The sequence below is a fragment of the Notechis scutatus genome, chromosome 1 (genome assembly GCF_049901735.1).
Source record: "Notechis scutatus isolate UNSWTSFEM ecotype Mainland chromosome 1, rNotScu1.2, whole genome shotgun sequence".
Taxonomy (NCBI): Eukaryota; Metazoa; Chordata; class Lepidosauria; order Squamata; family Elapidae; genus Notechis; species Notechis scutatus.
Window position 1 is genome coordinate 110,545,439 of NC_142009.1, and position 72,089 is coordinate 110,617,527.

The following is a 72,089-nucleotide window of genomic DNA, read 5'->3' on the forward strand; positions in this document are numbered from 1 at the left end:
AGAACTGAAAGTCTACCTAATCTATACTGAGGTCATAATAAAGCTTTATCCATATGGCACCACTGCATACCAGAAAGCTAACTTTTATATTGGTTGTCTGTCTGAACAAACTTACCATGCATAATACTATCTCCTTGTCAACTGTGTCTTCTTTCCAGGGGAAGATCATTTGGGAAAACGGAGGCTGACACCCATATCTGCCTCTGTGGCGGCCCAAAGATTCCCTTTCACGTGTGCAAGGTGGAACACTGATCCATATTAAAATAAGTGAATCAAAAGGTAATGTGACATTTTTTTTTATTGGACAATTTCTGAAGTTCAAATTAGGGTCCCAAAAATCTTCACCTATTTTGTCTTTATACATTTCATACTTTCCGATACCTCCTGCAGGACAGATGATACTGTTTGTAAAACTTAACACTAGTTCATTGAGAGCAATTTCAGAGCATACCATACATTTCTATGGAGATTTTCCCCTTAAGGAATTGTCATCTGTCCTCAGCTGCAGGTAGATCACAGTTAGCTTCTAGTGAATTACCTCTCCGGATTGGTGACAAATGGGCACCAGCCTCTTGTCACAGCAACCAGGCAATAAATTATAATTTTGCACGCATACAGCTCCAAATGACCTGTGTGGTCATTAAAAAAAAAAAAAAAAACACTTGAAGAATGAAAAAAAAACTGCACCCTTTGAGCAATTACTCTTGAATACCTCCACTGAATTTAGTGAGGTGAGATTCAGAATGGTTTGAAGCATGATGATAAGCTTTTGTTGTCTAGGTGTCACCCGAAATGTGATTGTTCAAGTAAAGGTAGTGTACTGTAATATGTTTCATGATTTAGGCATATGCTGGTAGATAGCGCTGTTCTCCGCCAAAGATTTCTTAAGGGGGTTGGTTTTGCACGTTTAAAATTGTTCCAACTTGTGAGGCGAAGTTCTCAGTGGAGCAGCTTTGGAGAAAAGAAAAGGCAAAAAGAAAAGCAATCCTGCAAAAATGAGTAGCTTTCTTCTGTGTTCTTAAAAGCTGCAACAAGAGACTCCGTGAAGAAAACTGTATTATCACCACCAGTAGCAATAATCAAAGGCAGGGAGAGAGGTTAAAAAACGTGATGTGGTGAGCAAGGACAGCATGTCATCTGAAGCCCCCCCAAACATAATAGTAATATAATAATAATAATAATAATAATAATAATAATAATAATAATAATAATAATAATAATAAATGCCCATTAGGGCCCGTGGAATAGCTAGGGAGCGTGTTGAATTTAGATGCCTTGCGCAGGAAGGCCGCAATCTTCCAGCCGACTATCAAGCCAGTGGTTCCATAATTAAAGGCAGCTTTGAAGCAACGTTGTCAGGGGGTGACTTGAAGAGAGGGGGAGAGCTTCTCCCCAGTCTTGTTCCTGTAATAAGAAGGAAGAAACACATGCTGCCTCTGAACCTTCATAGGTTGCCAAAGAAGTTCCAATAAGAATAGACTTGGGGAAAGGGCTTAAAAAAATGAAAAGGGGAAAAAAAAAAAAAAGCAAAATGTGATTTCTCTACCCAGAAAACAACAGACAAACATGCCAGCTGGCTAGGAATGCAACTATCCATCTATGATGGAGCTCTCTGAAGGCTGAGATCCCGCAGTTACCTCTAGGTTGAGATAGATGTGCCATTCTTAGGCTGTTGATTTGGAGAGGTGGCACATAAAATAGTAGAAATAATAGTATAATAATAATATTGATTGCCCTAATCGCAGAATTTGAACTTCCCTAATATCTTAGATGGCAGAAATTGAAGCCTAATAGAAGATACATATTAGATATATATTATGTATGTGGGGATATCCCAGAACACTGTAAACATAAATAAAATGAAATAAAATATACTGTTTTCCTAGTGACCATAATATATTACGATTCCATAGTTTCAGTGCATGCATAAAATGCACGTGCAGTGTGAGGCCACTGATAAATAACATTTAAACAATCGTGTTTCTACATTAGATGCCCAAAGCAACCGTGGACATCACGTAAACCTGAAAAACGAAAATCCTTGAATGGCAAGTAAAAGCTAACCTGAAATATTAAGTCATGCAATTTCTGGCACAGACCATTTCCTCTTTTATAGTATAGAAGTATATATGAATAACTTCCCAGGGCTGCACGTTGAGATAGTTTGCAAATTACCTAAAAGAACTGGTAAAAGTAAAAAAAAAAAAAGTATGCTTCTATGACATGATTGTCCAAGATATATTCAGATCTTAGATGGACTGAAGTCCGTGGCTTTACTATCTCGCTGGGAACAGCAAACATTGTAAGGATCTTTTCCTACTGAAAGGGGGATCACTTTAAAATTATCACTTTAAAATTTTATTCTCCCTTTCTAGAAATTTGCGTTTGAATGTATCCATATGTGTACAATGAACAAAGAATAATGTATAGGGAAACTATTTCGCAGCATTTGTTAACATTTCATCAGTTACTTAATATATAATTATAACTGCCTAATCTGACTCCTAAATTCTTTGGATATCTGCCTGTCTGCCCACTTGTAAACTTTATTCTTACCATGTTTCTTTATAATAGCAGAGAAATTGTCACTATTGGAAAATGGGAGGCTTGGTTAAATTTCTAGTTTCAGACGTAAATCTGTGTTTATATCCATATCTAACCTTTGTTAAAGAGGTCTGGGTGATTTAATTTCTAATATTATGTTAACTTTTCAGTTGTGACTACTTTTGAATTGTCACTAATATTATGTTAACTGTTGACTACTTGATTATGTTTCACTTTTGAATTGCACTGAATGTTATAAAAGCAAGCCCATTTCAGGGCTCATGGAATCAGAAAAAACGCATACGTTACCATTAACAGAACAAGGAAGTCGTCAACAAAATTCCCAAAGAATTAATAAATAAATAAATAAATAAATAGGGCAGTGTTTCATCTTTATCATATGAGGATTTTTCCACTTGAAAATTCTTGCTTAACCTAAACACAGACATCCTCTACTTATATCAACCTGCCTAAAACATTTAGATTATTCTAAGGGCCATGAAAATTTCATGTACTATAAACTGTATCCAGAAAGAGAGGCACTTCTACTGATGGATGATAGGATCTCAAGATGTAAAAAAAGGACCCCATAGCTACAATAGCAATAACGGCTTATTTTCGAGACATGAATTAATTGTTTCAAGCATACCGATCTGTTTATCCCCAGGTTTGATATGCAGCTATCAAAGAGCATGGATGCTTCAGTTAGAATACTAGAAGTTATATATGTTTATGAAATCATCAGAGGCTGATAGAAAAGGGAAAGACCTACAGAACAGGCCGGGGCTCCAATATTTATGGTTCATCAAGAATAACTCAGCATCAGCATTTGGCCTCTGGACAGCAGCTTTACCCATCTTATTCAGCAAAGATCTATGTACTTTACAATACCCATCCACCCCCCCTCCCCAAATTCCTGGAGAGGGAACTGAGAACAAATTGCCTGATAAAGATAACAATGAGATAAGGAGAATCCTACAGCAGCCTTCATTGTGCTAATTGATGATTATGCTCCTGTGTAAATAGATTTAGAGGATCATATGCCTGTCCATTTAATTCCAGGGGAAAAGCCCCATGCTACTAATGTGCCTCCCGTTAGCTATGCTGCACACACTGCAAACATGGCTTTCACAACTGAAATGCTTCTGAAGGCTACATCAACACATTTAGCCCTTCAGTGTCAACAAAACACTGTTGAAATAAAGGAAAAGTAGAAATAAATATATAAACCAGTCGCAAAATTGCTCCATGAGTGGATTGTAATGTATTTAAATTTATGTAAGTCAGTAGGACTTTGCGAGCTTTCACTTTTTGGGCGTAAGCAGAAGGCAATGAAAACTTTGGCTTCTTAAACAACATAAACACCACACCCTGTAATGTTAACATGGGATTTCCACAATTACTAGTCTTTACATATCACTGTAGGCATTTGTTATGGTCCTGAGGAGTGGTCTTGCAAAAGGATAATGTTATGGAGGTAAGCTCATGAGATTATTTCCTTGCAATTTATGCAGAGTCAAAAAACTAACAGCTCTGTTATGTACTCCTATGCACGTTCCCTCTAAGGCAAGACTTCTCATGTTTAATGAGACTTATTTCCAGGAAAAAAATAAACATTGGGATAGAACTTTAAGACAGCTGGTAAAAAATGAGTGATCATATGCTGCCAAACCCACCATGATTTAATTTGTGTCAAGGTATTGTTCTGGGAAATATTTAGTAAAATAAATAATAGAAATCATTTAGAAAAGAAGCTGAGTTGCATTTTACATCTTACTGTGCCCCTATCTCTCTTTCTTCCCAAAATGCAGAATTCACACCAGCACAATTCTACGCTGCACAAGATGTAGCACTAGCCACTAGCTGAGATGGCTTTCAAGGCAGATCCAACATTCCTGGAAAACAAAACTATCACATCTAGACATGACAAGGAAAGGAAGAGACACAAGCCTGTCTAGAGACAGGAAGCCCCCTAAGGATTAATCTCAAGCCTTTAGCAACTGCCATGTGTTGCAGTTGGGGAAACTCTAATTCTGAAATCACTCCTTTTTTCCATAACTGGATTCACTCTGCTCCTTGAGGCTCTTTTTCACCTGGACTGCTGTGTAATCACAGACATAATCCTTCAGATCTTCTTTCCAAGCCTACTGTCACCTGGTATGTTAGAAGAATATTTCACCTTCTCTTTTTTATGCCATTCAGGCACATAAACATACAAACAAACACACAATTAACATGGAGCCCATACAGAATAAATCAAACCAACCTTCTGCTCCAGCTCAGGAACCAGCAATTCAATGCTTTCTAAACCTTTTTGAGTCAAAACAGTTTGGTATAGCGAGTTATGGCATCAGGCTAGAAGCTGAGAGACAATGAGTTCTAGTCTTGTCTTAGGCACAAAGTCAACTGGGTGACTTTAGGCCAGTCACTCTCTCTCAGCCCTAGGACAGAGGCAATGGCAAAGCACTTCTGAAAAAAAAACTTGAAAGAAAATGGCAGGGACTTAATTCAGGCCGTCTCTGGAGATCAAGGAAAGAAAAAAAAAATGTTTTCAAATACAGCTTTTTGTCATGGGCCAGGTGGGCAAAGTGGGAGCTGAAACATCTGGAAGCCATCAAGCCGCTTTTCTCTGTTGGAGCTCATACGCACCCGTTTAAATTACAGATGCCAGCCAAGGGAAAAAGAAAAGTGTTTCCCACCCCGAAGTGAGGTGCCCTGTTCTGTCTTTAACTTAACTTTCTGGTTGAATGTAAAGAGAGTTAGACAGCTCCCAATTCCTTATTAACCATATACTGTCTGGACAGCACATGCCCAAGCTCTCTTTCCTGCTCCCAAAACTTTGTGGCACAACCTTGGGGAAAAAAGTGGCAGGGTACAGGGAGGCAAAATGGTTTTAATCTCGGCCCAGGAAAATCAGGCAGAAAGGTGCAGAAAGACAAAACCATATTTCGGTTCCGCCTAGTTATGGAAGCTATTTCCCTCCAGAACCCTAATTTTCTTCCAGCTGTGAAGCAAAGCCAGAAAACAATCAAGGGAGAATGTGGAGAAGCCTTGCTCTTCTCTCGCTCCCCTCCCCTTCCTTTGTTTCTTAACCTTTCTGCCCCTCCAAACCGGGTCAAACACCTGTGAACTCGCCTTCCAAAGTGGGTAGGAAGCCAAAGCTTCCCTCCTTTCTTTTCGCAACGTGCAAGGGGCGCTTGGGAGGGTCGCCCGGTTGGCTTTTTTTTTGTTTTTTTGTTTTGCTTTGCTTTTTTGGGCCCATCTCCTCCTCCCCCCCCCACTTTTTTCTTCTTCTATTTTTCCGAGCTTAACTTCGCCTCGGGGCCGCTGCGGGGCGCTCGAGTTCTTATTTTGGCTTCTTTTCGCGCGGCTCGGAAGCAGCGCCTCTCTAGAGCAGCTGCTGCATTGACGAGATGGGGAAAGGGGGGGGAGAATCAAAGGGAGGGGGGAAGGGGAGGGAGGCTTTATTCTCTTAATACCCACGCCGGGGAGACTTTGTTACAAAACAGATTCATGCGAGAAGGGCAGCCAGGCTGTGTAGTACAATGAACTCTCGGGGGAAGGATAAATCCTGTGGCACAGAGAATCTTTATGGCAGAGGGGCATTTGGCTGGCTCTAAAGCCCGCGCACGCGAATTCCCCCTCCCCCCCTCCGCGCGCGCTTTTTCTCCCCCCCTCCCCCTGCCCGTCCTTTTCTGGCTGCCAGCTCAAGTCCTGCTTGAGAATGTTTGATCTCTCCCGGTTGGGAGACCCGCATCTCCAGCCGAGGCCCGATTCCCAACGCCCGTCCTTTGGGCTTGCCTGCTGGGACTTCTGCCCCAAGCGGCTCGGCGCTGGGGCGGTAGTTTTCCACGGCGGGACGCCCCTCGGATCCTTCCCAACCCCTTTTTTTTGGCCTTTCCCTCCCCTCCGGCCCCACCCCCTCCTGACTTGGATCCGCGACAAAGGATCTGGAGGCGGGAGAAGAGGAAAAGGGCAGGAGGCCTGCGCCCTGCCTGCAGAAGCCTCGGGGGGATCCGCGGGATCCCGCCAAAAAAACAAGCCTGCCCCCTTCCCCTCCCCCCATCCCAACTAGCCCGCGCCTTTCGCCAAAACGTCGCCAAAGGTCGCTCGGGTAGCATCCCCGAGGAGCACGCAAAAGCACAAACGCAGCTGCACCTCGACTTCGGACCCGAGCAGGGAGGGAAAGGGGGCAGCGAGTGAGAGCCCCCTTTTCAAACTCTGCCTTTGCTCCCAGCCGTTGACGGACGAAGAGGAGGAGGATAGGATTGTGACCCGGGAGCGGGGCTAGAAGGAAGCCAGCGGCTCCTCGGAGAAAGACCGACGGCAACATCTACGAAAGAAAAGACGAGGGGTGGCTGGGAGCTGACGGTTTTCTCCACCGAAGAGCTGGTCGAGGCTGAAAAAGAGACTCTTTAAGATTTAGCAGCTGCAACTTGCTTCTAGAGAAGGAAGGAAGGAAGGAAGGAAGGAAGGAAGGAAGGAAGGAGGGAGGGATTTGCATTTTGTAAACGGGAGCAATTGCTACAATTCGAGAGTGAGCAAAGGAGTAACAGTAATAATTCTCCTTTTCAAACAGTGTAGGTACTATATTTCAAAGAGGGAGGAATAAAATTTCTGCATTATTTTTCGGGGAAGAGGGAAGGGGAGAAAGAGCTAGCCCAAAATAAATAAGTTATTACATTTTATGTCATAAGAATGTAGCACTAGAAATGGTTGCCTTCATTTTACTTTTAAGAAAACAAACTTTCCCAGAATAATCTCGACCTTTGCGCAATTGGGGGCAAGCACCAAAGGCAATATCGATGGATAGGTAAAGCAGTAAAGAGCAGATGATCGCGCTGTTTAAAGACTTTGCTCAACCTAACCTAGTCCTAGGGACCTAGACCATTGCTAAAAGGGGGGAAAAAATCTTTGGATGGGAAAAAGAAAAAAAGTTAAATCTTATTCGTTTGAATGTTAGTTTCACGTTTAAATTTTAAACATTCAACAACAAATTTATTGCTGGAGTGCTGGGGACCTTCAGAAGCATCCTCAAACACCCCCTCCCCCCCAAAAAACCCCTTTCTTTCTCAGCCCAGGCGTAAATCGTCCGCTTTTAATCAAGAGTGGTAGTTGTCGGCACTTTTATGTCTTTTGAAGGGAGGGGGCCAATGTGACAACTTCAAGGGAGCGAATTATACCCTCCCCCTCCTAAAAAGGACCAGCGCGGAGCCAAGGATCCCTAGATCAAACAGAAGCCATCGCAAGGCCCTAATTAGAGTAATTAGAATAATAAGTCTGCCTATATGTGGTAAGACAATGTGTACAAATAACTTTATTTAATGTATACTGCTAATCAGTGGTGCGTGCGTGCTTGAATGCTTTAGCGTAATAAAACTCACCCCTCGTCCGCCCAAACAATCAAATACAAATTAGTGTAATGATTGTGCCTGCCTGAATGTCTTCGCAAGCCACAGGCAGAGGGAAATAAATAGCGCCCTCCTTCTTGGCACACCTCGCTGACTGACCGCGGAGCTGGAGCCTACCCAGAGTTGGCACTGAGCGCCTGGAGGAGAGGAGAAGGGCGGTCAAGTCGCCCCAAACTTTACCCCTGGGCTGCTGGGAGTCTGGGCTGGGCTTTGGGGAGAGGCTGGGCTGCACCGAGGCAGATACCTCCTTTGGGGGCACCTGCCGATAGAAACTGGGAACTTGGGGCTTGGTTGGAGGAGCTGAATCTCCGGCTGCGAGAGATGGCTCTCTGGGCAGGCAGGGTTGTCCCAGGAACGGAAGGGTCCGCTATGTTTTTAAAGAAAATCCAGCTTAACTATCGGGAGGGCTTCCGCGAATTTAAGGCGGTTTCAGGCCTTTTCAGATCATCAAAAGCCTATAAAAATGGGCGCGGGGTGGGTGGGAAAGGAGTGGAGAGGACAATTGCACGGTCACCTCCACTGGTTTCAAGAGTTGAGACGCTCTGCCTCGAAACGCGTTGCAAGCTTTCCTTTCGCCGTTGTTACTATTTGTTTTTGTCTCCCGTAAAAGTTTGGTGGGGGAAGGAGGGGCGGGGGGAAGAAATGCACCCTCTGAAGTTTGCGGAGCGAGGTATACAAGTTGTCTTCCCCGCCTGCTCCGGTTCATCTCCTAACTTTTTGCTTGGCTGTTTACATTCCCAACTAGTATAAACGCTGAAGCGTCTAGAAACTCAAAGGGTTCTAAGAAAACCTCATTTTAAAATACTTTTATTTTGGGATGGGTGGGAGAAGCATCACACAGAAACAAGGGCAAGTAGGCTAGAGGTAAGATTTGTGACGCCACCCGTAAGAGAGATTTAATGTTAGTTCCACAGAAACCAGGAGGAAATCGGTAGCAATCCCACCTTCAAATTTTACTAGCTGCGAGTCTGCAATTAAAAAACACAAAACAACACTATAAACACCCTTCCTTGGCAGAACAAGGGTATAGTCTCCCCCTACACCGGCGAAGCATCACTTTTGATGTGGTTCGTCTCTGCCTGATGCCTTAACTTTTCCCGCTTTAGCAAACAAAACACAAAGGGAAAAGTCACCCAAGGCGGCAGATGGCTCCGCGCCTGGGCTACCCAGGAAGGTCTCCTTCAGCACCCTTTGCAAATCAATGGATCTTCTTGAATAAGAGCCCCAATGGATGGGGCAAGGCCTTAGCCATCACCCTTTCTGAAAAAGGGATTCATTTTGTCCGGAACGCCACAAGTACGGACCAAGAAGCAAAAAAGATTTCCTGCCTTCCAAGAGATCCACGAGGCATTCTAGATTTGCTGATTGAGAATAAAAAGCCAATAAGTCCAATAGTTGCATCGATGTTTACCCAAGCACCCAAAATCTCACTGGCAAAGGGTGTTTAAAAAGAAAATGTTGGAAATCTTTCCATTTCCCCTTCCGCTTTGGCCTGGTAGCTGCCCCAGCTACAAAGCTACACGTTGGGCGCTCTCTGATTGAAATCCGAGCATAAATTACTGCACAGCAATGGGACTTTTCTTAACAAGGACAAACTAAGAAGCAAAAAGACTTTAAAAGCTCTGTATAGCCCCAGTGATTTAATTTTTTTAAAAAATCGACATTATTTGCTGCATCTTGACACTCTTGGCCGTCTGGCAATAATAAAGCCGGGTTATAACGACTATGTTTTAAAAACAAACCGGTACCATTAATTAAACAGAATAAATCGTTCTTGCTTTTTCACAAATGTTCTAGTCGCTTGATACTAGCTGATGTCTGTTCACAACTCAGTCCTGCAACCAAGCCACAACTCCAACAACGCTAATGTAACTTTAGAAGTGGCCTCGCTAGTTTCTTTCAGCTAAGAACTACGTGTCTCTCTTTAAATAAAAATGGGCTAAAGTAGTTTATTAACCCGGGAAAGGGTTAGGAATTTCCTATATTGATAGAACCCATTATGGCAAATCACACTACATCCCTCCTTTCCCAGAAGCACATTTCATCCCATTTCCTAGAACTTCACTCTCTCTTTTAACAGAATTGGGCTGCTTGCTGGGCTGTAATATCACAGTGCGATCCAGAGGTTAATGCTCTCTACTGAGTCTAGAGAGGCCTGTTCTGAATTGGGTTCTGATCTGGCAGGCCAGCCATCTGACTCCTTAGCTGTTCAGCTCTTTCCTCTTCTGCGCCTGTTGCCCAGAAGTTACTTCGCAATGTGTTTAATGGGGCTTTCTGCACAGAAGACGAAGCTGAGCGCAGAAGTGAAGTTTCAGTTAACCGAACGCAATCCAGGGATTGGCAGCCAAATGAAAATGCATTCTTTGTAGCTAGCCAGGGATGAAAAGGCGTTTTTTCCCACCAGCAAGTTACTAATCTGCCCCTGAAAATCGCCCTGCTTTCTCTATCCTCGGACAATTTTGACAGAGCCTAGTACGGAACCCGGTTCTTTCTTTTCAGGTCTCACATCTGCTTTTCTAACCGGCTTGCTCTTTTGCCTTCAACAGGAGATGCGCACAGTGTAATAAACGGGCTGGCGACTCCTTTGGGCCTGGTAGCTGTCCCAACTACAAAGCTACACCTTGGGCGCTCTCCTTTCCTCATCCTTCCCATTGTCAAGGTCTGCTTCTCTAGCTCACTTCAAGGGCGAAGGGTAAAATACACATGAAAAGGGGAACAGACAGTAGTCCTGGGTTTTACTTACACGTAAAGATGTCTACCTAACCACTTTGTTGTTTGTATGTACACTGAGAGCTTATGCACCAGAGACAAATTCCTTGCGTGTCCAATCACACTGGGCCAATAAAGAATTATATTCTAATTCTATTAAAATCCATGTGGAGGAGTACACCGGCTATCTTATAGAGGCGCTGACTAAACCCACTGAAATTAAGTTGCCATCCATACAGAAGCATGTGGACGGGAGACTCCTTGTCAGCCTAATTCGATGCACTGGGACTCGTCTTCTCCCTCCCTCCCCCCCCCCGCAATAACTGATAACCGTCCACCTGAAAGACGCAGGGCAAATTAAACTGCAAGAGAGAGAGAGAGAGAGAGAGAGAGAGAGAGAGAGAGAGAGAGAGAGAGAGAGAGATGCGGCTCGTCTTCGAACCGAATCGGGAGGATAACTGAGAGAGAGGGCCCCAAACCTTAACCGCGGCAAGGGATGCTCAGATTTGGATAGATGAAAATGGTACCAAGTAAAAAACAAAGACATAGAAAACAGCAGAAAGCCCCCGAGTTGTGTCCCTGCCCTTGATCGTAAAGGCACGTTTTGGGGTGGGGTGGGTGGGTGGGATGAAGCTGCGGTCCTCATAGAATGACAAGGACACCAGCGAATACAACCGCTTTGCGAATGGAGACTGTGGCTAGCTAGAAAACTGCTCTTTTCTCATGCAAAGCCCGTCGCCCCTGTGCCATTAAAAAACAAAAAAACCTACCTCATTTACATATTCATTTATCGCTTGGCCCAGGAATGTAAACATGAACCCCGACAACTTAGGATGGGGAGAAGCAAATTTATAAAAGGAAGAGAGAAGCGATTCCTAATTTAACTGGTAAACAAAACAAAACAAAACACCACGCGTTAAAAACCTTTCTTTAGACTGTTTTCTTTTTATAAAAAAAATGGGAGAGGAATAGATAAATCAATTCGTCCCTAATAACTTTTCATTCAGGAGAAACCCCTCCCTCCCTTAATATTGGTTCAGGACTGGCTCAATCATTAACTATTCTTTGAGAAAATAACTGATGATGGGGATGATAATACAACAACAAACACGCATCCCTGTTCCTCTCGCTTTTCGCAACTTCTCCAAACCGCTGTTTTATTCCGGCTACTCTTTACTTTTCTTCCTCAAGTCCCCCTTTAAGCTAGGGACGCGTTCCCAGATAAATAAGCGACCTTCTCAATGACTTTCAACTTCAACTTCAACCACCCCGCCAAAAAAATAGCGAGAGGTGACTTAAGCTCCGGGAACTAACGCAACCGCCTGCTTTGCTCTTCCAGTCACCCAGTTCAACAGTTCAACCCCACGGGCTGCTTTTCTTTTCTTTTTTTCTTTTCTTTTTTTAAACACCCCACCTTTTGCCCAGCTCACTTTGATTATTTACTGCCGTTGGCTCAAAATCGACATTGCTGTCAAAAGATATGAAAACGGAATGGGGGAAATCGGAAAAGCCGAAGGAACCGCTCTGGTCGAGGAGAGGAAAAGGGTGTGTGTGTGTGTGTGTGTGTGTGTGAGGGGAGAACCCTCTGTTTTGCCTGGGTAAGTTTCTTCCCCCTCCCCGGTTGTGGTTCTCCCGAGAGATCTCCGACAGAGCGCTAAAAAGAAGGACAGATGCAGATGGAGATAAAGGCCCTTTCCTTAAGCCGAAGAAGTTCCTGAGAGACTTCAGACTGTGGCGGCTGTCTTTGGAGAAGCGGGGTGGGGTGGTGAAAAGAGGCCTTTTCAGAAGAAGCTCGACCCCACCTCCTCCTCCTCTCCCTGCAACCCGACCCTTCTCTGCAGGGAGTGGCCGCTGCTCTGTTTCCCCAACAGGCAACAGACGGGGACTGTCCCGCTGAGACTTCGCGGGAATACACGCGTGCACAGGCTGGCGCGCGGGCGGGATGGCGGAGCGCGTGTGTTTTGAGCAAACTCGCCTTTTCTCATTATTATTATTATTATTTTTTAAACAAGCCTGCAAGCCAGAGCCCAAGGGGGCGCGGGATGAAACCTCGCCTGGCTCCGCCGAGGCCTTTCCTGGCGTGTCCTCTCCCCTCCCCCGTCCGGTTCGCCTTTGGGAAGAAGCGCTGCAGAGAGGCCGCTCGGGTGTCCTGCAGAGGGCAGAGGCTGCCCAGTTTTCGCTGCTTCAGACGCCCACCCGCCCTCGCCGCTATTTATTTTATTTTTTATTTTTTTTTAAAAAAATACTCAGCCAGCTATTGACCAAAACGACATCCAATCTATACCCAGCTTAAACATTTTTACCCATCAGCATATCTGTGGTCGCAGAACACTCCTTCTTGCTGTCACTTGGCTTCCAGACTATTGATAAGATCATTTAGCTGAATCTGTTTGGGATGAGTGTAATATTGACTAGGAGTTAGAAAAGATGATTAAATCTAATAAGCCTGGAAACTACCATTAAAGGAGGGAGGGAAGAGAGAGGGGGGACAGAGAGAGAGAGAGAGAAGGGTCTGGTGGAAGGAAGGAAGGAAGGAAGGAAGGAAGGAAGGAAGGAAAGAAGGAAGGAAGGAAGGAAGGAAGGAAGGAAGGAAGGAAGGAAGGAAGGAAGGAAGGATGGATGGATGGATGGATGGATGGATATGGGGCCTTAACGAAGGACCAGAGACCCACTGTAGGAAAGGCGAAACCCAGATATTCATAGGCACACCCGCAGAATGGGTCTGTTCCTTTGAAGATCCTCGACCCATGAACCAGCCAGAGCAGCTCTCCGCTCTTCTTCTGCTCTATCCTCTTTGCAAGCGGGCCTTTGTGCTCACCGGCTTCCATCACCTCAATCCTCAAAGGCGCAACACAGGCCTGATTCTACGCTTTCGCCTTGGGAAGGGAAAAAAAAAAAAGTCCTATCACCATAAGCTCAGGTCCTCGAGATGCAGAGACCGCAGAGGACGCCTTCCCACTGCAGGGAAAAGAACAGTTTAGGTTTTGGAAATCTAAAAACAAAACAAAACAAAACCGCCCCTGCTGCCAAATCTCTTTTGATAGAAGTTTTTGCTCTCCTGAGAAAATGTTGAACTTCTCTCACCTAAACTGGATCTGAGTGAGGAATTCCAGTTGAATGCAAACATTTTTGTGACAGAAACAGTTTAATTAAAAAGAGCACGTATGCAGATAACCTCCCTCCTTCTACATGCACACACGCACACACACACAGATATATTGCACTGTATCTGTTATGAAAAAGAACATCAATTGTACTAAATTGCTACTATTTCAACCTGCATGTCTAAAGACCTTCCACCTTCTATCTGAGGAGTGATTCAAAAGCCGCTAACCTTCTATCCCAAATGAATATCAAGAGACTTTATTATTTTTTTCCCAGTGAGAATTACTTCTTGCCATATATTCAAACAGATGTTCGAATTCCCCATATCTCACTTGGTCCCTGAGATATGTTCAGGGCATGCAATCACACATTGTGCTGGCTACCCATGATATACAGGCAGGCCCAAGCTTTAAAATCAACTTAAATCTCTCATTAAATTTGCAGGCCTATATTCTTGCTGCGTGATACCAACTAGCATCATTACACTACCAAAACGAGAAAAATCTGCCTTATCCATCAGGCATAGAGTTTATTCCAAAATGTCATGAAATAAAGGGGTGAAGGGGAGGTCAGAGAATCCATTTCAACAGAAGTAACTATTTTCTATTCCCCTTGAGAGAAAGGAGTACACACACACACACACAAGCACACTATTTTGTCACTCAATATTCCTTCCTCGACAGCAAAAAATAAAGGATATGCCAATAAGTCGAAGAAACTATAAAGGTCTTGTGTATTTCTGTTTTATGTAGATAATAAAATATTACTTTAACATAAATATATAAGGATCTCTGCGCTTTTATTTTTCCCCACTTCCAAATGTATGTATTGAGCACATCCAAATGTACCAAAAACAAGGTATTTCTTTAGAGAGACTGAACCAAAAAAAATATACATCCCATATAGAATTTTTGTTTGTTTACCTACTCATTTAAAGCTACAGAAAAAAAAACAGTTTCCAGAACCTGTTTGCTTTAGAAGAAATAAATATACATTGAGGCAGGCCACTTAAAAATGATATGAAAATATTTCCCTGGGTAGCATTTAAAAAGAAAAAGAAAAAAAATAGACAAAGGAAACATTTCAACTATTTCTGCATTTCAAAGGACAAATATTAAACATATATACAGAATGGTAAGGTTTGCTTGGTAACTTTTTTTAAAAAATTATCTTTAGGTAAATCTTGCCAAGAGTTAAGAGGTCTACCTTCTCCAAACTCCTTCTTTTGACCTTACCCAGGTATTAATAAGTGTTACTGTCCCCCTGCTGCCACTTCTTCCTTCCTGACCTGAATACCAACAGATAAGGAGTTTGTCTCCATCTTATAATCAAGAGCAGCCACAATAATCTCAAAAAGAAAACAGTATCCACATTGTTTAGGGGGGGGAGAATATCCCTACAATGTGAACCCAACATAATAAAGACTGTCTAGAAAGCTAATGGGGAAATTAAATTCCGGTGTCCGACTGAGGTTTTAGAGCAACCCTTCTTGGAGACCAAAATCTTCTGAAATCCAACTGACCTAACCCAACATTTAATCTGAGAAGTTCTCCAAGAGAAGATTCGTCTGGCCTCAGAATTTTCAACAGGCAAACTTTTGTAAAAATGATTAGAAAACAAAGTTACACAGACACCCCTGTTTTTGTGCTGAGTAGATGTTTCAGAATGAATTACGATCACAGTTTCAGTGGTTACCCCTAATATGGAATATAATACACAATTCCAAGGCTCTCCTTCAGCTCCCTCCTCTCTAAAAACCTTCTGCCTTGTTGTTTTGGTTTGTTTGGGGAAAGTTAACCGGATTTTCTATCAAGTCAATGTACCCATTAATACCATGAGGTGGTAAAGGAGAGAATTGAAAAATGTCTTTTAGGTTGGTTTTTATTCTCACCCCATTGAAATCTCTTCAAAAAAATAAGGGCCGGCTAGAGTTAAAGCTGGTCTTTTTCATACCATTAAGCTGATCTGTCAGGCAGCATTTGAGATGCTAAACCCTAGAGGAAAAATTTCCCACCTGCACAAGGCCTCCCAGCCACCTTAGGCTTGGGACTTGCCTCCTCAACTATGCCCTTGACTTTGAAAGCAATCTTCACAGTCATTTTTGATTTGGAAATCAATCCCCGCTGATTCCAGGGAATCAACACCCATCAGCCTGAACTCCTCCTCCTATTTCAATGGGACGAAATCTATCCAAAGGAAGCAGCACTCTTTTGATAGAACCTCTCTCCCTTGAAGTCAAACCTCCCCTTGAGATGAATGGGTCCAGGGTGAGTTTTCTTTCTTTTTTTGCCATGGCTGCAATTCTTCTATTGCGGAACTCACAGTGGAAGCTCGGGAGGTGGAAGCCAGCCAGCCCCATTTAAAAGGGGTATCCCTTAGGTTTTTAATCTTTGATAAAGCAAATCAAAGGGAAATGCTCTACCTTAGGATCACAGAGCTGCTCCTCCGAGCTTTGTTACTTTGATCAGTGAGGTTTTCCCTTTCCCCCAGAATGAAGGGCTTTGCCTTCAGGGGCTCCCCCCCCCCTTCTTCCTTTCACATTGAAAAGCAGATGTCACTTTCACTGTCCTAAGGTTCGAGTACTGCTGGATATGCAAGGCATATAGAAGGACCTTTCTCAAGTGAAACAATCCTCTCCCTCTTGCCCTCTCTTCTTCTTCTTCTTCTTCTTCTTCTATCCCATTGTTAGAGTCCTCTCCCCAAAGTGCCCCTTTCTGGTGGGAAAAACGACCAGAGCTTTCAGTCCATTCCCCTCCCCCCTTTTTGGATCAATTAATTGTGGTTTGCCCAAACTCTTTGACTTTTCCCCAGTTGACATTCAAAGAGGTTGGATAATTCAGAGAGGACAGCAAGGGCACTCTGGCTGGGAATAATGAAGAACTACATCCACTTAAGAGAAGGAGGCTTAAGAGTAAGTCTTCATTCTCCATTTTTCTTTCCCAATTCTCACATGCCAACTATCTCAGGTGATCTCTGCTGCTGAATAATTTCAGAACCACATTTGTGGGAAGTAGCTGTTATTTCTGCCCTCTCCACCTTTCCTCCTCTCTTTTCTTCTGGTTTTCACAAGATATAAAGAGCTCCGCTTCCTCTCCCTAAAGGCAGCAGAAAGAGCAAACTAAACTTGCCTTCCACCTCAAACTTCAAGGCACCCACACCAAAAGGAAAGGCCAGATCCATAGGGATGCCTACCCTGGGCCAGGTAGAAAATGCAAATCGTTCCTTGCCCCCTCCCCTACCGGCAAATGAGAAAGAGATGAATAATGGGGCAAACATCCATTTCCAGCAGCACAAATTTGTCAGCTTGGCCTTTCGAAGCCTTCCTCCTTGCCTTCACGTTTGCCTGCCCACCGCCAACCCCCCCTCCCCACAAACCGAGATCAAAAAGTGTTGGAGGTGCACCTGGCTTAAATCCCTCAAGGGTTGGGCTGCTAAGTCAAGCCCAATGTTCCTTTTCACTCCTCTCTCATTTAAGAACCTGGCCGGGGGTGGGGGCTGTGCCTGGCTGCCGAGAAGAGAGAAAGAGGGTGAGAAAGGGAGAGGGAAAGGATAGAGAGAAAGAGAAAGGGAGAGAAAGGAAGAGGGAGGAGAGAGAGAGAGAGGGGGGGAGGGAGGGAGGGAGAGAGAGAGAGAGAGAGAAGGGGGGAGCTCATGCTGCGAGCCAACGGGTGGAAGGAAGGGGGCAGGCACCCTCTCGCCTCTCACACATCCCTCCGTATACTCACTGCACTTCATTGCCAGGTTACTCGCCTGTAAAGGTCAAAACACACCCTCATTCATTACCCACTTGGCTACCGTTTCAAGCATAGTTCAGTGCAGTCGCCTTCCTTCCTGTTTTGTTTTGTGTTTTGTCTGCTTTTTGCTTTGTTTTAAAAGGGGGAGGGAAACAATCAAAAGGATCGGAGGAGTCGGGTCAGAGGGAAGAGGCCTGGGCTCGGCCCCCTCGACCCCCAGCCCCCTCCTCCTCCGCCCCGTGCGGAGTTCACTGCACAGGAGTCTGTACCCCATGGTGCGGCGGCGGCGTGTCCCTGCTGGCCCCATACACGTCCTCGGCTCCCGGCAGAGCCCCTCCCGGGGGAGTCATGCGTTTCTCTTTCTGTCTCCTGTTACAAAACCACACGCGGACCACCTCCTTCTCGAGCTGGAGGCTGTCCGCCAGTGAGGTGATCTCCTGGGCGGAGGGCTTGGGGCACTTGAGGAAATGGCTCTCGAGGGCGCCCTTGACGCTCACCTCGATGGAGGTGCGCTTTTTCCGCTTGCGCCCCTGCGCCGCGATCTTGTCTATGCTGGTGGGGCTGCCGGACGAGGAGTCCGCCTCCTCCAGCCACTTGTTCAACAAAGGCTTCAACTTGCACATGTTCTTGAAGCTCAGCTGCAGCGCCTCGAACCTGCAGATGGTGGTCTGCGAGAAGACGTTGCCGTAGAGGGTGCCCAAGGCCAAGCCCACGTCCGCTTGGGTAAATCCCAGTTTGATCCGCCGCTGCTTGAACTGCTTGGCGAACTGCTCCAGGTCGTCCGAGGTCGGCGTGTCCTCGTCCGAGTGCGCCTCGTGGTGGTGGTGGTGCGGAGGCGGCGGCGGTTGGCCCCCGTGCGGGTGGTGGTGCGGGTGCTGCTGCTGCTGCTGCTGCTGTTGCTGCGAGAGGTGATCCGGGTGGTGAGGGGGCGGCTGCTGCTGCTGCTGCGGAGGCGGCGGGGGCTCTTCGTGGGCATCCCGCAGGCTGTGGTGATGCATGCCCGGCTGGCCGGAGCCCAGCATCCCGTTGACCGTGAAGCCCGGGGGTTGCGAGTAGAGCAGCCCGCCTTGGCCGCCGCCGTTAGCCGCCGCCATGCCGGGCGGCAGGTGAGCCGAGCCGCCGGTCCTCCAAGCCACGGCCGCGGCCACGGCGGCGTGGTGGCTCCCGGCGTGGTGGACCAAGTGCGGGGGTCTGCCTTGCTGCTGCGCCTGCTGGTGATGCTGCTGCTGCTGCTGCTGTTGGAGCTCGTCGCCCCGACCGCCGGCCTGCACCACCGAGGGCTTGATGTCCTGCTGGCCCAGCGGGCTGGGGGACCATGGCGAGTCCCCGCCGTTGCTTCCCCCGCCGCCGCCTCCGCCTCCGCCGCCTCCGCCGCCTGCCCCGCCGCCGCCACCGCCGCCGTGGGACAGCGCCGTGATCCACTGGTGAGCGTGGCTGAGCGGATGCCCGTTGCTCTGCAGCGCGTAGTCCGCCTGCACCAGAGCCTGGGCGTCTCTGTAGCCGGCGCCAGGCTGCATGCTCCCCGGCGGCTCGGCGTGCACCATGGGCGAGCTGGAGGTAAGCAGGCTGTAGTGGCTAGACGCTGTGGTCGCCATGACTCTCCGAGCCGGACTGAGGGCTCCGCTTAAAGGAGCCGCGCATTTGACAGCTACTTTTTCGCCTCGGGCTCCTCTCGCCGCTCGCTTCCCCCGCAAGTCCGCTTGGCAGAGCCCACTGCAAAGGCACGCGTCCCTTCTCCTCCCTCCCTCCGGCCCCCATTGGCTCCCTGCGCTTTGATTTACGTGGAGACCTCTAGCAACCGGCTCAGGGGGAGCCTCCCATTGGCCCCGGCCCTGGTGCTGACACCACGCCTCCAACACAGCGTCTCTCTCTCTCTCTCTCCCCCCATCTCTTTGTAATCAAACTCTAAGGAGGGAGAGAAGGAAGGAGCGCACGCACGTGGGGGGGAGAGGAACAGGCAAAGAAAGGAGATGGGGGGGGCGAGAAACAGATGAACAAACACTGAGAAAGCAGAAGGAGCCGCTCAGTCGCTTCTGGCCACCTGCGCTGCGCCCGGTGGGTAGGGGAGCCAGATGAGACTCACCCCTCTTTCAAAGCCGTTCAAAACTCAGCCGCCTCTCCTTTGCAGGGAACAGCAAAACAGCACGGGCAAAGTGCTCCGGAGGGCCGGAGGAGGGGTGCCCCGGTTTGTTAATGGCCAACTTGACTGAATTCTCTCCTCCCGCCCCAGCCTCGTTTCTCGCACACGGAGGGCAAAGGGACAGCGAGAGGGAGGAAAGAGAAGGGCCTATCCATTCGATGGGAAAGCAACGATTGCAGGCTTGGACTTAGAATCCCTTGCCTGCCGGGGCCTCTCTCCATGCTTTCCTTGGAGATCCCAGGTGGTTGGCGGGGTGTGTATGTGTGTGTCTTTGCCTATAACGGAGCCACTTTCCCGGTTTTCAAGGAAGGCTCACTTTGAGCGAGACTTTCTCTCGCCAACTTTGCGCCGCGTTTTCGGGAGCGAGGCTCGCCCTGTCAGCACTATTAGAAATGTAGATAACAAGCGCTCTCCCCGCTGGCTTAGAAGTGAGGCTCGTTACTATCGCTGTGACCGGGTTATTCTCCAAAGAAGTGCCTGAAGTGGCAGTGCAGTCCGCAGTGCCGAGGGCTTTCCTGCCACCTCCCCCACCCACCCACCCTCCCTCCCTCCCTCCAAGCACTTCTCTTTGGGTCTTGGCGCCCCATAATCCAAGAGAAACCTGCTCCTCCTTGTCCACAATGGAAGGATAAGAAAGATGGGGTGGGAGGGGGAAGGGTGTCCAAAGTGTCGCAGCAGCAGGTGCTGCTGGAGAACAAAACTTAGAATTTGAAGGCTTAGCTTTGCGCTTAAGCGCAGGGGCGAACCTAAAAGGCGACGATTGTGTGCTAAGGTTCTCGCTCCCGGGAGACCACCGGCGAGTTTACAGTTCAGCCACTTTTCTTTCTTCACAAAGAAGGCGTGTTGGTCCTGCAGGAGCTTAGGGACAGGGAAAGCGAAACTGCCTGATCTAATACTATTCCCTCCCCATCCTTGATTAAATCCATTGATGACTTAAGTCCCTCGTGGGGGGGGGGCGGCAATAGCTGGGTCCGGCTGCTTAATAGATCCTCCAAACCAACCCTCTTAAAAGGAAGGCGTCTCTCATCGAGGGTTGGTTTTCAACAGAGCACTACTGGCCTTGCGGAGGTCAAACGGGTGCTTAACCGGAATGGATCCATCCATTGTTCTGAGAAACGTGCCCCAGACATTTCCTTCCAACAAGGCTATCTCCACGTTGCACCCGTTGTCCTATCTCCTGCTTCCAAGCCAAGCCAAGCCAAGGAGAGAGACGGCGCGTTGTTGTGCAATAACCACAGACTGCTCCGGGCCAGGCTATAGACACGGCATACACTCCAGTATTCCCTTGTATGAAAGGCCCTGCCAAGACAGGCGGGACAATTTACGGGCACCACAAGCTAGGGGCAGCTTCCTTTCAGCCAGCCCTCCGCAGTTTATCACTCCAAGGAAGGTTATTTTGTTAGTAAGATTTCTCTCCGTGGTGTGTGTGTGTGTGGTGTCTAACACATAGCTTTTATATTACATTTGCATAGGCAAACACGAAAGGGGACGCCAGGGATAGTAGACGTCACCTCTTGGTTCCGGGAGAGCTCGTAAGACCCTTTCAGGTTGAGCGCTTGGAGCTTGAAATCCCTTGCTGAAGCCGAGGTGCCTTGGGGGTTGCAAGGACAGACCTCCAGGGCGCTGGGTTATGTGCGTGTCCCTCCCTTCGTTGCGCTTAGCTAAACTGAACTGGCTCTAAAGGCATGCGCCTGCGATTGTGCCTATGTGGATCATCCCAGTAAAATGACGTCGAGGTGAATTTTCAAAGGAAGTGGCCAATAGTTTGAAAAGTGTCCAAGAAGTATGATGGGGGAGGGGATGTCTTTATCAGTTCTTTTCAGAGCTAATGTACAATGGTAAACATAATCACAAAAAATAGCCTCTTAATTGTCAAATCGGGAGTTATTAAAAGCATTCCGGCAACAGCAAATGTTCTCAAAAAGTTTTGAGAAGCTAGTTATAACTATGTTTGGGCTCTCCCTCCCTCCCATTATCCTCTAGCGCTATTGGCTAGTCTAGTAGCGAATTCACCTAGAAACAAGGAATGGTTCGACTTATTCTCTTTCAACGTTCAAGTTCTAGGTAGATCACAAAGACGCGCCACCTCGCCTGCGTTTTACTTTGCTGGATTAATAACCGCTGCTCTCTATTCGCAGCTCGCATCAACAGCCCCGCGGCTTCGCAGAGAAGGAGTAGGTAACCAGGCCCCGGTGTGTGTGTGTGTGTGTGTGTGTGTCTTCCAATGTTTACGAGAATGGCTTCAAGCAGGGAGGGTGCGTGCGCAGTGAAACACACACACACACACACACAGGGGAGAGACATAAAGGATACCCACAAAGGAACTGCCTGGAACAGAAGGGTCTTTCTCCCCTTAATTCTGATGGTCTCAATGGCTGATCGAAAGCCATTAAAAGTTTCTCGAGAACTCTGAATAAAGAGATCCACTAAGAGGCCTCGGGCAGAGATTTGGGGGGGAGGGGTAGGAGGGAGAGGGTTGCATTCTCAAGCCAAGTCTTCGCTCGGGCCACCTGCAGCCAGGCTTCCCATCCGTTCCAGAGCTCCTGTGCCTGGATCTGCCTTGGAAGAAAAGCCGCAGCTCTCCACCAAACCCTCAAGGTTGTCCTTAAGGTCGGCTTGGTCCCAAGGCCCGGAAACAAACCTCTTCCGCTCCTCTTGCTGGGAGACGCAGCTGCCGATCCCGGGAGTCAGTCCTTAGGCGCCCGCGGGCGGGGGGGAAGGGGGGGGAAAATAAACGACCGCGAATGGCTCTTTTAAAAAAAAGCGAAACAAAAACAACCCAAAGCAAAGCAAGGGGTCCTTCCTCGCAGCCGTCCCCCCACCTCTTTCCATGAGCCGCCTCCTCCTCCGCCCTCCCCCTCCGCTGAAATTAATCTTCCCGGGTCTTCCCCTGCCGAGAAGCGCGGGAGATGCTGGAAGCCAAGTCCCACCTCTCCGTCTGCCCCCCGCCCCCATTTCGGCGCATCCCGGTCAGGAATCAGCTCCTTCCAGCATTGCTTTGCGGCCGGGAGGAAAAGCTTAGCAGGGGCGCCTTGGGTGTGCTGTGGTTCAGGCTGGAGGAGAGGGCGAGTGTGACCTGTGCCCTTCACCGCTCCCTCTCCTGCCTCCGCTGCCTTCCTTCCAAAGGAATAGGTAACAAGCCTGCTAGATTATATATCCCTCGAGGCTGCCTTTGAGCGACGGGGGAATAAAGGCGCGAGAGGGATGTGTGTGTGTGTGTGTGTGTGTGTTGGAAACTACTTTTAAAACCGCTACAGCTAAGCCATGTGGAACTGGCGTCGCTCGTGGGCTGGGGACGAGCTAAGGCAAAAGCATGGGGGAAAAACAAATTGCCAGGGCATGGTTGTGTGTCGTTCAGCCAACCTTAGTCGAAGCAAAGCTCATTCTCATTACTAATGCGTTAGGGTAACAGCGCTTGGTTGACGCTAAGAAACGTTAGTCGTTTCTTAATCCTGACCCACCGCATCTCTTAAAGTCATTATATCAATGTAAAGGTAATGGGGACGGGCTTTATAGCTCTTCAGCGAGGCTGTTACTACTATATGTGTAGTTGATGTGCCATATTGGAAATGGCCAATAAACGGGGACCCTTGGAGATAGGAAAGGTACAACTATCCAAGGCCAGAAGGACTTCCTTGCTATCTTACTCCCTTTACTCTTCTTGGCATCAGTAGGCCATTGCTAACTATTGGAATCAGTTGAAAACCATAAAATCATTACCTGTTGTAATAACAAATAATCTCTCTCTTTGTGAGTGCATTGGTGCTTGCGCATACCCCTGCAACCATCTCTAGATTCAATCCAGTGCCTTCCCTGTAATTTTGCAAGCAATAAATAAGGATGATTTAGTAGAGAGAGTAATGTATTATATTATAACCTCCCTGTTAGCAAACTTACTCGTTCCCGTATTTCGCATAATTCATTCCTCTGTAAAAATCTGGGTTTATCAGCCTGCCCTTTTTGGGAGAGGCCTTTCTTAAACATCTGTGCAATCCCATTCTATTACTAACTGGAGGAATTAATTTTAGTGAATTGAGTGGAGCTAAATCTGGATAGGAGGATTCCCACCCCCACCCCCCCTTTCACACCTACTGCCACAACTCACTTGGCTCTACCACTTTCACACCTTGATCCAAGTCAAGCCCAAGTGAAACACTGAGATCGCCCCCTCCCCCCAATGCCTTGCCCCTCATGGAAAGGCCAAGCTCAGAGCTGGACGCGCACACGTGCTCTTGCCCAGGGTGCATTTAATGTAATTATTGTGAGCTTGGGCCCTTTTGATCTTGTTCCCTTTCAACCTTTCGGAACGGGCGACGCATCATCCAATCTTGGGCTTTGGTGCAGCTTTTTATTTTCCTTTACTGAGGCTAGTAGGAGCCCGAAGTATTGGAGGGAGAGCGAGAGCGAGGGAGGGAGAGAAACGCACACATGAATGGAACTTCAACTTTTAAGGGCCTGTAACACAGAAAGGCCGGGAGGGGGGTGGGGGGTGGGTGGGAAGTCCCTCCGAAGCCGAGGCTTCACAAGTGATGGTTTGAAGAATCTGCTCTGGCACAAAGAGGCAGCTGGGCTGCTTTAATGAAATCTGCCTTCCAGTCGCCAGAACGGCAGCCTCAGGGATGCCTGAAAAGCATGACTGAAAAGATGACTGAAAAGCTACACTTTCAAGTCGGGGCTTCTCCCGGTGGCTTTCACAAACACAGGACTTCGGAAAGAAACCGAAAATAAGAATGGGTAAAAATGGATAACTGGGGTGGTTCCTTGAAATTAAAAGCTGCCCATTTAAGTGGCCTTCTCCCTTCTTTGGAGTAAGGCTAATCAGCACCAGACCTTTTTATTTCAAACCATTCAAGCGCAGGGAAGACCCAATAAGGAGACGGTTTCTTTTTCCCTTTCCGAGTCTTTCATCCAGCTCCTGAACAGTTGAGTGGGAATTTCTGCGCGTGTCTCACTTTTCCTCCAGCCAGACTTTCACTGACAATTCAGTAAACCTACTGGCCAAGTTTAAGAGGCCTTGCAAATTTCAGCAAAGGCAGGAGTGGACATTTCAGGACTTGAAATTACAATATCACGTTGAATCCCTGGATATCAGTCTGTCCCGTCCCACTCCTTTTCATCATCTGCTTCTGAATTGTGTCATTAAACATGATCCCAAGCTGTTTAAAGCAGGCAAGATACTGCGTTGAACACTACTGACGGGACGGGACGTGAGTCAATCTTTAGCAGTCCCCCCTCCCCACTTCTTGGGTACTTACTGCAAAGTGTCAAAAAGAAAGCAGTTTAATTTGGAATGCTGAATGTGAGACCTGTTGAGAAAGGGGAAGAGGGAATGAAAGACAATCATTTTTATCAGGATGGGAGACGACATTCTGAATTTGGACTGGTGTTTATTTATACCGAAATGTTAGAAGTAAGATTCTGTTAGAAATCAGTTTATTTACTGATACCTTCTAAAGGATGCATTTTAATTTAAAAATAGGCAAATATTTTTGCCCACTTAAAATGGCCCTTAAGGTGATTTAAAAGTTTTGGTAGGTAAATAAGTGAATTAGGGGTAGACTGGATACAAGGATCCTGGCGGTATATTTAAAATCTTTCTTCCCACTCGACGCTTCAAGTTTTAAATCTTTTTTAAAAAAAGACAATATCTTGGAAGGTCACCCAGAATCCTTCCTCGGAATGCCATTTAAGTGATCTTCATCTTCTCAGTTCAATCACCTCTTTCCACTCCCCCAGGGATAGAGGACTGTCATATTCCATATTCTTCTGATCATTTACAAACTCAGGTTTTTCCGGTCCTTTATAAAGTCTCCCTAAACAAGCTACTTCCAACCTGCACAAACTCCACATGTGCTGGATTTGGGTATATCGTAAATCTCAGCTGCAAAGCCAAAGTCTGATGATAATGGAGAACTGCACTCTGACACATAATAGGAAAGAACCAGGTTGAGAAAGACTATTTTGGGGTTGGGAAATGTTAGAAACCTAGCTTTTCAGTACGCAGTGTTTCCCCAGGCAAAATTTAGAAGGTGTTCTCTTTTCACAGCGTGTGGATTTATTATTGTATGAACCTATTTCTGCTTTCTCCCTCTCTCCCTCCCCCCTCTCCGAGAAACATGCCCCATCATAATATCTACTTCCCGAAAATTTTAAAAAGTTGCTATTTTCTTCAGAACTGCATAAGGTTAAGGGTGTGGAGAGAAATGCCTGCAGCTCTGAAAGGATTTCACTCTGAATTTGTTTGACTGGGGGCCTTCTTTGAACAGGTACACCAGCCTTCCCTAAACTGGTGTCCCTTGAGGTACCGAATCACAAACTGCTTGGTAATGCGTGGTCTCCGTTAGTTCTGGTTTTGGATGTGTATGAGAGAAGAGGGAGAGCAAGAGGGGAAGGGAGCTGGAGAGGGGGGAAGAGAGCGGGAGAGAGAACGGACAATGCCATCCCACGTTGGAGGGTGCTACATTTAGGAAGGCTGTGCATAGACTGCTCTGGATGATCAGAAGTGGGGAAGACTGGGGAGAGGAGAGAGAGAAAAAGGGATGCTGCACTACATTTACTCTGATGCTTCCTCCACCTTCAACTACTGTAATATTTGCCGATGCATTCCCTCTCTGAAAAGAACCCAGCGAATTAGGTGCCATTATCTCCACTTAAGAAGAGGAAAGAGCAGGTGTAAAAGATGTAAAAAAAACACCCATATTTTACCTATCTCTAGCTGTAAGACTATAATAGAAAGAAGTGAGAGAGAGAGGAAAAGCTTATTTTTTTTTTGGGGGGGGGAGGAGGAAGTGAAGAAAAAACACTCAACTAGAACTGTTGTTTAGTGAAACTTTATTCTGATAGCCCAGCACCAAATACAAGAGAGTGATTAAAACAATTGGCGGGAGATGGACCAACCCCTGTAGGAAGGCCTCAGTCACTCCTCAATGAACTGGTTGCCGTTAAAATAACTCACTTGCGCTTTCTGGGAGGGCAACTGCTATCCCCACCACCACCCAGCAGCCTTTTTATGAGCCCAATAAAGCCGAGAGGAGGAATAAGCCCACCCGTGCGATTGCCCCGACGTCCCTCCAAGGTTAGGTGACAAAGCCTAACCCATTTTACTTCCTGCAAGGCTGGCGACGGCGGTACATTAGATGGCCTCACGGGGCTGTGGTGAGGACCAAATAAAGGCAACCCAAAGGCAGAAAAAGGGCAGGTGTTTTTCGCCCGGTTAGGCGCAGGTAGCAGAGGTCCCAAGGCCAGCTCAAGGAATCCCTTAAGATTCGGATCAGCTGAAAACTGGGGGGGACCCGAGTTTGGGGCTCAGCGGACAGACGGTGAGGAAACCCAGGCTTTAAAGTCACCTCTCAATCCCATTTCACCCCCTCCCTCCCCGCCCCAGTCCGCAGCTGGATGATGAAGGGCGTTTAGCTGGTCTTGAGGGCGGGAGAGGCGTTTGACGGAGGAGCCCCCTCCTCTTTCCTCTCGCCGGTAGGGCTGGGATGGAGGTCGCTAGGGCGGCTGGCGAGGGGGAAGGGAGGGGCGGGTGTGCCCCCCCTCCCTTTCGCTAAGCTTTCCAAGAGGAGAAGGAGGGAAGCAAACAGCGAGGCCGGGCTCATTGTCCAGCGAGGGTGCATTTTTGTCAGCCCACTGCTGGTTGCTATAGCGAGGACGCCAAACCAAACAGAAGACAGAGCACGCATAGTTCGCCCAGCTCAGCTCTCCCGGGCTCCTGCCAGAGGCCGTCCCCTCCTCCCCTCCCTCTCCAAGTAAAATAAAAGCCACAATCCCGACCCAAGGGAGCCGTCTGGCCTCAAACGAGGGATGGAGGTGAGGGCGCAGGTCAGGATTAGGGAGAGGCGGGGGGGAGCCGGGTCCGCGGGGGCAAAGGACAGATCACCCACCCGACTGTGGAGAAGCTGAATCGCTTACACACAACGAATCCGGCGAAAACCGGAGCGCCCGCCATTTAAGCCGATTGAGGTCCCACTGGGGAGCCTGGCCCGCGTTGCTGTGAGCGTTTGGCTTCACGCGGGCTCTGTCCAGCTGGCAGCAAAAGGAGCGGGCCGTTGGCCCGGGCCTTTTATTCTAGCCAGAGAAGAAAAATGCAGAGATCAGCTACCACCTGGAAGAGACGTCGCTCTCCGAAGCTGCCGAAGTTCTCTGCAACTCAAGCATCGGCTGGAGGGGGGGACACAGCCGTAAACTCCGACCTCCGCTGTCTTCTCCCCCCCCCCTCCGCCCTGCTCGCCGCGTCCGGAAGCCTCTTTTGTGTTTTGATTATCTAATTAAAGACGAACAACAACCAAACCATCAAACCCACTCGCTCTCCCTCTCAGCAAAGGGTTTCCCTTCAAGAGGAGTGGCGTGGGGGGGTGTGTAAAGGGACGGGCGCAGGTCCTTTCATATTTTGCAGCAGTGAATTCTTCCCTTTCGGAGTCTCTCTCTCTCTCTCTCTCTCTCCCTCTCCCTCTCTCCCTCCGCCCCTCTCTCCCCCTCTCCTTTTGGCTGGCGGGCTCTTCAGCTTCGAAAACGGCAAGGCGGCAACAGAAAGCAAGATAATGGTGGCTTTTCGGTCATCAAATAGAGGCGAAGAGCACGCCTCGAGGTGGCACGGGAGAAAAGGTGCTTTGCCCGGTCTCCCGGAGGGGAGCCCACGGACTTCTACCCCCATAAGGAAAGGGCGCAGGAACAGCAGCTTTGAAAAGTGAAAGGGGAAATAGTCGTTCCAGAATAAACCTTTGTTAAGGGGAAGCGGGTGAATTTGTTTAATTATTATTTTCTGCAGAGACCCTACACCCGCACTTCACACCCGGAGAATTTATATTCCGGTTGAAAAAAGGAGTAAACATCCGCGCAACACATTCAGACATGGTTAAGTGAACCCTGACTTATTAAGTAACCCGGGTGCCAGGGCTCCGGCAACAAACCGAACGTCTAAGTCATTAGCCAGCCACATTTTAATTTAGTGCACTGTGCAAACTTTATCCTATTTGACTCTGATTCCTCCTCTACGAAAGGGGTTGTGGGTTTTTGGTTTTCTTGCCTCCTTCCCATTCCTTCTGGCTGAATTACAGCAGGCAAGATCTAGAATAATTTTGAAACTTCACTGCTACAATGGGAGGCATTTAAGAAAATGAAAACTTTTTGAAAAGGTCGCATCCTATGACTTTTGGCGACAATTTTGTTCCGCTGCTGCTGTTAACTTTCTACTTCGCCCGTTTCAACTACTTTGGCTTCTTTGGGAATGGTGGCTGGCGAATATTATTGCCACGGGGGTGGGGTGGGACTCTACAGGCGGCCATTTAATGCATTATTCAAATTTTAATAAAAATGCTTGAAAGAAATCATCCTAATGAAGAGAACTTTTGTAGTCATTTGGTGATAATTATCAGAATCATCCAACATTCGCAGAGGCGTGTTAGAAGAAAACCAAAGCGCATTATTTTAATAGTCTGATATGCAAACTATGGACCATTCAATTACATGGCTTAATAATGCATACCTGATGGGATCTGATTATTGGGATAGGGAGGTCTGAAGTAATTCACTCCACAGATCAAGTTGTGCTGTTACATCCAGTGAAATCCATTGTTATGGATCAGGGGCCTCCTGCCAAACTATATTTAAGGGAATAAAAATTAATGGCTGAGAATCTGAGCGTTAAATTAACATTAATTATATGACCTGCTTGCTGGCAAGATGAAGTCTCTTACGTTCTAATTAGATAACATCTCGTAGTACATCAAACAATTTCCTTCTCCAGATTAGGACGCGACGGAAGGGGGGAAAAACAACAACACATCCCTGTAGATTTAGAGAAAAAGAATCGGAGGGAGCTGTTTGTATGAATGCTGCTCCGTCTCCCGCACTGGCACAACCTTAACAAGCTCCACAAACTGCCGCTTCCTCCCCGAAGCTCAGTCAGGGCCGGGGTGTAGAGGGCGAAACCCAGGAATAGGCGCTCAGATCGTGGCGCTTTCTTTAATTCACGACTTTCTTTATGAAGTAAATCCGCCGCAAACTCGGAGCAAATTAGCGCGGCCATCCAACGCACACACAGCTGCACTTCTCCTCCTGCAGTACCGCATCCCTCCGCTAGGGGCTGAAAGAGCGGGCGCGCCTCCGCTGCGCTTTCGGTGCCTGGGTTTTTCCTTAGCTGCCTTTGGCGACTCCTCCTCCTCCGAGGGAGCGAGCTGCCTGACAGGGGCGGACGCGCGGCGGTTTCTTCCCTCTTGTTTCTCAGCCGCGGCATTGGAGTCTCCGCTCCACCGCTGCCCAAAAGCCCGTTCTTTCATGGCGGCCTTTCAAGGGCAGGGCAGAGCGAGACGCTTCCTTTGCCCGGCCCCTGAAGGGCGCTCGCCTTTCGCAGCGCCGTCTCGGCTGCCCTTGCGCTTCGTGGTTCTCCCTCTTTGCCGCCGCCGCGTCTGATCTGCCCGTCTTGACTGCACCCCGGAATCGCCCGCTCCTTTGGCAGTTTCTTCTTCAAATTGGCGCCAAAATTCGGTGCTCTAAAGGCGAGCTGGACTCTGCTCGCTCAGGCCGTTCCGGCCAAAATCCCGGAGGAGAAGGAGAAATGCCCGATTGTCTGCGGAGATGCTCAGTCATCCAGGTCATGGTTGTCCCAAAGGTGTGTTTTTTTTTTTTTCAAAAGATAACTGGACTTTCTGGTTTTTGTTTTGAAGACGTTTCGCTTCTCATCCAAGAAGCTTCTTCAGCTCTGTCCGGATGGTGGGAAATGGAATCAGAGTTAAAGAAGCTCCTTAGATGAGAAGCGAAACGTCTTCAAAACAAAAACAAAACCAGAAAGTCCAGTTGCCTCTTGAAAAAGCACCTTTGGGACAAAATGCTTATAAAGCCCTTCATCCCCCCCCCCCCTTTTTGGGGTGTACAGGGGTGCCTTTTGATTCCAGAAGAATTTGGCTTTGCTTTGACTGTTCACTTCCCTCTGTAATGCCTCAGTCAGCTTCTCGGAGTCTGGGGCCCTCCAGAAGTGTCCCCAATCATTTGGGGGATGATGGGAGTTGGAGTCAGTGGAGCTGAGAGCAATCTTTTTTCTTCACTTAATTTAGGAAAATGAAGTTAAAATAGTATGAATTTGTGTAGTAAAGGGCTTTCTTGCACTTGTGCTCTCTTCTTTCTAGGTACAGTCTTTATTCCTCTTTTACCTTTCCTGTTGTCCTTTCCTGAGAATTGTTCCAATTTCTGCACTAACATAGACTTTTCCTTAAACTAGAAGACAAGTTGACCAAAGTAGGCTTTAAAACCCTCCTTAATATTAACCCAATCTTATCTACTTCTGAAATTTTCAGATATGCTAAACTCCTACTTCTGTTGTCCACTTACCATGCTGAACTGTGGTCCAACATGTATGGAAGATACCTTAATATTGTACACTATCGTATTTTTCCACAGATACATAAACGTGTGCCATTTTAAAGGAAATAATTATTTCATCAGTTTCTTTGCTTGAAGAGGCAATAGTAATTTGTCTTGCCTGTGGCATTCTCAGAGGCACTTTGTTGGCTTGTACCCTGGAATACTGGAATACTGAGAGTCTTCTTTATGTTATAGTCTTTGGGTGCTTGATGCTTGAAATTAATTGTTCCCACTTCCCACTCCCTGTTCAAGAAGAATGCCCACAATAAGTAGGCTATGATCTAACAACTAAACCTTAGGATCTACAATTGCACTATTCAAGCAACTTGTGAGGATGCCTTGGAGAAACCTGCTCTTGAAATAACTTGGGAGACACAAAAGAGAAAAGATGTCTCATAGGAGCGAACATTTCCCAGAATCAAAGAGCAGGAAGAAAACATTTAGGCCATCAAGTACAACCCTCTGCTGTGTGGGGTGAAAGCATTGAAACACCATCAACCTGGGATTCTGCAGCTTTTGATTTGATTATTAAGGGATGATGATGGTAATATATTTTTATCGTGCTTAAAGTTGCAAGTTGTACTTATCAGTGTGAGTTTTCCAAACATTCAACCAGAATCTGCCAACTTGTAATCTAAGCCACTTATTCTGTATTTTGCACTCTGGACCCATAGAAAATTTGATTGTTCATGTGGCACCCCTTTATCTACTTGAAGAGTGCTATATCTGTATAGTAGATGCTGTCATCTATCTTAAGAGACTGAATATACCCAGTTCCATCAGTCTTTCCTCATACAACTTAATTTCCAGGTGCTCTTCAAACCAATAATGAATCCACCTAATAGAAATGTCATTCAATCCTAGGATGGAATTAATCTGATTCTGGAGTTTTAAATTCATTCAAAGTAGGTAGGCATTCTCTCCATGACGTCTTCAATCTGCTGTTCATAATTGCCTGATGAAAGCTATATCCTCTTCTTGCAGAGGACTGAGCCAAAATAGCAGTAGTCTTTTGATTTGTTTTCTTTTTAACATCTTCATTAAACAATTCCTGATTCTTTTATTGTGAAGAAATCCTTTGGTAGTTGTTCTCAGAGTCCTTCACCAACCTCATTTTGCACTCTAGCTTTCCAGATATCATTTCTACAGTTCCAGCTGTAGCTATCCTTAGGTATATTGTGAGAATTAGTTCTGTTCACTTCCTTTTTATCCGTGTTTTCAGATGATCCCCAAGTTTTTTTTTTCTGCAGCTGTACTGCTTTCTTTTTTAGCTTCCATTATCTTTATTGTTGTCAAGCCTGAGAAATCAGGTAATCCAAGTTTATTGCAAGCTTAAGCTCTCTACAAGAATCTGAACTACTAATGGTCAAAGCAAATTGGTGGTAGATTAGATTCAATGGAAAACAAGATAGGTGTCAGCTTTCCAAGTGATGAAACCCATTTAAAAAGAAATGAGCAAAGTCCATCTTCCTAAACAATTAGTGAGGATTATACAAAATAAATACTTGCAATCCCTTATCCTGGTTGATGAGGAATGGCATTAGAGAGCAGAAGATGTAGGGAAATGGGCCTTCACAGTGCAATAACTTGCCCTATTCTTCTCATTTCCTTCTTCTTGCATTGGAGTCCTCTTCACTGAAGAATGGAAATGTGCCTGAATATCTCCTGCCATGAGACCATGATTAATCAGAATAGAGCTGGAAGGGACTTTGGAAGTCTTCTAGTCCAACCTCTTACTCAAGCAGGAGACCCTACATCTTTTCATACAAGTGGTTGTCCAGCCTCTTCTTAAAGACCTCCAGTGATGAAGCACCCACAACTTATGGAGGCCAGCCGTTCCACTGGTTAATTGTTCTTACTTTTAGGAAGTTTCTCCTTAATTCTAGGTTGCTTCTCTCCTCATTCACTGCTCTCTGACCTCATTTTTTTCCTTTAAATTATTAAATAATTATCCCCTTTCCTTTAACCCTAGAAATCACTACTAGAGTAAGTTCTCATTCCTGTAGTAGAAGAGTAACATTGTTTGGGATGAATTCTCTGAGTCACATGATGAGCACATCAACTTCTTTTCATGAGTGTAGAGAAGCCAACTCATTAATACTTACTCCCTCTTTTTTTCCCCTTTGCTTCAATTTTTTTCTTTGTTTCAATTAGGTGAGATTTTTTTCATGTTGCCCGAACCTGGTGAAATGAAGGAGAAGGTTGGTAACCTTTCTCAGATCTTGACCATCTTTCATTCGATCAGATGGATGCCGATTGAACAAATCCAAACCCAATCCCCTGTATGCTACCTGTGACCTTTCTGAGTTTTATCTGATCACACTCTTTCTGATTTGCCTTCATGGGTCGATATTTGTCCCAGATGATTTCCTTTCACAATGCAAGTGTTCCTGGGAGATGTAAGTGTTCTCAGGGCAGTAAGGCTTTCCCTGGTGAATCATCACATTTCATAGAAACTGTTTCTTCTAAGTTTCTGTTTTATAGAAGTGGTTCCTTTTGAGATCATTGAACTGGAACATTTAGGCAGAACATGTTAAATAAATGAGGCAGATGCTATAGAAAATGCATTTGTATCTTTGTATTAAAAAAAAATAGGCTCAAAATAGGCTTGATTTTGGTCAAGGCAGTTTCCCTAATCTTAATAAGTGAATTCAGGCTGGTTTGAAACATAGCTGTAGTTGAATAAGTATTAGCAATTCTGCCTTCCCCTTGATTTCTGAATAAGTATTAGCAATTCTGCCTTCCCCTTGATTTCTGAATTATCAGCTTTTTCTTCTTCCCTCAACACTTGAAAAAGACAGTTCTTCAAAAGGTCAATGGAGAAGGGCCAACCTAAAAACATTAAAAAAAAAAAAACAAATAAGTCACCCCAACAAAACCAACCCCACCCCCAAAAAACCCCCCCACCAAAAAAAAGGTATCAACCCCCCCCCCCCCCCCCCCCCCCAGCCCCAAGACCCCCCCCCCCCCCCCCCCAAAACCCCGCGAAGACCCCCCCCCCAAAAAAAAAAACGCCCCCACAAACGAAGCCCCCCGAAAAAAAAGGCCCCCCCCCCGAGCCACCCACCAAAAAAACACCCCCCCCCCCCAAAAAAGCCCCCCCCCCCAAGGCGCCCCCCCCCCCCCCGCCCGCGGGCCAAAACTTTTCTTTATTAAATTGATTTATCAACTATTTCTAATTAACTTGGAAATGTAATCAGCATTGTGGTTCTAAGTAAATTGGCACATGCCTACTTTTCTAATATCAGACTTTTTAGTCCAGTTGATGAACCACTAATTTTTAGGGTGTGTAGTGACACCCACATTTTTTTTTGCTTTCTTTTATGTGCATAGACCACTTATAATAAATACATGCACATAACATTTATTTCTCATAGCAAGGAGAAGACTATGACTTACTCATAAGTAAAATTCTATACCGATAAAAATTTGAGTATCACTCTATTGAAACACATCAAAGAAACATATTGCAAGATTCTTATGGAATTGTATTTATTCAATTACAGTTTCTCATTAGTGTGTAGGACCAAGAGACTCCATCATCAGTTGTATGACCTGTAGTCCTCAGTTGTTAAATAGCTACTCATATGGGATTGAAGGAAGAAAAGATACGTTTGAGTATTATTCAATGCAAACAATATGATATCTTATACCTGAATAAATTAGCTCTTAAATGTATGGAAAATATCTCTTCACCAAGCAGTAATTGATGATAATACAATAATCTCAGGGTTGCTGAGTAAATTAACCCTTGTTGAGGGACAGGAAACCATTGTCTCTATTCAGACCTTAATCAATAAAATTGAACTTTTTGATAAGCTGTACTTTGATTTTTGTGCATGTAAGTCACAATTCAAAATGAGCAAAGTGTGCATAGGAGGATTATTCACAATGCATTTAATCCATTGACTCAAGTTGACAAATGCTAAAGCCATAACAAAATGGTGTGGTCATAAGCTATTCTTGCTTTCTTTCGCTGCAAAAGAGGACCAAGGCTTTCTTGCTGGAAATTGGGATGACATTAAAAGTGCATCCAGAGGTCTGTGATTCTGGCATCAGCTCAAACATTTAAAATTCAGGTGCTCAAATCACAGTGGCAAGAATGAGCATTCTTCTTTCCTTCCTTTCTGCAGTCTAAAAAATTCAGACCTATATGGCTACCATCCTCAAGCATGGAAGAAGCATGAATAATCAGTAATATATTACCAGTGTTAGGAGGGAAAGAATTAAGTAAAACAAAAGCCTCAGTGAAAATAGGGATTTTTTTTGAAGAGGGTTCAACTTTTACTCCACTAAGTCTCTCTGAACATGGCTTAGTCTCCAATTTTTTTTTGACATGGTTTAAGGTTTTGATACTGTACTTGATGTTACAAGTTCACCTTAGCACAGGAACAGGGAATATTTTTGCTCCTAATGTGTGCAGGCTGTTTTATTTATACTTTTTTTTTTCAGATCTAAGGGCCACAGGGGGTAGGAGAATAGCACTAGCTCTTAGACTTATATACTGATTCACAGTGCTTTGCAGCCCCCTATAAGTAGTTTACAAAGTCAGCATGTTGCCCCCAACAATTGGGGTCCTCATTTTACTGACCTTGGAAGGATGGAAGGCTGAGCCAACTTTGAGCTGGTCAGAATTGAACTGCTGGCAGTCAGTAGAGTTATCCTGCAATACTGCATTCGAACCACTGTGCCACCACGGCTTAGAATGTGGTAATAATAGTAGAGAATTAAAACTTGGCTTTTCTCTTTTGATTTTGGGGAAGATGTGGAAGGGTTTCAAATATTTTTGTGTCTGTTTCCTTTCTTTTAATCTGGGTGAAGAAGTTGCAGGGTTTTTAATATGTGTGTGTGTGTATGTTTGCATTTGATCTGAGACCATGTTGATTTTTGTTTGCTTTGTTTCTTTACAATGAAAATTCGTTGAAAAACCATGCCACACTTTTTGCTAGAATTCATCAAATTCATCAGATATTAGAGGCTGCCTTCTGCAGTCCCTAGAGACATAAGCTGCTCACTTCCATATAAGGAACAAAAATCAGGTTCTTACAACAATCCTACCTGCATTTATTAAGTGATAATAAGATATTCCATTGTCTGGTGCACTTTATCCTACAAATTTTGTTTTGTAAAAGCACATTTTGTGAAGGCAACTGCTATATTAAAAAGACATTTTTTTTAAAAAAAAAATAGAACATAGGAGAACGTAGGTATTTTCTTCTTTCAGTCTCAAAGTGTTCACTCACTCCATTATTGGCTTTAGGGTTAGTTGTCCTTCCTCGTCTCAGCCAATAGGAGCAACCAGCTGCTTGGCTCTGAAATGGGACTTGTCTCTTGCAGTTTTTTTTTAATCAATTAGGTTTGACTACAATTACAATTATTTTGTTCTGGATCATGTGCATGAAGAAAGGTCTCACATACACCAGCCAATGCTATGTAAAACATTCTGATGTGGTTTTTTTGGTCTTTTTTCATGGCTCTCTGGACAATCACAAAAATGTTTTATAACAAAATGAATTATAAAAAGTTAAAGCATGAAAGAATAATATGGTGGACTGTTTTACTAATAAACATATGAAATCTAAAATAAAAGAAGTGGCTAGATAGTATTAATAAACAGCTGTTCATTTAGAGGTTTGTAAAATTCTGACTAGATTTTATTCATGAAATAAAAAGATCTCACCATATATAAAATCTCTGTTTTGCATAATTTATGAAACAATGTATGGACTAATTCATGAAGAAATAGCAGTTCTGATTCATGAGAAATCCTTAAATAAATTTGTTTGCCAATTGTGGAAACCAGCTAGACTTCTGCCTTATTTGTGGAAAAAGAAAACTCGTAATGAAAGAAAGAAATGGCTCAGATCACACAAGGGCTAAGCTTCTAGATCTGACAAAGTTGTAACTTGTTGCTTGAATGCAATGGATAAAACCTCTTGCCAATTTTAACTAAAAGCAAAGTTGTGTATATTTCAGTGATTTCCTTATAGTCTTCAAATCTATTCCTTTCAATACCGGTATTTCTGTGGTTCAGCTCACTAGGCATCAGGCAACATTTCAGTGTATACAGAGAATGCTGGGAAACTTTAAAAGTATTCATTAGAACTTGTATCATGCAGCAATTGCCTCTTTAACTCTGACCAAATTCTCTTTTTGTCAACCGTGCTTCTTGTCTATCAAAATAATCCATTCAGTGTTTCTACTATAATTATGATTTTATTTGAGCATTGTTTTTCTCTTCATTTAATAAGTTATTGGAAAAGCAATGATGCAAACTTTTAAAACTATATATTAAGAGCGGGATGATGTCATGAATGTGTTAAAATAAAAAAGCAAAATTAAATGATTATCTTTATTGCTACTTTATTTTACAAAGCAGGTCATTGTTTGATCAGGGACAAAATGAAAACATAAAAATAGATAACTCCTGTCTTCAATTTTGCGATTTAATAAGCCTATTAGATTATATGAATGTTATCACACATCTGCATCAAATTCAGCAATTGGGAAGATGGAATTGTGGTGGATGTATAGTTATGCAGAATAGCATTGAAAAGAGTTCATTAATGTGCTGTGTTGGCAGGTCATTCTTCCACCATGTGGCTAGCAAAGAATGGTAACCATGTTTATACAATCTTGGAATTTGCAAGGCATTTGCAAAGTGAATTTATCACCATAGTGTTTCACAGTATGCTGAACTCAACACAGCTTCATTCAATCCATATTCTTTTTATAATGGCTTGCTTTTCACACAAAAAAACCCCCAACCTGAAACACTAAGGTGTAATTGGAATTGATTTAGATGGTGTATCTTACAGCTGGAAACAGCTGTAGACTTCCCTGTATGAAGCACAACAACCAAAGAATACAATCGCGACTGAATTTTTTTTAATAATCTTGTTAAAATGCTGTCCCAGGCAGTAGGCTACTTTGCATAATGTTGTTTGAATCTCTGCCAACTCATTCAGTTTTAAAAGTCCATTCTAGACTATTCATTATTATAAAGGACTGCTATGTAGGAATGTTTAACCTAAAGAAAGCTAAGGGAAGACATGATAGTAGTCTTCAAATTCTTGGTTATCATAGGAAATAGAACAGTTGTCCATAGCTCCCAAGGGCAGGATCAAACTTGTATTATAGTGAGCAGAGTCAGCTTGCAATACTGCAATCTAACCACTGTGCCAACACTGCAGAAGAAAATGTTGGTAGTCTGAATTACTTTCTCCTTGAATTTTTTCACAAAGTGTTTGATTCTCCATATCCACATACAGGCTGTACCTGTAGTGATTAAAATAGTTCTAGTACAGTCTTCTCTAATATCCACTGTTGCTAAATACAATTAGAAAACTAGTTATCCAATTAGAGGCCATAAAGCTAAAGTTAATTGCTAACCTGTTTATCATACTCAAGGGAACAAGATGTAAATACTATTAGAATCTGCTTAAAACTTAACAGGCACATTACTGAAAATCTATCATAAGTTTACTCATTGTACTGCAATAGCTCAGGGATTTGACGTATCAACCTTTGCTGTGCCTCGGTATTAGGATGTGATCCTAAGTACATTTTCTGCAATGTACGTTCTATTAAGGTTAGGGAAGATTTTTTTTAATATACTCATAAAATATTTATTTTGGATTTTTAAATTGGTTATATATTTTATCAGATTGCTATTTAACCATTGGTGTCTTTTATTCCTCAACACACAAAACGAATAAGTAAATAATAATAAAAACACAAAAGAACTGCAATAATGTATCATTCCCATTGAGGAAAATGAACATCAAAGATTCTAAGATTATAATTCAGACTTTTTGTTTGTATTATAGGGAGGTCAGAAAAACGAATATTTAAGACCATCTGAAGCAACCATGACTTGAATGACTGAGGATCTCCATAGACAGACAACAAAGCAAATTCCACAAATTTAAATTCCAAGATCTCAGATTTTTTTTTAAATTTAAAGACCATTAATTTCACAAAACCATTATTATATTGTTTCAGAAAAAAACTATCCTGTAATCTGCAACTCTTACACTGCAAAAACATATGGACTACACAACTTGATCAGGGCAAAGCAACAGACACAATCTACATAGACTTCTGTAAAGCCTTTGATTCAGTGGTACACGACAAACTACTCCTAAAACTAAAATCTTATGGTATCTCTGGAAACCTGCATAACTGGATAGAAGCATTCCTGTCAAACAGACAACAAATGGTCAAAATTGGGAGCGTCCTATCAAATTCTGTACCTGTCAACAGTGGTGTCCCCCAAGGCAGTGTTCTAGGACCAACTCTCTTCTTCATACTCATACATAAATGACCTCTGTGATCATATTAAGAATAACCATTCTCTTCGCTGATGATGGAAAGCTATTCAACACCACAGACAATACTGCTACCCTTCAAAAAGACCTCGACTATGTATCAGAATGGTCAAACAAATGGCAACTTCAAATCTCAACAAATAAATGCTCTGTCTTACATATTGGCAAAAAAAAAATCAGAAAATAAAGTACAGGCTGAATAGTCAAGACCTTGTTGATGATCCAAACGCTGTCAAGAACCTTGGAGTGCTCACCTCTAATGATCTAAGTGCTAGAGCCCACTGTAATTACATAGCCAAAAAGGTATTAAGAGTTGTTAACCTAATCCTGCATAGCTTTTTTCTCTGGTAATATCACACTACTAACTAGAGCATACAAAACATTTGCTAGACCAATACTCGAATACAGCTCATCAGTCTGGAACCCACATTACGTATCTGATATTAACACAGTTGAGAAAGTCCAGAAATATTTGACAAGAAGAGTTCTCCACTCCTCTACTCGTTGCAGAATACCTTACGCCACCAGACTTGAAATTCTAGACCTAGAAAACCTAGAACTACACCGCCTTCGGTCCGATCTAAGTATAGTATATAAAATCATACATTGCAATGTCCTACCTGTCAATGAATACTTCAGCTTCAACCATAACAATACAAGAGCACACAATAGATACAAACTCAAGGTTAATCGCACCAAATTTGATTGCAGGAAATACGATTTCAGCAACAGAGTGATCAATGTCTGGAATACTCTACCTCAGGGGTCCCCAACCACCGGTCCGCGGACCGGTACCGGCCGTGGAACAACTCCTACCGGGCCGCGGCTTGCTGGCGCCGCCATCTTTTTCATGAAAAAGTGCTTCCGGTGAGCTTTTCCAGGTAGAAAGCTCACCGAAGCACGTTTTCATCAAAAAGATGGCGGCAGCATTCGGTGAGCTTTTCCAGGTAGAAAGCCATTTCTACCTGGAAAAGCTCACCGAAGCGCTAGCGCCGCCATCTTTTTGATGAAAACGTGCTTCGGTGATGTCACCGGAAGCACTTTTTCATCAAAAAGATGGCGGCGCCCAGCTGATGCCGTACCGGGCCGCAGCGTCAAAAAGGTTGGGGATCACTGCTCTACCTGACTCTGTGGTTTCTTCCCCAAACCCCAAAAACTTTAACCTTAGACTGGCTACTATTGACCTCACCCCTTTCCTAAGAGGTCTGTAGGGGGCATGCATAAGCGCACCAACGTGCCTATCGTCCCTATCCTATTGTTTCTTTTATTCTTCTTATACTTATCCATGTATTCATAACTATATTTTTACTTATACCTGTTATCTTGTAAGCAATTGACAAACCAAATAAAATAAATAAAAATAAATTATATTGTTTCTATGTCTTGTAATTAATTCTGAAAGTATTTCAGATGACTACCCCAGGAAGAAACCTAGCATCATATCAAGCTTCCGTACACATTTCCTTTTCAGGTAGTTGGTCAACTGACCAAAGCATAATAAATATAAGGGACAAAGCTTTCAAAAACAATACTCTATTAAATAATATTTTGGCAACATCATTACATTTTAGTTTCCTTCTCCCAGACAAAATGATCCTCAGTGCCTGAAATGCCTAAGTTTGTACTTGAAATCCTGGCAATTCAATAAGTAGTCAGTTAGTCAATAAGTAGTCAATTTCAATGCAGAAAATATTTAGAGGGATTAGCCTCTTGTAAGTTATTCAGCCCAAGCAAGACACACAAAATGATTCAACATGCAAAGAGGAAACAACAGGCCTAGTTTTCTTGTGTGACCAATCTAGCACCTGATAAAATAACAAGGAATGGGGACTCCTATTTAAGTACTCATCAGAGTAAAAAGATGTGAGATCATAATAATATGAAATTACTAACAAGAAGAAGCTTCTTCAGCTCTGACAGGATAGTAGGGTGTATGGAAGGATCCTGTCAGAGCTGAAGAAGCTTCTTGGATGAGAAGTGAAATGTCTTCAAAGAAAAAACAAAGTCCAGTTGTGTCCTGAAAAAGAACCTTTGGGACCTGGATGACCTGGATGACTGAGAATCTCTACAGAATTGTAGTCGGGTTTAATCATACGGTGAACCACTTAATGATTGCAATGACTTAAAATCATGATTCTTAGTTCAATTATGGTTGTAAGTCAAGAACTACCTGTGCTAAAGGAAAACGGCTTTGAAACTTTAGAAATGTGTTTGGGGATGTGTGTATAAGTGTGTGTGTGTGTGTGTGTGTGTGTGTGTATGTAAGATGGGTTTATCTCTGGTGTGAATTCCGAGTGTAAATGAACAACATGTTTTCTGAAGCAATTTCATGTTTTATTTTATTTATTTATTTATTTATTTATTTGATTTGCCAATTGTTTACAAGATAATAAGTATAAATGTATACATAGTTGTGAATACATGAAATGGGTACATATAAGAAAAATAAAAGAATAAGAGAAACAATAGGACAGGGACGGTAGGCACGTTGGTGCGCTTATGCGCCCCCTACAGGCCTCTTAGGAAAGGGGTGAGGTCAATAGTAGACAGTCTAAGGTTAAAGTTTTTGGGGTTTGGGAAGAAACTACAGAGTCGGGTAGAGTATTCCAGACATTGACCACTCTATTGCTGAAGTCGTATTTCCTGCAATCAAGTTTGGTGCGGTTTACTTTGAGTTTGTATCTATTGTGTGCTCTTGTGTTGTTATGGTTGAAGCTGAAGTATTCATTGACAGGTAGGACATTGCAATGTATGATTTTATATACCATGCTTAAGTCAGACCGAAGACGGCGTAATTCAAGGTTTTCTAGTTCTAGAATTTCAAGTCTGGTGGCATAAGGTATTCTACAACGAGTAGAGGAGTGGAGAACTCTTCTTGTGAAATATTTCTGGACTTTCTCAATTGTGCTAATATCAGATACGTAATGTGGGTTCCAGACTGATGAACTGTATTCGAGTATTGGTCTAGCAAATGTTTTGTATGCTCTGGTTAGTAGTGTGATATTACCAGAGAAAAACTTTTGGAACCATATTGTTCTCCACAATAAACTGGAAGTGCTAACTATATTTCTGTTGATAATGTTAAAATCTTATTGATTGAATCTTACAGTTAGAATGTTTTGAAAAATAATTTCATGATTTTTCTATTATTTTCAACATTTACCTTGTATCCTTCTTATGGTAAAAACCTAACTCTCTGAATGTTTGTATTATCATTACCTTTCATAAAAGGGACAGAAATCTAACAATTAAAGTCCTGTCATTCTGTTGCATACATTCCTTGCAGTTGTGTTGATACTACAACTCCAATAAATTCCAGGCTGCCTTTCATTAGCCAGCACACAAAACAATATGCCAGATATCTTCTCCGCAAATCGCTGATCTGGATTTGACAATATGATTTTTTTAAAGAACAGGAAGATTGCAGTTCCATCTTTTCTACTATGGGTAATATATTCATCTTGTCACATTTGATTAGCAAGTACCCTAGGAACCATGGAAACTATCTGCACATCCTCTTTGTAGATATGAATTCAACTAGTGATGAAGCTTAATGATTAGAGTGAAGTGGAGATGATACATATGATTAGAGCTTTAGTTTTATTTTTCAATTAAAATAACAACAGAGAGTATCTAGGTAGCCAATATCAAAGTTGCTTACGTCCATATGCTTATTTAAAAATGGATGGGCAATATTCAAACTAAATGCTGTAAGGGTGTCAAGACTTGGCTATGGTAATTGTCATGGGGGTCTGACAGTGATATGCAACTTGGAGGATAGTTGGTGGCTCAATTTTGTTCTTAGTTCTCTTTCTTACTTGGTTTTTTAAATTATGGTTTTTATTGTAAAAACCATAATTTTATTGTAAACCATCCAAAGTCACTCAGTTGAGATGAGCGATGTAGAAATTGGATAGATAAACAACAAATAGCCTCCAGCAACATTCTCCAACTTGGTATTGCTGTTTATTATCCAACAGATGAAGAGAGAACCACATTGCTGAATGCCCAGAGTGAAAAATTTGGCCTATGTATCAAAGCTGGGATAAAGCTAACACTACACCAGTACAAGTTATTCTGTGAAATTATGCACACCTGTATGTTTTGAATCTGATACTTCTGCTTCCACTATCTGTCCCTGATATTTGAATAGAATGATTGTCAATAAAGTGAATAGCTTAAATGTTATTTACCTTGGATGATAATGTAAGATCATGTCATGCAATCTATTATGTGATGAGTGCAGTCAACAGTTGACTTAACAGATCTTGGATTAACAGACTTTGGATACAATAGACACATTTTTCTGAGCCCAACTATACAATATTTAGGAGTCTGATAAGACCTGAGTATCAGCATTATTTCTTTCTATAACTGTAGCTTCCTTCCTTCCTTCTGTTCAAGGACTGGTCCCCCATATTGTCTCAAATTCATAATGGAGGTGAAACTGTCCCGTCCCCCCCGGTGTTGTTCCTGACACTATTCAACATTTCAACAGAAAGAATAAAAAACAGGATGAATTATCAACAAGGAAGAGATCACGGTGTTACTTTTTGCAAATATTAATGGATTACTCAGATCGGGAAGTCTGATTGGGAAGTCTAGAAGATTGGTGCAAGTCATGGCAATCAAGAATGCTGAAAGACATCACACACCAATTGCCAGTCATATACTGTAACTCACTGAAAGGTCTTTTGTTGTGTCAGAAGAACTAATTGAGCTATTTTGTGTCCAAAAGTATTAGAATACGGTGAACGAGAAGATTTATTCGAACAATGGAACAGTCTCCTTCCTCTGAAGATGCTCCTGTTCATCTACTCATCTAGCAGGAAAAACAGAACATGAAAGATGAAAAACATGTAAGTCCTTCATGACATAAGGCCTGACTACTTGAGGGACCACTTATGCTTCCACCTATCCCCTGAAGTCAACTGGAGTCTCTCAGTCTGTCTCTCTCTCTCTCACAATTTTTTTTTTTTTTTGCTAATTGTTAAGAAGTTGTTTCTTCTCCCAGGTTTTGTATGAGGATGGTAGTCAACATCCTTTGGGGTTTTTTTTGGTATCCTTTTGTGGGTTTTTTTTTGTGTGTTAATGTGCTGGGTCTTTCAGTCACTTATATTTCATTTTCTTTGACATATGTTTTCTTTTTAATTCTCTTTTAATTGTAAGCTGTCCAGAGTACCCTGAAAATTGAAAAACTAAATTAAATTAAGTGCATGCCTTTGACGCCAAAATATACTAGTCATTTAGCTTATGGAATTGAGGAACACTTGTGAATGTAAAAAACTGTTCAAGAATAGATTTTTGGAAGAGATGATGGTTGTGTTGGAGCAGGGATCAGATAATAGTAGGGACATAAGATGATGGCATATTCCTCAAACTTTAAAAAAACTACATTTTAAAATCAGAAATCAACAATTCTATTGCAGCAAGGAAAATAATGACAATTTGATTGTTGGCAAATAGCTGGAAGAACATCCTTTACAAAATTGATGCAGATCTGGAATTCCAAGGATTTGAAGTTGATAACCACCACAGATCTGCAAAGAAAGCTGGCAAACTTCAAGTACTCATGAAAGAGAAGGATAAATGAGTTCCAGGTATGTTGGAGAGTGAGATAGAAACAGAGGCAATATCTGTTTGTATCACTTTAGAACTTTGTCTTGCAGTTCTTGGAGCCAGAAAAAACCTTGAAAAGAAGCAACATGCAGCCTCGGTTACTTTTGCTAAGACCTGCCAGAGTCCTGTCCCCTCTCTCTTGCTGCTTTGTTAATGCACCATCAGGAAGAAAACATATTGTTTTTCCCCCCAACACTAATGTCTACTAAGAAATGGCTATTTGCTCAGAGATGGGTGCCAAACAAATTTAATAATAAATGAATAAAAACTAAAAACCAATGGCGATGGAGAGCAGGAAGGCTTCAACCCTATCAGTTCCTCAGCCACCCTCACTAATCTGTTCTCTTGTCTAGTTGATGGCAAACAGTAGTGGAGCAAGAATACCTTATAAATTGTGAATTGATAGGAATGCATATTATCTTCTCCTTTCTTCTGGCTATTATCAGTAAGATTTCTTTCACATCACTCTCTTTCCCAGCAATTCCATCAGCCAAAAGAATTAAGAAAAAATGCAAATATTCTTATTAGTTTTCTGCATCTTTGCTCTTTTTGTATGTGAACTCGAGAATGCTGAATTTAGCTGTTCACGATGAGCTTGTACAGTGGAGGAAGCAGCTTTAATGTCACCTAAAGATGGGATTTTAGCTACTTTCAGTGACTTCTGTTTACTTTTTTACATGACATCATTTAAGGTTATGTTCAGCTGTTATTCAACTATCTCGCCTGTTTTTGCTTTCCACCTTCCAAGCAAGTCGTATGTTTTACTAAGAATAGATATGGTTGCAAATAGCAGCTGGATTTCCTGTTTTCACAAATTGGGATAAACTCTTGGGTTTTTTTTTCTCTGCAAAAAGAGCCAATGTCTAAACAGTATATTTAATACATACTGACCAACTTGTTTTCTGGTTGTTTTTCCTGCTTGTAGGAGAACACACTGTAGTCCAGTTTAGATCAGATCATCTGCAGGTGGAAGCTTAACCCTGTCCCCAGTTTTTCAAAATTTATACTGCACAGTCACAGGGAGATCTAACTATTATTTCTGTCTGTCTTTCTATCTCCTGCTATAACAAGAACTTTGGAGACAAGGATTAAATTCCATCATGCACTGTGATCTGGACTAAGTACAATATTCTTCCTTCACAATGAAGAAAAAGGGTATGGATCAGAGGTGGTATTCAACAGGTTCTGACCAGTTCTGGAAAACTGGTAGCGGAAATTTTGAGTAGCTCAGAGAACCAGCAAATACCACCTCTGACTGGAGATTTTACAGTATCCTTCCCCTGCCACGCCCACCAAGCCACGCCCACAGAACTGGAAGTAAAAAAAATTGAATCCCACCACTGATATGGATGGATAAATTTAAGCCATTGTTTAGTTTGGGTACCTATGAAACAACCCCAGCATCTAGTGGATTTGTTTGCCAGACAAATCTGAATGTCTGGGGCCTCTTAGTAACCCAGAATTAAGGAGAAATTTCCTGATAGAACAATTAATCAGTAGAACAACTCGCCTCTAGCAGTTGTGGATGCTCCAACACTGGAAGTTTTTAAGAAGAGATTGGACAACTATTTGTCTGAAATGGAAGAGAATTTCCTACCTGAGTTGGGGGTTGGACTAGAAGACCTCCAAGGTCCCTTCCAACTCTGTTATTCTGTTATTGTATTCTGTTATTCTTTCTACATTCCATTGCTAAATTTTAAATAAAGGCAGATTTCATGTGTTCAAAATTAGTGCTAATGCATACTTTTAATTGTGTAAGCTTTGACAGAAATCAGAGAAGAATAAAGTTACAAAAAGCAAAGATAAACATAAAACATAAATAAACTAAAGAAAAAAAGGTTTGGTAGCATTGTCCCCTTCTATTTATTTCCCCCACCATTACCGCTAAATATTTTACTGTACTTTGAACATTGAACACGAAGATTATTGTCACTATCGATTTGAGTACTTTCATCTATTGTTGTTTATTGGTCTCTTAACATTTCTCTTAAACAGTGTATTTCAAATACTTGAACTTGCTTTGCAGTATAATATATAAGGGCTCATTCTTGCTTGAGTTTAGAATCAGGGTTTTAATATGAATATATATTGGTTTTGCCATTGATGTACATATTCTCTAGATTTTGTCACTAAAACTTTTTATTGTTGGCAAACTGGACTTTCTGACTTTCAGACATTCCATGTTGTATTAAGTTTGTCTTTCAACATAGCTCTTAGGAAATTATGATATTTTTCATTTATGTTTCTTTAAATCATCCCTAATAAAAATATTTATGATTTCAATTCAAACCACCACATTCAGTAAAATATTCCTTTTTTGCTGCAGCATTTCCAACAGTTGTATGATTTGTCTACCTTGGTAATCACTAACAGAGTTATATGCCATCTGTAAAACATTTTACTCCAATTTTCCCTCAAATTATAGCTTCGAGTAAATTTTATGGACTTTTTTCATAGCTTTTCTATCATTATTCTACCATGATTACTTCTTTAAAGTTTTGCATGTACTTTAAAGTTTTCCATCTTTCAATTTTTAATTTGTTCTGTTATTTTTTTTCTCAAGGTCTCTCCTTCCTTTTAAAGATCACTTTTTATTCTTCCAGCAATTTTTAAAGATATCAATATGGACAAATTCTTACCTCTATTGTGTCTTTAGTCAGTTTTCTGAATCTGGATATATTATATCAGCATATTGATTAAATCAGCTACACTTATACTGCATATTATTTGTTTTCCTGCCATACTCCTGATATAAATTTCTGAAGTGTTCATATATTTTATTTTTACATAATTTTATTAAACATATTTAAAAAGAAAGATTATAAACTAATATGAAGTAAGAAAAAGAAAAAAAGACTTCAAAGAGAAAGCCAAATATGCAAGAAAATAAAAGAAAGGAAAGAAGAATAGAAAAGAAAGAAAAGAGACAGAAAGAAGTCCAATCTTTTTTACAGCAGTTATAAGTACAATTATAAATTTGCCTTTTACAGTCTAGTTACAACTAACTCTCTCCTTTCTATCCTGTCTAATCATCAAAGCCATAAATCTTACCTTCATTTTTTCTGTTTTACATAAAAAGTCCAGAAGGGGTTTCCAGCCAGCAGTAAACACAGATCTTGTCTTTTCTCTGATCAAAGATGTCAGTTTAGCCACCTCAGTAAATCTACTCATCTTCTCCAACCATTCTTCCATTGTGGGAAATGCTGACTCTTTCCATCTCTGTGCATACAATAATCTCACTGCAGTTATTGTGTTCAAAAACAAGGTTCCATGACTTTTTCCCAACTGTTTGTTCACCAATCCCAAAAGAAAAACCCCTGGTCTCAATTGTATATTAAAATCTTTAAAATCCTCTGAATCAGTGTATTTGAATCCAGAAATCTCTAGCCTTTTTATATATCCACAAACAAGATACAATGTCCCTTCTTGTTCACATTTCCAACATGTATTTGAAGTGCCTTTATGCATTCTAGATGATTTCTCTAGTGACATATATCATTGGTACATCATTTTATAAAAATTCATCTAAAATTATAACATTTCTTATACAGTGCTCAAACATTTTCACCAAATTATATGATCCAGAATTGGCATAATAAAATACAATATCCAAAGAAATGATTGCAAGAGAGTTCATTGAAAATAATAATGTAAACAACCCCCCCCACACACACCTGTATTTTATTAATTTGAATCCAGCAAAGGGTTTTGGATTACATGACTACTGGTATTCCTTATACTGGTTCTTATTTGAGATAAATGAAGGAGGAACCTTGAGAACGATGACAAAGAATTGCAAGGTAAAGTGGGTTCAAAACTTCAAAGATACAATTCAATTGCCCATATTATCTTAACATATACCACAACCCATCAATCGGCCAATTTAGTTAAAGCTCTATCATAAGTCCATGAAAGAGGCATGGGTTTCTTGTGGACGTGATTGTCAGATTCAAGCACGTTCTGAATTAAACTGAACTGGTTACTTAAGAAGGCAACTTGGTCTCTGTTGTAAAGCAAATCCCCTTTGAAATGATCAGAACTAACTCTTGGGATTCCTGAAGCTTTATGAACACTAAAGAAGGTTGGAGAATAGCAGACCCTTGCCTGCAAATCTTCCCTTGCTTTTTCCCTATTTGGAAAAAGAAAGCAAGGATCTGAGTGACTAGCAAGTGTACATTCTAATCACAGGGAACAGTTTATCGGTGCTCTCAAATCACAATGATTTGAGAAAGGAATGATGAATGAGCCTCAGATAATGCTTTGCTCAAGTCTCTGAGCTCTTTAGGAGGTCTGACTAAACTAAATGAAAAAGAGCGCGTGTCAGGGAATAGTTCAGTAATTATTCCACATTTCTATGTTTTTCTAAAACTATACATTTTACAATGGTGGAAAATACCTATAGCTTGGGTGTAGAATGAGAGTGGAGGCTTGTTTTCAGAGCTTGTGAGTGGTGTCTGAACATTTTGCTACCAGGCTATAGGTAACATCTTCAGAGTTTAGGGGATGTCAATATCAGTATAAGCCTGTTTATAAGCCCTTATAAACAGAGGAACACCAATACTGACATCTCCTAAGCACCGCTGAAAATGTTACTGAGCCCGGTAATGAAATATTTGGAAACCAACCCACAAGACTGGAGAAAGAACCTCTACCCACCATACATTTTATAATTTAATATAGTCACTCCTGATCTGATCTTTTTTCTAGGAGTGATCCTTTCTTCCATGGTCACTCTTGATTGTCCACATACCTACAAGACCTTGAGGTATGTAGTGTGATTCAGAGGTGATATTCAGCAGGTTCTGACCAGTTCTGGAGAACCAGTAGCAGAAATTTTGAGTTGTTCGGAGAACCGGCAAATACCACCTCTGACTGGCCCTGCCCTCATTTATTTTCTGTCTCCTTAGTCCCAGCTGATAATCTGGGTCTTCTTTTGTTGTCCTGCACAGAAGAACAGAGCTGGAAAGCAGGTTAGTGGGGTGGGGATGGAATGGGATTTTCCAGTAACCTTCCCCTGCCATGCCCACCAAGCCACACCCACCAAGTCAAGCCACGCCTATCAAGCCACGCCCACAGAACTGGTAGTAAAAAAATTTGAATCCCACCACTGGTGTTATTCCCTCATAAATCTTTTATCTCCTACTCTAAAAATCCATGATTGTTGTACCAAGTAAAAACATCCATGAGTCTTTATGTAATTTTCACAGTATCTGATATTTTTCATAGCTTTTGCCTACCAAAAATAAGGAAGATGAAATAATGTTTTATCTTCTACCGTGTTTCTCATATAATAAGGCCGGGTCTTTTTTTTTTTTGAGCCCCCCAAAAATGGCTAGGCCGTCTTTTCGGGGGTGACTTAATTCCCCCCGCTTGCATCTTCGGGCGGGTGGGCAGCAACGGCTTGGATGTTGACCTCGGCGTTGGTGGGGCACTTCGTATCGGGGTCAACGCAGGCAGCCCCATATCTGGGTGTGCAACAAAAGTACTTCCTAACGGCAAGCCCCCCCACCATTCCCCCCCATTTCGCATGTTTTAATATAGGCCTTAATTTGGGGGGAGGGGCTTAATTTCATTTCATGCCTATAAAACATGCTGGGACTTCCTATTGGGGGAGGCCGTATTGTTGGAGAAACAGGGTACTTCCAAATCACTGAAATTATTTATTGTGCAAATTTTGCTATAGATTGTTTTCTGAAATTTGGCAGGCTTTCCCACTGCCAAAGTGGGAAAGCAAACAGGCCTACCTGTTTCATCCCAGTTTTGAGGAAGAGTAAAAAATTAAAGGCATTTTTCTTTTCATAAATAATAAAGCAAAAATAACATACCGGCATGTAAACATCCATTATACCTATGAAATGTATCTCAACAGAAAAAATGATGTTAAAACATTAGAAAACATTTCAGGAAAAAAACCCCAGTAATCAGTCATTAGTCTCCAGTAATATCCAGTGGCAGATAAGATACTGGATTTCTAAATCATGCTTTGAATTAAACTCTAAATTAAATTAGGAAGCTATTGAATCAGGTTTCTTTTTTAAAACTACTACTATAATTACTACTAGTAGTGTTAGCAATATTTTTCTATCAAAATTGCACAATCCTTTAAAAACACAATCTATGAATCAAAAATCTAAGAATCAAAATATTGATTCTTTAACAACACAAACTATGTATACTTATTTAGAAACAGATCCCACTGAATCCAATGGAACTTATTTTCAAGTCAATCTATATCCAATTATATAATTTTACCCAGTAAAACTATGGCTGGATATCAGCATTTGGTAATTTTTTTTAAAAAAACACCACTGCACAATAACATATACTATTAATCAAGCACCCTATCTCTTTAAAAGAGCAAAGGTTTCTAATACCGCTGGCAGTATCATTCTGGAAGAAAATAAAAGTTACAATTTTAGATTCTAGTTAGGAATCATTTCAAGAGAGAGAATAAAGTGAGCTCACTCTTTCTGTGGCACATCAGGGGGTTGATGTATCTTTGAAGAAGCAGAAACCCTATTGACTTTTGCCAAAAATAAGAGAAACTTTCACTGAGTGTTCAGTATTTTATAGAAAGCACGCCAGCATCCCATCAGTGCTGTACAGTCGTTAACCTAGTTGCAGATAATGAGCACATTGTATTAAAATTCAAAGGCTTTGAACTTCCCCTGACTGTCATGGAGGTCTCTCTTACTCATTTAGCAAAAAGGAGAACAACTCTGTTACAGTCAGATAATGCAAATCATTGGAGGCTTATGCAATCACTCACTAGGTCACTGTGCTAATATGATTTTCTCTCTAGCTATGTAACCAGAATAAAGGATGACCTTTTCCAGGGAAATAGAAAACCTGCAATGTGTACTTTTATTAAGGTATTCCAATATAATTAGTTCACAGAGAGAGAGAGAAAAAAAAAATTGTTAAATTTGCAGGATATGCGTTTACCTTTGCAGTAATTGCTAGTGTTATTTTACAACAATCACGTATTGTACATAAAATAAAAAACAATGACAATATAAGCAATGCTAAAAGGGTCCTTGGTATTCCCTCTGTTTTCTCATAACTCATTTGATTTCAAAATCTATATTTTAAAATATATTTGCATGTCTTTTACCTACCTCATAGCAGATCTAATTCTGGTGCTTCAAAAATGTTTGGTTGTTGTTGTTGTTGTTATTATTATTATTATTATTATTATTATTATTATTATTATTATTATTATTATTATTATTATTATTATTATTATTATTATTAGCAACCTGGAATTAATAAGACAAGAATGCAGATATATAGTCTACATTGGGTGGCAAGGGAATGGTAATGAGAAATTGCTGTTATGCCCATTGATGCCTAGACAATATTTGGCAGCCCCTAATGTGTGTATATGTGTGTGTGTGTGTGTGTGTGTGTGTGTGTGTGTGTGTATGCCTTGAGTCAGTTTTTGAAATCTGGTGACTGCCTGGACAAATCTGGCAAGGTTTTCCAGAAGTATTTTGTCCTTGAATGTTTCCTAGTGCTGAGAGAGAGTAGCTGGCTTGAAGTTCTCCAGCTGGCTTTGTGTCTAAGGCAGGACTAGAACTCTCAGTTTCTACACTGATGCCTTAACTATTGTGCCAAGCTGCTTCTCTTTGCCCTGAATTAGCTATGACTAATTAGTGTTGTGTCCACGTATAGATTTTTTGAGGTAGTCCAGATGAGGAAATCAAAGTTATGTTTTAGTAATTCTCACAGCTCTTTTACACCATGCCAGGTTCCCAGTTTGGTGCTTCTCTTCTGTCTTGTTCTATAGGAGAGAACATTGCTCCTCTCATGCAACCAGCCTGCTCAGTCAATGTTTTGCTTATCTTATAACTTCACAAATATGGCAGATACCTGTTTTGTAGTTTGATTCCAGCCCTGCAGGTAAAATCAAATTGAGGCTTTGGTGGCAATGCCTACAGGATTTTGCTTCTTTCACCAGGAGTCTAGACCATGGTACTTGTGGAATATAAGTTCCTATTTGTCAGCACATACCTGTCTTATGAATTTGGAATGAAACTAAGAGAGCTAGAATAAATATAGAAAAGTTAGCTTGTGTAAAACAACCATAGAAACTGATTATAAACAACAACATAACAAAGTCACCAAAACTATTCATGGAATTTTTGTAAAAATTATCGTGTGCCAGTAATGAAGAAATGGATGGAACACATAGTTGAAAAATAAAAATGAGCAGGTCAAAATATTGTGTGATTTACTAATGCAAACCGTTGTCTTGATTCATAATAGACCATATTTAACTGTAGTTGAAAAGAAGAATGTGTGGATAATTGATGTGGCAATACCAGAGACTAGTACCAGTAGAATAGAAAAAAAAAAAAAAAGAACTGGATAATTCACAATGTATCAAGATCTGAAAATCAAAGTTGAAACGTTATGGAAAAAAACTGATGGTTCTATGGTTATTGGCACATTGGATGCCATATCAAAGAATCTTGCCTATTGAGAATATTTCCATCTGTCAATTATAAAAATTCACATTGCTTGGATCCTCACATTTTCTATGCTGATAAATTATGACACCCTAAGTTTCTTGGAAAACACTCAATGCATATGAGAACCAGCTAAAGAACTGGTAACTGTGATTTCACATTGTTGGGTATATAACAATACTAACAACAATATGAATAATTTGTTAAACTTCTTTGCTGACAAATTCCCAACAATTTAAGGTGACTCATGACTACCAAATAAATTACAATAAAACCAATAAAATATAAAAGGTAAAATAACAGATTTTTGGAAGACCAGATTGAAATAGAGGACACAAAGGTTGGGTAGAATTCTCATTTGGATGCCATTGCAGTCCACAAGACTGAAGCAAATAGAACTTTTATTTAAATGATGTAGCTTGGGGCTAGTGACTGTGCCTCTCTTAGGCTAAACAAATTTTCATATTTCTCTTGTAATATTATGTAGTTGCCAATCTAAGTTGAAGTTATTAGCTTTGTCCCTCAGAGGTCTTTTATTCCTTGCCATAACATCAGTGTTGTTGATTATCTGTATGTGTATGGATACTTTCAATAATTTGCACAAAGAATAACTTCTTCCTAAGCATGGAGAGAGATTACCTGCTTGTCCATGCAAAATATATGTAACACAGAAGACTATCTAAGAATATGAAGCGGAAGGCACATTATTAGATAGAACCCTGGGGTACATCAATTCCTGAAGGATAGGATAAATGAGTGAGGACCATTGAAGCTGCAGTCCACTGCTGGGAAATCCGGATTGGCATTGCTACACACGCTTGCTCTTTCTGAATGTTGCTCCAGGCACTGAAGTCTCTTTTCAAAGCTAAGGAGAAGAAAGAGGTGACGATAGCAGGGAACAGTGTCAGGGGTGGGTGGGAGAAAAAGAGAGGAAAAAGCTATATAAATACTCACAATATAAATTAGATGTGCTTCTTATAAGCCAAGCTAACTGGTTTTCTTTGGAATGGGATCTACCTTTGCTAAACTAAGAAAATGATAAAAGACAAATAAATATTTTTGGGAAAAGAAAGAGGGTGGGAGGGATGCAACTAAAGGTAGAAAAGGCTGACACATTCACCAATGTTGGTGGAATTAGAATTCATTTACTCTGAGGCAGTTGCTAATTTGAGAGTTCCTGGGAAGATGTTTTCAGAAAAATGACTGTCGTAATTGGAGGAAGTTGTCTCTATTGTAGCAGCCTAAAGAGGAACTGGCATGGATTACTCAGTCTAACGGTTTTGGCAAAGGCTTGGTGTGTCAAGTATAGCTACATGTTTACTCCTGGCCTCTAGATGTCCATTTACAAAGCAGCCATTCTTCTCTTTTTGGCATGTACCCAGGACAATTTTAAATGATCCTTCTCCCCTCCTCCATTCCTAGCTCTGCAGCCATTATTAGAGATTTGGATTGTCTTGAAGCTCGATCTGAGAAACACCACAGCACAAGAATGCTCACTGACCCATAACCCTCTAAAATGGGACTAGTATCTCTATGAATGTCAGTTATTAACAATAGAAATTAAGAAGTAAAAATGATTTCAGACTTGTCCTTTTGGGATATTTGAATTGCAGAAAGGGGAAAATAGAAAAACTAAAGAACACTCATTGAGATATCTTTTGGATTTTTGTTTTAAACGGCTGACTTTAAAATGCTACAGTTTTCAGAAACAAAAAAATCATAGTGCTTCTTGCTTTTCAAAAGATAACTGACATTTTTGACTGATGCTGAAAACAATTCTAAGCTGTACTGCTATGGAATGAATGGAACTTTATTCAATAGAGACAAGAATAATCAATTTTCAATTTCCAAACATTAGGGGTGCTCAAAAGTTGTGACATGCCTTGGGAATTGTAAATATATTTTGGTTACTTTAATATAATTAAGATGTGCTTGGTAAGTAACTACATAAATATCATAACTTTTTAACATTTTGTTCAAATGTTTATTTATTTTGTTGAAAATATGCATTATTGTGGTAATTAATTTTAAAAACATCTTCCTCTGTAGATATAGTGAGTTTAAAAGATGCTAGGAAAAGGAACAAGTTTTTCTGGACAAGACAGACTGATCTAAAAGTGGATTTTAAAATGATAGGCTATAGGAATAATACAAAAAAAATGCTACACTGGATATACAAATGAAACCAGCTGATGTCTTAATAATTATAAGGGATTTACAAATAATAAACCAAAAACATGATCTGTACTTCTATGCAGGATTTACAAAAGAGACTAGATAAAGCTTTGAAGAATTTTGTGACCAGGGACAAAGAACAATTAAAAGAAATAACATTATTTGCAAGAATTAAAGATCAAGATTGCTAAAAAAAAGAAATGAATGTAATGTTGATTTATTTCATCAAGGTTAAAATAGAAGTTGTTATCTCTTGTAACTCTTTAGGGACTTTGTTGATCAGGACTGAAATGATTAGGTTTTAAGGATTTGAGATAGCAGATGAGAAAAAGAGGTCATTTATTGCATTTTACGAGAAGGCGAGAAATTACTAAAATCACTTATACTTGTGATGAAGGGAGAAATAATTTCTTTATATATTTATTTTCCTTTAATATATTCCTATTTTTTTCTTTTTTCTTCTTTTCTGCACCTTCTATTTTTTTCTTTTCTTTTAAGTTTGTGTTAGGTTTTTATCATTGTAAGTGTAATTTCCAATAAAATTACTGTTAAAAATGGGGAAAGGGCTATTGTGCTTATGACCTATTTGCACTCTTCCCCTTGTCATTTAGATGGTTTGTTGTCAAAACAAAAAACTGGATCAAATAGGATTTCTCATCCAAAATATTTGCTTGTTTGTTGTTGTTGTTTTGGTTCTTTGGAAAGTGAGTCTTCTTTTTTGAGACAATAACTGGCACAAAATATCAGACTCCTGCAAATTTAAGAACTGTGTTATTAACATATCCCAAAAGCATGTCTTCTTCACAAGAGTTAAAAATGGTGCAGCCTTCCTCTTTTTACCTGAGCATCCTTTTTTATAATTTGTGAGGTATGTGTTGAAAAGACTATACTGTTTTTGCTAAAAGGCAGTAGTTTCTCACTACACAGGTTCACTTTTCTTTCATCTGGAGACAAAGGAATTTACGGACATCAATGAGTACATGCTATATTATGTTGTTCAAGATATAGAACAAGCAAAGCAAAGCCCCTAAGCAAAAATGAATTGCACCAGAAAGATTTAAGATTTTTAAAGTGACCAATTTCATAGTCTGCTGTTTTACTTATCATGAAAATAGACACTTTCCAATTGGCTTTAAGATCATGGCCTGGATTGTGGCCTGTACTTAAGGGTACAGGCCACAAAAAATTGATTGCCTGGAGTATCTGATAACTCTGGTTACTTACTGATAAAGGGAAACTGATCTGCATATAATCAGAGATTAATTTTAAGAACTTATAATTAAAGATTTTGTTCAGAGCTGCAGGAATATCTGGTTAGAGTTAATAGCAATAGCAATTAGACTTTTATACCACTTCACAGTGCATTACAGCCCTGTCTAAGTGGTCTATGGAGTCAGTATTTTGCCCCCAACAATCTGGCTCCTCCTTCCAACTTTGGAAGGATGGAAGGCTTGAGCTGCTGAGAATTGAACTATTGGCAGTTGCCAGTCAACAGAATTAGCCTGCAATGCTGAGAAGGCGGAGCTTCGTCACGGCGATACAGCTGCAATCTCAGGGCTCTGAGATCGCAGCTGATATTTTCGCCCCTGGTCGGTCCCAACGGACCTAAACCGTCCTGTAGACACGGTGATCATGAAGGGCGCACTCCGTGGACCCCAGGGACATCGCAAAGTCCCTGGTTGATCTGGGAGAAGTCCTTTTGCCGGCGGCAGAGAGGCAGCCTCCATAGCTGCTGAAGTCGGGACAGCTCCGGAAAGGAAGAGGCTGAAAGTGAAAGTGTGTCAGCTGGGTGAGAAACTTCTTCTTTTTTGCTAACTCGCTGAGATTTGAAAGGACACTCTGAATATGAGAAGAAACGTGTGAGATTTTTTGACAAAACTGTATGAGCGGCGCTTTTTAAAGGGACGTCAAACTGAGGCTTGGATTTTTTTTTCTTTCTCTTACTTTTTTTTTTTTACTGGACTTTAGCATGACTTTGTAGTTAACCAGACTGAATTTTCTCATACACACACATTCTTATCTCTTTTATTTTTAATTTTCTTTTAGACAGAGGTCTTGGTTATTTTCACACACACACACAAAATATATATATATATATATATATATATATATATATATATATATATATATATATATATATATATATATACTTATGCTCCTTTTGATTTTTTAATTTTCTTTTAGGACAGAGGCTCCCTTTGGTTATTTTCTCTTTTTTTATATATATATATATACATGTAAATATTTTCTCTTTTTTCTCAACTTAAACTATGTTTTTCTGGCTGGGGGAAAGTGTATTAGGAAATTTTGTAACACTGCCAACTAGAGGCTTGAAAATATTTTATTTGAATTGGAGAGAACTGTGAAAAGACTCCTTCTCAAGGACATTTTAATTTGATAAGATAGAGGGAAGAGCGCAGCAGAATATTATTACAGGTGCTTTCCTGGACTCTTATCAACATTTTAACACTTGAGGCTTGGCTTTGAAGCTTGTGGAGAAGAGAGTCATAATAAGAGCCTTGGACAACTAAACAAAGTGCAGTGTGTTTTCTTATCTCTTTTCAGTTGTGGTACCCCTCCTTACCAGCTTCTCTGTAAATTTTAATTTTAGTAATACTCTTATTTTTGCTTTTTATTTTAAAGGGAAAGCCTCAGAATTTTTTCTTTATTTTTCTTTTCCTTCTTTTTACTGGGATTTTTTTGCTTTTTCCATCCATGTTTTTGGACCATTCTGCCTTTTCCTTTTTATTATTGAGATTTCCTAAATTGGATTAAGGTGTGAAGAACCTGAAGGAATTTTTTCTTTTTTTCCTTATTTTTGTTCTTTTTTTCTAATTATTATTATTATCTTTGGGCTTTTTTCTTCTTTCTATTTTTCATTTTTTATTGTGGACTACTTCATAATTGGATTAGGGTCTAGAAGAAACTGAAGATTTTTCTTCTTCTCTTTCTCCTTTTTCCTTTTTGCCATCGGGCTTTTTACTATTGGATTTTTCCATTTTGGATTATAATTGGCTATTCTACCAGTTGGATTAAAAGTTAAAAAGAATTTGAAGTCTTGAAGCATCTAAAATGAGCAGGAAACCCATATCTTCTGGCGTCTCTACCTCTACCTCTGCCTCCCCACCAGCTGGAGGACAACGTTTAATTCAGACAATGTTGAAGCAAGATAAAGAACAAGAAAAAGTGACTTTACAGATGATTATGCAAGGAATCCAAGATCTCAAGATAAAAACAAATACTATTGAACAAAGAACAGAGAAGACTGATGAAAAAGTGGAAAATATTCAACAAATGATGGTGAAGTATGATGAGAGATTCCAAAAAATTGAGGAAGAAGGTAAACAAAGAGAGGAGAAGATTGGAAATATTGACAGCAGATTAACAGTGGTTGAACAAGATAAAAGTGGGATGTTGAGGTGGGAGATGGAGAGGTCAGAATTCTATCTCAGATTTCAAAATATAGAAGAAGAAAAAGGACAAAACTTGGCTGCGATAATGATAGAAATGTTGGCGGATGCTTTGGAAATTACAGAGGAAAAGATGATGGATGGAGTAGACGAGGTATACCGAGTTTATACAAGATATGCGATGAGAAATAACTTACCAAGGGAAGTCCATATCAGATTTACCAAAAAATCTATCAAAACACAAATATTACAAGCTGTAAGAGAGAAGACGTTGAAATACAAAGGCAAAGAGATTGTGGTTTTAAAACAAATACCCAGAAGAGTGAGAGAGATGAGAAGAGAATATCGATTCCTGACCAAAATGCTATTGAAAAAAGAAGTGAATTATAGATGGCTGATTCCAGAAGGATTAATGTTTACGTGGCAAGAACAGAGACATAGAATTGATTCAATTGAGAAAGCAGAACTTTTCCACGCAGAATTTTTTGGAAGGAGAGAAGAAGAGGCAGAGAAAGAGGTCTCATTAATTGAGTTTCAAGAGGAACAACTGGAGACTGAAAAAGAGGAAGGCGCAGTAGGTGGACAGGTGGATAGTAAAGAACAGCGTGAAGTAAGATCCATGAGAGCTGTTAGACCTAAATATAAAGCATAATCATGGAAGAAAAAAAATGGATTACAATGAATATAAATGGACTCAATTCAGCTGTTAAAAGAAGGAAAACCTTTCATAAATTAGAGAAATTAAAATTTGATATAATTTGTCTACAAGAAGTACATATTAAAAAACAACATGAACAATTGTTAGTACAGCCAAAATTAGGGAAAATATTTACTTCTTTGACTCAATGTAAGAAAAGAGGAGTGGTTCTATACATTAAAGAGGCCATCCCAGCAAAATTGATTTATACTGATGAAGACGGAAGAGTATTAATGGTGGAAATAATGGACAACTCTTTATTGCAATTTATGCTCCGAATGATAAACAAGAAGAATTCTATAAAAAATTACACATGAAAATAGCTGGACTGGACTATGTTAATATAATTATGATGGGAGACTTTAATGGAATTGTGGACAATAAACTGGACTATATAGCAACAACAACAAAGCAAAATAGAAAGACTCTCCCTAAATCCTTTTTTAAAATGACAGACGAATTAACCTTAAAAGACATTTGGAGAGAAAGAAATGTTAAAACTAAACAATATACTTTCTATTCAAATAGACATTTATCATGGTCCAGATTGGATATGATTTGGATCTCAACAGAATTAATATCTAATATTCAAGAAACAAATATTGAAACAAGTACTTGGGCAGATCATAGCCCAATGACAATTAAATGGAAGGGACAAAAAAAAAAGATCGAGATGGACATTAAACAATACTATCTTAAAGGAAAAAGATTTTACACAATGGATGGAGAAAGAATTGGCTTTTTTCTTTAGAGAAAATAAAAAAGAAGATACTTCAACACAGAATGTTTGGGATACAATGAAGGCATATGCTAGAAGTTTGATAATAGATTATATAAGAAAAAAGAATATTAGGAAAAGACAAGCCACTAAGGCCTTGGAAGATGAGTATAAAAGACTTGAAAAAGAATTACAAAAAACGCCACAGAAAAAGGATATTAAATTGAAGTTGGACATAACTAAACATAAAATGGAATTAATAGAGAAAGAAGAATTGGCACAGAAAATTAGAAATGCTAAACAGAATTATTTTGAAGATACAAATAAACCAGGTAGATGGCTAGCATATAAATTGAGAAAGGAGAAAGAATCAAGAAAAATATTGAAGTTAATAGATGACCAAGGCCAGGTTTGTTATGGTAATAAGGAGAAAAAGGAAATTATTCGAGACTTCTATGGGCAACTATATAAACAAGAGAATATAGACCTATTTCTTTATTAAATGCAGACTATAAAATCTTTGCTTCAATTTTAGCAGAAAGACTTAAAAAATACTTAAATAATTTCATTCATCCAGACCAAAATGGATTTCTGCCAAAGAGACAAATTAGAGACAATATGAGAGTAATCCTGGATACGTTGGAATACTATGAGGCACACCCTGAAAAGCAAATGGCTTTGATATTCCTAGATGCTCAAAAGGCATTTGATAATGTGAACTGGAGATTTATGTTATTATTATTGGAACAGATGGGTTTTGCCAGAAAATTTATTCAAGCAATAGAAGCCATATACAATAAGCAGACAGCAAAGGTAATGATGGAGGGAGAACTTACAGACTTTATTAATATAAGAAAAGGCACAAGACAAGGATATCCCCTATCTCCTTTGCTATTTGTATTGACTTTGGAAGTGTTGAATAGAAATATTAGAGATGATAAAAGCATAAAAGGAATGAAAATTAAAAAGGAAGAATTTAAACTGCAAGCCTTTGCTGATGACTTAGCTTTTATTTTGGAAGATCCGTTAGAAACAGCTCCAAAGTTATTGGAAAAGATAGAGATAGATGGTGAGGTGGCTGGTTTGAAAATAAATAAAGACAAAACAAAGATTTTGACAAAGAACATGCTACTAAGACAAAGAGAAGAACTGGCAGACCTGTTGAAAATCCAAGTTACGAATAAGGTCAAGTATCTGGGGATATACTTGACAGCAAGATGTAGCATATCAAAAGAGAATAATTATATTAAACTTAAACAACAGATAGCTTTAGATTTGAAGAAATGGGAAAATTTACAATTGTCATTAATAGGGAGAATTTCAACAATCAAGATGAATATTTTACCCAGAATCCTATTTTTGTTTCAAACAATACCAATTAGGCTCAGAAAAGACTATTTTGAAGATTTAAATAAAATTATGCTGAAGTATATATGGCAAGGTAAGAAAGCGAGAATAAAGCTAAAGCTTTTGCAAGATGCTAGAATTAGAGGAGGTTTTGGCCTGCCCAATTGGGAATTGTACTATCAAGCTGCAAATTTGATGTGGGTCAAGGAATGGATAACATTAAGAAAGACTAGATTGTTGACACTAGAAGGTCATGATTTGCTGTTGGGTTGGCACGCTTTTTTATGGTATAAGGGAACTAAAACACAGGGTTATTTTAGAAGACATTATATACGGGAGTCTTTGTGGTTAAACTGGGAGAAGATAAAAAGACAATGTTATTTGAAAATTCCAGTTTGGTTATCGACTATTGAAGCATTTTCCTATCCTATAATTTATAAGAAGGAACAAACAGTTAGATATGGGGAACTATTGGAGGAAAAGGGTGAACTTAAATCGATACAAAATTTAGAGGAACAAGGTATAAAGATGAATTGGTTTTCATATGCGCAAATACATTCAAGGTATGATGAAGATTCTAAAACAGAGGGATTTTATGATAAACAGACTGATCTAGATAAGATTTTGACAGGTACTGATGAGAAGGTGATTAAAAAATTATACGGTTATTTATTGGGAATTAAGCTAGAGGAAGAACAAGTTAAAGAAACTATGATTGTTTGGGGGAAGAATTTTGGATATGGGATTGATCTAGAGAAATGGCAAAAATTGTGGTCTCAAAATTATAAAATGACAATGTCAACAGCATATAAAGAAAATTTGTATAAGATGTTTTACAGGTGGCACTTTCCCCCGACAAGAATAGCAAGAATGTTCAAGAATAAATCTGAAAAATGCTGGAAATGTCATCAGATACCTGGCTCATATTACCATATGTAATATGACTTGTGAGGATGCTAGAAAATATTGGACTAAAATTCGCATGTGGTTGGAAAAAATGACAAAGAAACGTATAGATTTGAAACCGGAGTTCTTTTTATTGGGAATCTTACCAGATACATACAGTAAAGACTTGAAATATTTGATTGTAAATGTATTAACAGCGGCTAGGATTGTATTTGCTAAAAATTGGAAAAATGAGAAAATACCATCGCAGGAAGAAATTATTAAGAAAATATTGGAATGTGCTGAGATGAGTAGATTGACATTTGAAATTAGAGAGCAAGAGGATAATCAATTTTATGAAATTTGGGATCTTTTCTATCAATGGTTGGATGACAAAGTACAATAATAGAATATTTAGAATGTTAGACAGCAAGGAATATCTTTGTTTTTTCTTTCTCTTTTGATATTTGATATCATATTTATAAAGTGTTTTTAGGATAGATCTGGTATGATTATATGATTTGTTACAGAATAAACTGTTTAAAGTATTGTTATCTCATAAGTATGAATGATTAAAAGTATAGTCAAATGATTTTCTAATAGCGATATTAGGATATATAAGTTTGGATTGACAATATGAGCTATTATGTAATATAACTGTAATTGAGACTACGAAATGAATGCACAAAACTGATGAACCAACCGACACACTGTATGTATATAAGAGAGTTGATGTTTTTATGTTTTGTTTGTTTGTAGAAAATCAATAAAATTGTTTAAAAAAAAAAAGAATTAGCCTGCAATGCTGCATTTTAACCAATGAGCCACCATGCCACCTCTGGCCTGAGCAGAAACAAGAAATACTCAATTGAAGTTGCAGCAGAAGTAAGAATAACATGATTGGTCTTTATGGGTACCCTGGTTCTCATCACTATTGTCTGAAAAGATCAAAATGTAAAATTTAACTTTTGGAAAAAGTCTGTTGTAGTGAACACATCCAAAGATATTTGAACTATTCTTTAGAATACAAGAAACAGTGTGGGTGTCAGAGGCCCAAATACTTTGTGTTTCCAGAAATGAAAGCACATAGTGCTTTTAGCTCATGACTTTTATTGTTTTATCAAATGTATGAAATACAAATAACAATAAGAAATTAAGGGAAGGAAAAAGAGAGGGGGAAAGAAAATATGAGATACAAGGGAAGAAAGAGAAAAGCATTGACTTCTGACTCTTTTTAGCACACTACAAGATAACATTACAGCCTCTGATTGAGAATTATAAAGAAGGGGGTTCTGCAAGAGTATAAGAACTAATTTAAACAAATAAGAAATGATAAGATTGTTTAGAAAACAGTAAAATGTAGATTATTAAAATGGGAGATAGAGATTGATATTGTTTTGGTATTTATTGCTGTGATTGCTTGCTTTTTTTCTATCTATGAGATGACATTAAGAGAGATAACTCAAACAAAGATATTAATAATATCAAATGAATTAATAAGCAATAACATAAGAAATGATAAACAGTGGAATATAGAGTACCAAGATGGGAGATTGGGATTGACATTGTTTTGCTATAGTAGTGATTGTTTGCTTCTTCTCCCTTTATGTTGTGAAACTAAGAGAGGTAATCAGAACAAAGATATCAGTAATACTAAGTGAATTAATAAGTTGTGGCAAACAGAGTAGGAGTAATGTCAAAGGAGAAACAATATTAGTTCTTATGAAATGATGGGATTATCTATAATTTTTTAACTCTAGATATATTCTTAAGGTAATGAGAAAGAGAACTTGCAGACCCAGATTTAAGAGAGATATATGTAATGTAGTAATTACTAGAAAATTATTATTGTGTCTTTTTCTTCTTTTTTAAAGTGTTATTTCAAAGTTAAATTATGGGAATTTTAGGGGGAATTAATTACAAGATATGTCTAACCACAGGGATGGCACCTTGGAATTGGCAAATAGGGGTGTTGTATTGTTGTTATTTTTTATTATTATTATTACTATGTTGAAAATGTGTGAATTACTGGAATGATGAATTAATAGATGCGTAAATTGCAGACTTGACACAATGAGAAGATAAAATATAATGAAGATGAAGATATATAATGATGTATTAAGGATTTAAAGAAATAGATTAAGCAATGTATTGGAAAAATTATAAAATAAGATGGGGAAAAAGCTTGAAGATTAAAATTAAAGAAAATTTATAAAGTAAATTTCAGAAAAGATAAGTTATCAAACGTGAAAGATGAATATGAAATGTAAGTCAAGTTTGTAATGGAAATGTATTAACCTGGAATCATGCTGTTCACTGAAAAAATATTTTTTTCGTTCTCTAATATGTGAAAATTGAATAAAATTCTTTGTAAAAAAATTAAAAAAGATAACATTACAGTCTCAACTTTTTACTTCTACACATTAGTAACTAGACATTTCTATGAAAACAAATCTAATTCGCAAAACCAAAATCAAAGTTCCATTTTTTTTAACCACAAGCACAAAATCCAGAAGTGATATCAAAATGAAAAACATAATTAGATATATTCTCTTCTTTGAATACAACAATTTAACCATTTCTGCTTTATCTTTCTTTCTATGGAAATAATATGCATTTCTGTTTTCTTAAGTTTTCGCGGGTATTTATGTGTATGGTATTCAGCTCTGTTCGGGTATTTTCCCACGTCATTATAGTTGTGCTTTTAAAGTTGTAGTGATGTTTCGGCAGAATCTCATCTGCCATCATCAGGCTTGTGTATTGTGTTTGTCTGTGAGTCAGGCTTTCACAGCTGTTTCTGTTTTAAGTTTGGTGCTAGCCTACTGCTGTGTTAGAATGGTTTTTTCTTCATCCTGATTGGTTGGGGGTCTTGGTCTTGGAGTTTGCTGTGTTCTGCTTGATTGGTGTTTTTAATATCTTCTGTCTGTTTTGTAGCATTTTTTTTTGGTCTTGATTGGCTGGCAACATTCTGTTTCCTGTATTGGAGGTTTTTAGTGCGGCTTGGCTTTGGGTAAATGGAGGGCTATCATTTATTAGGAAGCTAGGTTTCATCTAGGTGCCTGGTTGGGGTGTGTTTGAGCTGGAGGTATCGGGGTGTGTGTGTGTCTGTTTGTGCCCAGGTGTTTGCTTGGCTTGTGGTGTGGAGATTTTTTTGTTTGTGAGTGCAGGCTTCCAGATAATTGACAGTCTGGTGGAGTCATTTCTAAAATCAGAACAATACATTTTTTAAAACTTCCTTTTAACATACATAGTTTCAGACCAATAAAATTCCAACAAACTCCAATTAATTCATTAAATTTAGATCACTCCCTCCAAGCTACCCTCATAGAATAAGGGTAACTCTAAAGCTCTAAACTTTTCTTTCAGCCAATATATTTTTCTTAAACTTTCTCTTAACATATATATTTTCAAATACCCTTTCAATAATATTTTACAAACTTTAGGAATTACTTAAGCATTATATATAAAAGAAAAAAAAAATACATTTTCAAACTTTAGATTAAGACTTTCAATTATAAGTATCAGACTGATAAAAATCCATCCTAATTCCAATTATCTCATTAAGTTTAAGTCATTCCTTCCTTTTATTCTTCATGAATAAAATCTTTTTCTTTTCTGGAATGTTTGTCAACTAGTTATAATCTTCTCTTTTTCTGAAGGATTTCTCAACCTTGTTAATATCCATGAGGGAAAAAAGTCCCAAACTTTTAAAACTTGCAGATTTTCTTGGAACTTTCCCTTCAATTGTGTTGGGAAGTTTATATTTAAACCATCATAATAAAAATTGATATCAGGTTTATATTCTAAAATTGCAATTGACTCCTCTGCATTGTCAGCTCCTTGTGAAATAATGAAGAAATTCCCCAAATGGGACAGATCTTCAAAAAGGAATAACAGTCTGTGGCTAAACAGAGCCTATTTTAGCTTAATAAAGATTAATAGTAAAAATGATTAAGAAATGAAAGACACAACTTACTGTCTGTTTGAAAAATTAATTCCAAAATGGCTGCTTCTTCAACAATGACCTTATTGCAGCACTGCTCCCCTCCCAGCATTCGGCATGCAGGCTGCTTTGAAGCACAGCTCCTGAAGTTATTTGCAGACCTTTGCTGTATCAGAAGATCTTGTGGGATAATTCCAAAAGAGTCAAATAAACTAAAGGAATGCAGGTTCCTTCTGTTGGGATCCTTCCCTTGGCTGTCACCAGTTGGCCATCTTTTCACCAGAAGTCGGAAGCACATAGTGTTTTTAGTTAAATAAAAGTAGGGGAAGTTTTATACATGTATGTTTAGAACAAAAAATTAGAAAGATGTGTTTCATAATAATTTTAACTGTTGTTCTGGTTTCTTTAATATTTACCTATTGCAAGCTTTTCTCATTCCCCTAAGTAATGTCAATCCCCCCCCCCATTTTTATGTGTCAAAGTTACAGCTTTGATTATTTTGTGATGACTTAAAGGTAGTATGTCAGTTGTATTTCCCAGTTTGCATGTCAATTCAAAGACATTTAAGTTACTTTCTCCACAAGTAGGTTAACCAAGGTTTTATTTTATTCTCCACAAGTAGGCTACCATAGTTTACAATATAATACTAATGTCATATAATACAGATATTGTTCACCAGTGGTTTTCAACCTTAGCAACCATAATGTGTGTGGTCTTCAACTCTGTGGGAAAATTTTGGGAGTTGAAATCTCCATATCTTAAAGTTGTCAAGGTTGAGAAACAGTTTTCTACACCAACTGAAAAAAAAAGAATATTGAGGAATAATACATTACTTCTAGCCATCTATGCAATCGTTCTAATATCAGACATCACCTTTCTAAATGCACAAGGTATTCTACAGTACAGTTTAAAAGTTAGCTCCTGAAAATGTGGAGGGTCAGAGCAAAAGTACAAAAAATTAGTGTAACAAGGAGAACCAGATAAAAAAAAATCACTCTCTTTTCACCATCTACAGATCTGCATTTGTTTTCTCAGATATTTATGACAGATGTAATTCCAGTATTTACAGATTTAGATTGTGAACAAAATTGCATTTAAGGTGATAATATGCAAAGTAGAAAACAATTATCTACCAAAAGAGTTTGTGACTTTCTGGCAATACCACTGTTAAATAAAAGGCATCAGTAAGGTAACAGATAAAATAAAAATTATTGAATTGGTGTTCAGTGATGTTTTTCTTCTCATGAAATATAACCCACTGGGTTCCTTGAAGCCAGTTGCAAACTTTACTTTGTTTCCTGGAGCATAGAAAAGGTGATACAGCAATAATGTCAATTTAAGTTGAAAACTGAATACTGCCCCTGAGTGATAATTGCTACACAGAATTAACCCCTAGCCCTTTTTAAAAACTTATGTATGTCATTCTTTCTCAATATGAAGTTCTCCAGATATGTAAAAGAAGTTTCTGAGAAAAGATTTATTCCAGAAATCCAGTCAGATTGTTGGTAATTAGATTAAATCAGACATTGAGGAATTGTTGGATTACATATATCCTCATTACTATTAACTGTTATTATTAACTGAGCCACAGTGGCGCAGTGGTTAGAGTGCAGTATTTCAGGCTACTTCTCCTGACTGCTGGCTGCTTGCAATTTGGCAGATCGAATCTCACCAGGCTCAAGATTGACTCAGCCTTCCATCCTTCCAAGGTGGATAAAATGAGGACCCAGATTGTTGGGGACAATATGCTGACTCTGTAAACTGCTTAGAGAGGTCTATAAAGCTCTGTAAAGCCATATATAAGTTTAAGTGATATTGGTATTATATAACTTTAATTCTAATAATTTTAATTCTAATATAATGTAATGTAATATAGCCAGTCTGGTCTGGTGATTAAGGCACTAAGGCTGGAAATCAGAGGATTGTGAGTTCTAGTCCTGATTGAGGGAAGACAGGCAATTGGGTGACTTTGGGCCAGTCACTCATTCCCAGCTCAACTTACCTCATAGAGTTGTTGTTATTAGGAAAATAGGAAGAGTTACATATGTTTGCCACCTTGAATTTATGATTTATAAAATAATAAAGAAGGGATTGAAAAACAAATCTAAAATCAATTAGTCAATCTATGCCTGCTGGGATAAGAATCTATAGTACTGTGATGACTCATAGTGTAACACAAATGTAACAAAATCCAAAACATAAATAAATGTCCTTTATTGCCTCCAACTTGGCCCCACTGTTCAATAATACTCAGTTGGAGATAAAATGTACTCAAAAATAGTCTTCAAAAGAAAGCAATACAGTTCGAATTTAATGAGCAGATAGAGGTGAAATAAAAAACCAAATAAACTACAATGACAAAATGTCCACAACAGAACAGGAGAAGTATTTACCAAATTCAAGGAGATAACAAAGCACAGTCTGTTGGAAGGACACCAGCCAAGATAACTTCAGACCAAAATAAAACACGCTTGCTTCTGGCAACCTGTGTTCTAACCGTTTCTCCTATACACTTGTCTCTCCAGCTGTAACCAATGAGGAGCATCATTGCCACTTCCTCTCTCGCAAGCCAAGTTGTTGCCTTCTTCTTTCCTCCCTGCGTGTCCTAGGATTCAGATGTCTGATTCTTCCTCTGACTGCCCAGCTGGCCTCAGCCCTTTTCCAGCCTCCTCCACAACCTCCGGAGCCACACCTCCACTCCCTGCCGGCTGTTCCTCCTCTCCCTCAGAGTCCAACTCTACCAAGGGCATAACAAGTACATTTAATTGTCTACATCCCTGTGTTCATATATACTTATTCTCAAATTATGGTTTCCCGCCTTTTTGTATAGTTTGTTTTGTTTTTTACTTTTAAAAATATATTTTGTTAACATTTTCAGTGTTAATTTTCACTGATCATTCTGTGTCAAACACTGTTTAGTGGAGGCTCATTGAATTATATTCAGTAATTTATTAACTTCCCATTTCAAACAGTTATATCAAATGTAACCTCATAGAGTCAAAAATAGAAATATTATCAGTGGCCAAACCAACATGCTATTAAATCAGGGGTAGGTTTCCACCGGTTCTGTCCACTTCTGTAGAACCGGTAGCTCTGAAGAGCAGCAGACATAGAACCGGTTCTATGTCTGCTGACATTTTTGCCCACCCGCCCACCCGGGCTCTTACCTGATCTTTATTTCCTGATTTTTCAACTTCAGCTGCTGAACGAGCCACAGTTGCAGTTAAAAAAGCAGGAAAAGAGGGCTGTTTTAAAGACTGCGTCTCTGCACACAGCATAATGATGACGATTTACAGGCGCATGGCTCACAGAACGCAGGGAGGCTTGTAAATCCCGAACCGGTAGTTAACCCTGTCGTATCCCACCCCTGTATTAAATGCATTATTAGTGGCATTGTAGAGTTGTAATTGCAGGAATGTTCCAATCTCGGATGGCAAACCTCAGATAAAGAATGTTTCCAAGCAAATACAACTCAGGTAAACAAAGTCACTAATCTAAAGGAGGATTAGAGAGAGGAAGTAAACATATGTCAGACTTTAACTAGAGATAATTAATTGTATGGATTACTGTGCTAAACAGTAACGAAAGTTAAGCAGTAACCAAAGTTAACCAGTGATGGAGGATAACTAAAAATGTGTATAAATGCAAGATTACACTCCAATAAAGATCATCATGATTCAGTTGTTCATGATCAAACAACTCGACTGCCTCGTCATTACAACAAGTGGCTCATGAACAGGGACCCTCTTACTTCGTCCGGCAAGGATTTGGTGCACCTTCAACCCTTTGTGGTTTCTTCAATCTTTTGGTTTCTGTAAGTATGGGGTCTTTGCTTTCTGAGGAACAAAGGAAGCATGTAGATGAATTAGGCTATTTGTTGAAGAAAAATAACACCGAGGTACCACAGAGAAATCTCTTAAGGCTGGTCCAGGAGATTGCAGCTCAGTGCCTATGGTACCCAGAAAAGGGGTCTTTAAAATTAACTGATTGGGAATGTATTGGGAAAATATTGCATACTGAACCTCAAGCAAAAATAGAAGTTTTGCATGTATAGCATTTATGTAGGCATGCAATTGAAACATTTGGCAATGAACTTTCTCTTTTAACACCTCCACCTTCACGTTATACTAATGCTGCCATTTGTCCCCCTTCTTCACCTGAATATATGTCTTCAATTCCCTCAGCTCCTGCAGATACAGGGCAAAAGCCTCCTGACTCTATTGTTCAGTCTTCTTTTCAGAAAATGGTAGAGACTTGTCAAAGGGATGCCTCTGTCTCAGGAACAGAGCTTGCAGAATTACTGTCTGTTTGTCCAGTACAATATCGTCCTGGTCAGGGGCCACAGCTTGGACTGCAAGTAGGAGAATGGGAGGGTCTGCCTTATCAGATCTTAAAAGAGTTTAAAAAAGGCAGTTACAGACTATGGGATTAGTGGTAATTTTACAAGAGGACTTGTAGAAGGAATAAAAAATGGTTATACAATGATCCCTGAAGATTGGAAGCAAATATTTCGCATGATTTTAACATCCATGCAATATGTGGTTTGGGAGAGTGAATATATGAGACATGCTCAAGCTGCTGCTTTAGGAGGGGGAGGAGCATATACAGTTGAGCAGCTATTTGGTTCTGGACCATTTGGTACAATTCCTACTCAAGTTGTTCTTCCTCCAGCTACGTTAACTATTGTTTCTGAATGTGCCTTTCATGCTTTTCTTAAGGTACCCCAAGCTGGAGAACCTAGAGCAAATTTTTCAAACATTCGACAGAATGCCAATAAGCCTTATGCTGACTTTGTTGAGCGTCTGTCCAAAGCAATTAGACAGCAGTTTGATCATCAGGAAGCTGCTGGTGAACTTCTTCGCCAGTTAGCTATTGAAAATGCTAATTGTAAAAGAGCTTTACAGCCGTTAAAGGCTACTGCTCATTACACTCTGGCAGATATGCTGCGAGTCTGCCAGGATATTGGATCACAAACTTATAAAATGCATATGTTAGCAGCTGCTATTCAGAAAGGACAGCGACCAATTGGTAACTGTTTTAAGTGTAAGAAGCTTGGCCACTTTCAGAAGGACTGTCGTTCTACACCTTCTATGCCTCAGAATCGTCCTTCTAAGAAGTGCCCTATTTGTAAAAAGGGATTTCATTGGGCCAATCAATGTCAGTTTCAGTTGGGAAACTTGCCAATGGGTGTGGCACCCACCCAGAATCCAAAGCATGCCTTTCCCATCACTCTGACTCATCCAGCAGTCTCTCTCACTCCTCCCCAGCCACAGCCGGTAGCGCTGGGATCGATTTAATCACTCAAGAGGAAATTGAGTTTAAATTTCCCATGGAAGTTAAAATAGTTCCATCTCAATTTAAAGGTCCTCTTCCTTCGGGATTAGTTGGCTTAATTTTCCCTTGTTCTTCTGCACACAAAAAGGGCTGTTTTGTTGTGCCTGGGGTAATAGATTCAGATTACACTGGTATCCTCATGATTCAGATTTGGGT

The 72,089-nt window shown here is 40.6% G+C and overlaps 1 protein-coding gene across 3 annotated transcripts; it reads right to left on the minus strand.

Moving 5' to 3' along the window:
• Window positions 1-856: 856 nt before the first annotated feature.
• POU3F2 (POU class 3 homeobox 2) lies at window positions 857-51,565 on the minus strand. 3 transcript variants are annotated; one of them, XR_015745289.1, is made up of 3 exons: window positions 51,419-51,565; window positions 48,005-48,172; window positions 1,329-1,404 (listed from the first exon to the last, which is right to left on the minus strand). XR_015745289.1 is itself a non-coding variant. In XM_087943071.1 (2 exons), the coding sequence occupies exons 1-2, from the start codon at window positions 19,096-19,098 to the stop codon at window positions 1,330-1,332; spliced, it is 1,173 nt and encodes a 390-aa protein (XP_087799197.1). In that variant the 5' UTR covers window positions 19,099-19,188; the 3' UTR covers window positions 857-1,329. The 3 variants fall into 3 exon arrangements, 2 of the variants coding, with proteins under 2 accessions (XP_087799197.1, XP_026522299.2); XM_087943071.1 differs by lacking the exons at window positions 48,005-48,172; window positions 51,419-51,565 and adding an exon at window positions 18,001-19,188 and having other exon boundaries at window positions 857-1,404; XM_026666514.2 differs by lacking the exons at window positions 48,005-48,172; window positions 51,419-51,565 and adding an exon at window positions 17,773-19,188 and having other exon boundaries at window positions 857-1,404.
• Between the last annotated feature and the right edge of the window lie 20,524 nt (window positions 51,566-72,089).

Bases quoted from the DNA above. Each gene is read 5' to 3' on its own strand.
- POU3F2 (XM_026666514.2), bottom strand. From the start codon at position 19,098: ATGGCGACCACAGCGTCTAGCCACTACAGCCTGCTTACCTCCAGCTCG. The intron at 1,405-17,772 runs GTACAGACTCCT...TTCTTATTACAG, and splicing joins CGCCGCCGCCGCACCATGGG to GAACAAGACTGGGGAGAAGC.